At 43.9% G+C, this 63,095-nt stretch overlaps 3 protein-coding genes across 9 annotated transcripts; all 3 read left to right on the forward strand.

The window, feature by feature from the left end:
* Window positions 1–3,669: 3,669 nt before the first annotated feature.
* Window positions 3,670–27,849, forward strand: LOC310712357 (lens fiber membrane intrinsic protein-like). Of its 7 annotated transcripts, XM_083515323.1 has the most exons (9): window positions 3,688–3,783; window positions 4,812–4,861; window positions 6,165–6,395; window positions 7,736–7,882; window positions 8,253–8,366; window positions 8,695–14,113; window positions 22,599–22,745; window positions 23,808–23,921; window positions 27,676–27,849. In XM_083515323.1, the coding sequence occupies exons 6-9, from the start codon at window positions 13,951–13,953 to the stop codon at window positions 27,720–27,722; spliced, it is 471 nt and encodes a 156-aa protein (XP_083371449.1). In that variant the 5' UTR covers window positions 3,688–3,783; window positions 4,812–4,861; window positions 6,165–6,395; window positions 7,736–7,882; window positions 8,253–8,366; window positions 8,695–13,950; the 3' UTR covers window positions 27,723–27,849. The 7 variants fall into 7 exon arrangements, with proteins under 7 accessions (XP_083371450.1, XP_083371448.1, XP_083371449.1 ...); XM_083515324.1 differs by lacking the exon at window positions 4,812–4,861 and having other exon boundaries at window positions 3,670–3,783; XM_083515319.1 differs by lacking the exons at window positions 8,253–8,366; window positions 8,695–14,113; window positions 22,599–22,745.
* Window positions 27,850–30,300: 2,451 nt separating this feature from the next.
* On the forward strand, window positions 30,301–41,384 carry LOC310712353 (lens fiber membrane intrinsic protein-like). The gene is made up of 4 exons (XM_083515313.1): window positions 30,301–30,507; window positions 37,997–38,143; window positions 40,393–40,518; window positions 40,824–41,384. The coding sequence occupies exons 1-4, from the start codon at window positions 30,327–30,329 to the stop codon at window positions 40,868–40,870; spliced, it is 501 nt and encodes a 166-aa protein (XP_083371439.1). The 5' UTR covers window positions 30,301–30,326; the 3' UTR covers window positions 40,871–41,384.
* Window positions 41,385–45,156: 3,772 nt separating this feature from the next.
* Window positions 45,157–52,098, forward strand: LOC310710497 (protein NKG7-like). The gene is made up of 4 exons (XM_083511367.1): window positions 45,157–45,479; window positions 46,587–46,733; window positions 49,272–49,385; window positions 51,868–52,098. The coding sequence occupies exons 1-4, from the start codon at window positions 45,314–45,316 to the stop codon at window positions 51,906–51,908; spliced, it is 468 nt and encodes a 155-aa protein (XP_083367493.1). The 5' UTR covers window positions 45,157–45,313; the 3' UTR covers window positions 51,909–52,098.
* Window positions 52,099–63,095: the final 10,997 nt, after the last annotated feature.

The following is a 63,095-nucleotide window of genomic DNA, read 5'->3' on the forward strand; positions in this document are numbered from 1 at the left end:
GACCTCATGGATGAGGAAGCGAGGTCAGCAGTCCAGATCTCTTGGATGGAGTTTTATTCTGCTCCCCCTGTTGCCCTAACCAGCCCCTTTTCTCTCCTGACAGGTGGGCTGGCTTTCGCCTTGGATAGGGCTGTGTCAACAGCAGCATGAAGAAAAGGCTGTGCTTCCACTTCAGATGACACCTGGGGCACACAGACCCAGAAGTTGTTGAACTTCTGTTTTGTCTTTTTGTCCAAAGTTGTTGATCTTTCTTTGCAAAATCCCTAAGGATTTTTGAGCTATCTTTCCTGAAATTTGAGCTATCTTTACTGAAATTTGCTGAGATCTACACTTCTGACATGAACCAAATACCTGCTATGTCTGGGAAATTCCGGATGTATGGCAACTTTAATGACAAAACTGATATTGTTATAAGTCTGGCAAGGTGGTTAAGAAACTCCAATTGGTGGGGGAAGGATGATTAAAGTATCATATTAGCTTAATGTATGCTGCTATTACCAGATAAGAATGATGATGAACATTATTATAATTATTATGTAAATTTATTTATTTTGTTTTTTCAAATTAAAAATTTACAATAACATATAAATATACAATACAGAAATAAGATTCCACAGAATCTCCTGGAGTTCCCTCCACCCATTTGTGGGTCCTATTGTTAGTCCTTTCCTTCTGCGTATTCTATAAAAATCCAAATGTTTTGCATCTTCCTTGTGTCCAAAATTCAGCATTAAACTACAACTGTTATTCCAATCCCACTAAAAATGTTTTAGCTGTTTACAATGGTTTTTAATATAGATTATAAATTTCCCCCATTCCTTATTACAATTTTGGTCTTCCTGATTTCTGATCCTTCCAGTCATTTTTGCCATTTTGGCATAGTCCATCAACTTGATCTGTCATAATGATGAACAATATTATTATTCCTTCAGTAGCTGGGTTAAAGATAAGGAATGAGTCAGCCAGGCATCTTCTATTCATCAAGCTAAAAGGAAGGTCTATGAATTAAATGATATGCCTCTATGTTTCGTATATTTTGTAGGAGCAAATGACTTTTGTGATTCTTCTGTTTATCTTGCTTACCTTGTGGCCGCAAGAAAACACACACACACACACACACACACACACACACATATATATATATATATATATATATATATATATATATATATATATATACACACACACACACACACACACATACAGAGAGAGAGAGAGAGATTCTGAAGCCTGGTTATAAGGGTGAAAGTGTGGGTTTGGATTTAGAATCAAGAGGTCTAATTTTGCTCCCAGACTTCCCTGCAAAGTCATAGGAAGCAATGGAACCTCTCTCGTCTCCATCCCTTGACATGTGGCTCTTTCTCTCCCCCATGCAAATTTTGGGCGAAAAGCAGTTCTTCTGGCATTTGAATCTGACTTCTTGGATGTGACTTTCTCTTTAACAGAAGGTTCCCACACACAGCCTATTTATTCCTCCCAATGTACTTGCAGAAAACTTATGTGGAGGTTAGATCATTCAGCATCCATCCTGATCTTTCTCGGGGAGTCATATTACAATAAGCATTCATCCTGCCTTCGCCCTGATTTGTTTGTCAAATGTTTATATGTGTTCCCAGTAATAATTCACTCATTTCTCACTTGTCAATGCATTTCCCAGCACTCCTCCCCAACCACACAAAGTCTGGGTTTTCCCCACTGAATTCCATTCAGAGTAGATTTATCGAAATTAATGAGCCTACGTTAGTAGGTTAACATTGGCTATAACCCTGATTTCTTTATTATTATTATTTTAAAAATGGATTCCCCCCCAGGTTAATAGATGGCTTTAACCCACATTATTTATGTGCAACCCCAAATTTAGGGTACACTGTCTGGAGGCAGCTTGAGTAAGCTTTCTAAATTTACCTCAAATGGAAGTATTTGGAAAAACAAATACCCACTACACATGCTTAATTTTTCTCTCAGTGACTGCTGTGTACAAAATGATTTTAAAAATAAATGAAATAAACACAACATCCAAATACTCTCAGAGTTTCATGAGTTGCTCTCAAACAGGGACAGGAAACCTGTGTTTGGCAGATTCTTCTCTTCATTTAACACAGAGTTGGCACCGTGAAGCTTACAGTCTCTGAATTATAGATAAGTGGAGAGGAAGGATTGTGATCCATCTCTAGACCAGGGTTTGCTAAAGTTTGGTCTCCAGCTGTTGTTGGACTACATCTCCCATTATCCCTAACTGCATAGCTGTCAACCTTCCCTTTTGTTGCAGGAAATTCCCTTATTCCAGTGCCGTTTCCTGCTGCTTCCCGCTTCTATCCCGGATTGTTAGATATCCCGTAGACTGTCCCCGGGACAGGTGACGCTGCTGACCCCTTATTTTCAAATCTGAAAGTTGACAGCTATGCCTAACTAGCAGGCCCAGTTCTATGGAAAGCAGAAGAGTTGTGTGTTATTGTCGAGCAAGGGTTATGCATATGTCTGTAAAGCTGACAGAGCACCAGAAATCTTCCCACCCCCTTTCTTTTCTTGTTTCTTCTTTATTTTCTTTCTTTTAGTTGTTATGTTTTAAAAAATGCTTTGTATTTGATAGAAATTGTTGTATATTGCTTTTTCTGTGCCCCCCAGGATTTAATGAAAATCCCCCCCCAAAGCCAATGGGTATTGTTGACTCAACTGAACAGTTGACTCAACTGAACAGTTGGTAGAGCATGAGAATCTTAATCTCAAGGTCTTAGGTTCGATTCCTATTTGGGCCAAACATTGCAGGGGGTTGGACTAGATGACCCTTGCGGCTAGGTGACTCTACAAATCTATGATTTTATAATAAAGAAGCTACAATGAGGAAAGCATCTGAGCAGGTCTGGGAACCTCAAGCTGATGGGCCAGACATCTGGTCCACTGCCTCCACTCCTTACCCTGCTCCTAGCAGTTAGATCTAATTATAGTAGTGCCAGCTGGCCAGAGGGAGATAAGAATTAATGCCCAGGCTTCCTCCTGTGTCTTTAGCTGTGGTTTGATTTGCAGAAACCAGCAAGTGTAGATTTTGCTCTGGACATGTCTGCAGATGTATATGCCACTCATAGTGAGATTCATCTGCTATAACAGCAGAGCCAAGATTTGGGTGGATGCAAGCGATTTTATCCTCAAAATGCTTTGCAAAGAAGTCACAAAGAGCTACCGTTGGTTCTGTCACCTCCTTTGGGACATGATACACCCCAGAAAAGCTCTGCCTGACGACATAATGAGGATGCAGCGGAGGCAGCAAAGTGTGCCTTCTTTGCTGCCTTCACTGCCTCTAGGTCGGCTCGATAATGAGCCCTTACCAGTGTTTGGCTCTTTCCTCCACTTGTGTCCAAACTGTCTCCGATCTTGTTTCCTCGTCTTAAGCTCTGGAGTACTCATGAATGCTGCCTCTGTGTTCAGAAATCAACAGATGAAGCTTCAGCATAGAGGATACCTTACCAGTGTTTGGTTGCATTCATATGGATCTTTCCTCCACTTGCGTTCAAGCCATTTCCCAGCTTGCTTCCTCATCCTATGCTCTGGAGTATAATGGGGAGGGGGGCAAATGGGCTCCACGAAGAGCTTTGCCAGAAAACCTCTTAGAACCATTTGGAATCCCACCGGATCCATCAGCCTCTTGGGCGGACCTTCCGAATAGGTTCCCCCGCCTCTGCAGAGGGGAAAAGTGCACTCCCATGGGTGGTGGAGTCAGAGCATGCCTGGCCCTTGTTCCAGAGTGAAGACTTCACCTGAAGAAAAGAGGAAGGCATTCTGAGCCAGGTGGGATTAAACATCTCTAGATTTATGTGGGAGGGAAAGGGAAATTGTTCAGTAGCTGATTTTTTGGTGAATTTTGATACAGGGAAAAATGAGAGGGACTCAATGCGATTTATTTTATTTTTGCACTGGACTACATATAAACGTCTTTGTTCTAATTTTGACGATGCCAACTTTGCTGATACATTTCTTCGATCCAGTTTTGAAAGTGAAGCAGTCCTGGATTTGTATGCAGATTGGAACAGCTATCCATTGGATTAGACATGTCTTTGAATTTTGTGGCTCGGTTCCAGTACAAAAATGTGCATTTTACGGCAGACATGCATTTCTGAGCATACAGAATGTATATTTGGTTGGGTGGGATGGATGAGTATAAAATGTGTACTTTAGGGGAAAGGGCATACAATTTAGATGTGAAATGTTGCTGCTTTTTGTTATCTACAGAAAATGGGACAGAATGGATCTCTTAAGTGCCCATGAAGCTGCCATCCACTGGAAATAGGCAAAGCCACCAGTCCCAGATAGATAGGTTGATAGAGAGCTTAAATACCAATATCCAGCAAAGCTGAGGGTTTATCCACACTTTCTCTTGTCCTCCTGCTTTCCCCTGGGAAAAACAACTCTTTAGCCTTCATTCAGAGCAAACAGCACTTTGGGCTTTCTTTGGATTGCTGTTTTGCCGTTTGCTCAGATTTAAAGCAAAAGAGCAAGTTTTCCCTGGAAAAGGAGCAGGGAAAGAAACGGCCATCTGGATCATACCTAAGGCATATTTCGCTCAGTAAGATGCAGTCATGGGAAGAGGATATAAAGCTATTAGAGAGGAACCAGACACAAGTCCATGTATATTGTAACCGTCAGTGCCTAATACTCATGAATGCTGCCTCTGTGTTCAGAAATCAACAGATGAAGCTTCAGCATTGAGAACACAATTGCGCACTAATGTCTGGAGGCAAAGACAAAGTTACAGAACACAGGAGGAGGTGGCCATATAAGCTAGAGCCTGTCACTAACCTGTGTCCTTTCAATAACAGGGCAACAGGGAAACCATAAAAGGCAAAAAGAGAGGACTGAAAAAATAGAGGTAAAGAACATGTTTGGTATGCATATGGTTGAAAGTTCACAAAATATATAACATATCTATCTAAATTGTGACTTTGTGAAATTTATTCAACACATAATAGCAATTTACACATTCCCATTCTTTTTATAGTTTTTGGTAGAGTTGATACTTTATTGCTGCTGTCATTCTTGCCAATTGGAAATATTCACACAGTTTATTTTGCTATTCTCCCTTTGTTGGTGTAGTCTCCCCTTTCCAATTCTTTGCAATTGACATTATTGCTGTGGTTGTAGCATACAAGAACACATTTTTCTTATCCTTTGGGATATTGATTCGCATAATGCCTAGGAGAAAGGCTTCAGGGTTTGTTTGTTTTCCCAAATGTTTGTCTAAACATTTTTTAAAATTTGTCATAGACAGTATTCCAAAATATTTTGATTTTATCACAACCCCACCACATGTGGTACATCGTTCCTTCCCCCTGATTACACATCCACCAAACGTTTGATTTTGATTTATATATTTTAGCCAATTTGCTGGGGGTCATGTACCACCTATACAGCATTTTCACGACATTTTCCTTTATTCTATAGCAGGCTGTGAATTTTTAGTCTTTTTGCTACAATCTTTCTTAATCCTCCATCTGGAAATGATATCCAAAATCTTTTGCCCATTTGATCATCACTTCCTTGATCTCTTCGTCCTCTACTTCCCAATCCAGCCATAATCTATATGTTTTTGATGATATTTTCCTTTTGTTCTGTAATAATTCCTTTTCTAATTTTGATATATCTCATTTTCAAATCCATTTTTTTCTAATTTAAACACCTTATTTAATTGATGATATTGTAACCAATCCGTACAATAATGTCTAATAGCTTCAAAATTCTCCAGTTTTAATTGGCTTTGTTCTTCTTTATATGTTGCCCAATTTGGTTCCATATTTTTTCTTTTTACCGAAAAGGCCTCCATCTCTATACTGTGTATAGAGCTTTTTGAATTATATGGTTTTAAACCTCCCTATGTACTTTTGCTTTATCGTAACCTAGATATGCGTGCCATCGAAAACATGCCATCCGTATCTGTTGTCCCATCCTTCTATGTCCAATATATCTGTATTTTTCAATGTCATCCATTCTTTTAGTCATCATAAACATGAACATATAAATTCTAAATGCTTGTCATAGTCTGCGCAGCCTGAAAACTTCTTCTGTCCAGGACAGCACAGTCTGCTGCAGGCCTCTGAGCACATGTGCATCTTTAAAGCACACCTGAACACAAACTGCAACTGATGTGGAATAATGTGGATGTCTCCTTTCCCCAGGTTCATCATCCCTATTGTGCTCCTCAGTCTCCGATCTGACCGTTCTCACAATGCATATACTGCAGATCAGCGCTGTGGTTTCTGCTTTCACCAGCCTTCTCCTCCTCCTCATCGCCCTGGGCTCAGCCTACTGGCTGCAAAGTGACAATGCGAACAGTGGCCTCTGGGTAGCTTGTGGCCCTATCTATTCAATCTATACTTGTTACTCACCTTCGATTAATGCCGTGCAAGGTAAGATCTTCTCTGTCTTGTGCTAGGAGTACTTAAGGTGCGGTATTCCAAAGCAGATTGAACTGAGGTTCATTTCTAAGGTTTGCAGCAATGGGGGACCTAGTTGATCCTTCCTCAACCCTGGGTGCCAGCACAAAATGGCTGCTGTGGGTGGGCAGAAAAAAAATTAAAAGGAGATGGTAGTTCTTACCACTGAGGCTGGATCTACACAGATATGAAAAATGCTATAAAAACACTATGAAAAATATAGCTCTCAATGCTGTTTACCATTGATGATGGATCACTGCTCTAAGGTGCCCTCTCGTGTCACATTTTAAGAACACATTTTTAACGTTATAATTGACCGGTGTAGATGAGTCCCCACCTTCCACATAAAGCCCCCCTTGCCTCTGATTTTTAATATATGTTGTCAGGAAGCCACTTTTTTTTGTCTGCCAAGACGCCCCTACCTTACATACAACCTTGCATGTTGCAAAGGATCCTGGGAGTGCTTTGGAGTGCCCACTCCATTTGCACTGTGCTCTTGGCAGGTTTACTGGGCCCCGATGTCACTCAGTGTGAATTGGGTGTGTCTTTTTTCAGTTCTGTGAAGCTGTGCATTGCAGGAGAAGATGGGTGGCGTTGGGCAAGTTGCACAGAAGAGATGTTTCCCTACCACTGCTAGTCTTCAAGTTGGCAAACCTATGATGAGCTTCAAAGGATACTTAGAAGAATACAGACTAAACCAGTTGCCTCTCCTGATAGCGTCTCTCAGCAGCTTAATAGAGATATAAACCAGCATGGGGGAAAGAATGAACCCCTGTGGAGTGCAGTGGGTTATGCAACAATCCTGTAACCATGGTGCTGAATAATAGGAGGCCGGCCCATTAGGGGAAATAGAGTATTGGCCCATCAACGTCCGTCTGCTTTCAGCCAACACCCACCTACCACGGGTTGGCTGTGTCTGACATTCCCTCTTGCTCCACTTACCTTTGGTCTTCCTGCCATCTGCCCTACCAGTACTCATATGCATCAGCCACCACTGGTGACATCCCCCCTTTCAGGACTGACCAAGCAGGTAGGAGTAGAAGCACCACCAGGAAATCGTGCCCTCAAGGCATTTAAATACTTTTTTGTTGTTGGAGATTCCTTTAAATGTGAATATTTATTTGGACTTTTCTATTAAAAAATACAGATTAATTCAGAAACAGGACAGAGAGCATGCAAAACTGGTATGTGTCAGATAAAAACTGATCTACCCATCCCTGGTGGAAAGTATTTCATGGGATGTCTGCAGAGCTATTGTCAAATCCCACAGATGCATTTAACCTTTTTTCTTTCTCTTCCTTCCTTCCCAAAAGGTTTCTACCATGCTACCCGAGCCTTCATGTTCTTCGGGATGATTGCTGGAGCCATCTCTTGCATTGGCCTTTGTTGCAACTTCTTTTCCTTCCAACTTGGCTTCATCTCCAAGACCAAGAACTCCGCTAAAGCCAGCCTTGTTGCAGGTATCATGGGGGTTCTGAGCATCTGCGTCCACACTAAGCCCAAGCCCCTAAAACCCCAGAAATCCGAGCTGTAGACACTTGCAGCCAATCGGAAGCCATGTCTTGGTTGTCCAATGTTTTGGGAAGTGGAACAGATTCCCTTTGACAACCAAGGTACGACTGTATAGGGCTTTGTACACTAATTTTGAACCTTGTACAGGGGCTGATTGGCAGCCAGTGCATTTCTTTCAGCCGCAATATATATGTTGGTCATATTCCACCCCAGTAAGTAGTTGATCCTCTCCATTTTGCACTAACTGCAGCTTCCAGCTCAGCATCAAGGATTTAATTAAGAAGTAACTTGATATCCTGATGTATTTTTTCTTTCTAGCTCTTTGTGTCATGATTGGCATGGCCATCTTCACAGGGCAGACAGGAGGAACTGCCCCTTATGGATGGGCTTTTGGCTTGGGCTGGGCGACCTTTCCTCTCTTCCTCATAACTGGTGAGTATTTGTCGAATGCTGGAAATGTACATCTTTATTTAAAGGTTTGCCTTTGTGTAGAGTAGTCTGCTGCGTTATTTAGCTCAGAACAGTTTGGGGCTGCTCTACAGTGTGTCCATTTGAACACTGTTGAAAGCAGGTGTGTATTCCATGCAGAAGATTCAAAATGCACCTTGTAGTTCTGTGGAAGAGAATATATTTTTGCCTTCTAGAACGGCAATTTGGGACCTCACTGATTAGGAAACAAGCTCAGCAGTCCAGATATCTTGGATGGAGTTTTATTCTGCTCCCCCTGATGCCTTAACCAGCCCCTTTTCTCTCCTGACAGGTGGGCTGGCTTTCGCCTTGGATAGGGCTGTGTCAACAGCAGCATGAAGAAAAGGCTGTGCTTCCACTTCAGATGACACCCGGGGCACACAGACCCAGCCTGCACTGGGGCGAGTTGGAGCTGGGGGGAATTGAATATAATGTAGGGCTGCCATATTTGAAAAAGTGAACATCCGGACACAAAAGTTGTTGAACTTCTGTCAAAGTTGTTGAGGCTTTTTGTTTGTCTTTTTAGCCAAAGTTGTTGATCTTTCTTTGCAAAACCCCTAAGGGTTTTTGAGCTATCTTTACTGAAATTTGCTGAGATCTACACTTCTGACATGAACCGAATACCTGCTATGTCTGGGAAATTCCGGATGTATGGGAACTTTAATGACAAAACTGACATTTTTATAAGTCCAGCAAAGTGGTTAAGAAAATGGAAGTTATTTACTGAACAGTGTTGAACAGAACTTCTCCAATTGGCGGGGAAAATATTATTTGCTTAATGTATGCTGCTATTACCAGTTAAGAATGATGATGAACATTATTATAATTATATTGTAAATTTATTTATTTGGTTTTTTCAAATTAAAATTTTACAATAACATATCAATATAAAATAAAGAAATAAGATTCCACAGAATTTCCTGGACTTCCCTCCTCCCATTTCTGGGTCCTATTGTTAGTCCTTTCCTCCTGTGTATTCTATAATAATCCAAATCTTTTCATCTCCATTGTGTCCGAAATTCACAGTACTTCTGGCATTTGAATCAGTCTTCTTGGGTGTGACTTTCTCTTTAACAGAAGTTTCCCACACACAGCCTATTTATTCCTCCGAAAATTTTTGCAAAAAACTTATTTGATGGAAACTGTGGTATATTGCTTTTTCTATGTCCCCCCCCCCCCAGCTTTAATGAAAATCTCTATCTCTCCCCCCCCCCCAAGCTAATGGGTATTGATGTTGACTCAACTGAACAGTCGGTAGAGCATGAGATTCTTAATCTCAAGGTCTTGGGTTCGATTCCCATTTGGGCCAAAGATTGCAGGGGGTTGGACTAGATGACCCTTGCGGCTAGGTGACTCTACAATTCTATGATGTTATAATAAAGAAGCTACAATGAGGAAAGCATCTGAGGAGGTTTGGGAACCTCAAGCTGATGGGCCAGACATCTGGTCCACTGCCTCCACTCCTTACCCTGCTCCTAGCAGTTAGATCTAATTATAGTAGTGCCAGCTGGCCAGAGGGAGATAGGAATTAATGCCCTGGCTTCTTCCTGTGTCTTTAGCTATGGTTTTGTTTGCAGAAACCAGCAAGTGTAGATTTCGCTCTGGACATGTCTGCAGATGTATATGCCACTCACAATGAGATTCATCTGCTATAACAGCAGAGCCAAGGTTTGGGTGGATGCAAGTGATTTTATTCTCAAAATGCTTCACAAACAAGTCACAAAGAGCTACCGTTGGTTCTGTCACCTCCTTTGGGCCAGGATACACCCCAGAAAAGCTCTGCCTGATGACATAATGAGGATGCAGTGTAGGGAGCAATGTGTGCCTTCTTTGCTGCCTTCACTGCCTCTAGGTCGGCTTGATAATGAGTCCTTACCAGTGTTTGGGTCTTTCCTCCACTTGTGTTCAAACTGTCTCCCAGCTTGTTTCCTCGTCCTAAGCTCTGGAGTACTCATGAATGCTGCCTCTGTGTTCAGAAATCAACAGATGAAGCTTCAGCATAGAGGACACCTTACCAGTGTTTGGTTGCATTCATATGGATCTTTCCTCCACTTGCGTTCAAGCCATTTCCCAGCTTGTTTCCTCGTCCTAAGCTCTGGAGTCCTGTTTCATTGTGCATTTTAAGGTAGTGGCTGATTTTATGATACATCTTTATTGTTTGATGTTCCTGTATCCCGTAAGCTGTTTTTTTAAAAATGCCCACTGCTTGAAAAGGTAAATGATTAAGCGGTGTAGGAACGTCTTAAATAAATAAGAAATAAAATTGTGATGTAAATCAGTTTCCGGCTCCACAAAGTGGGAGAGGGCTTTCAGAGTGATCATATCAATAGCCCAAGCCATTCAGGTGTTCCAGAGGTCACCCAGAGCTTCGACACGGGCGTCAGTCATATCAGCCAGAAAACCTCCCAGAACCATTTGGGATCCCACTGGATCCATCAGCCTCTGGGGGCGGACCTTCCGAATAGGTTCCCCCGCCTCTGCAGAGGGGAAAAGTGCACTCCCATGGGTGGTGGAGTCAGAGCATGCCTGGCCCTTGTTCCAGAGTGAAGACTTCACCTGAAGAAAAGAGGAAGGCATTCTGAGCCAGGTGGGATTAAACTTCTCTAGATTTATGCGGGAGGGAAATGGAAATTTTTCAGTAGCTGATGGTTGGTGAATTTTGATACAGGGAACAAATGAAAGGGACTAAAAACGATTTTATTTTATTTTTTTGCACTGGAATTCTTTGTTCTAATTTCGATGATGCCTACTTTGCTGATGCATTTGTTCAATCCACTTTTGAAAGTGAAGCAGTCCTGGAACTGTATACAGATTGGAGCGCTATTATTGCTCTATGGAAGGCAAACAGCATCAAAAAGCAAGGAGACCCATTTGGAGAAATCATTCACCAGCTTGTCAACCAGAGTTGGCATCACTAGGCAGTCACAGAGGGCCACACCTAGAGACCCATTCCCAACCTCTGGATCCGTGCACCAGCAAACGTTGGTGTGCCATCAGGCTGAACAAACCTACAGAGGGGGTGGGGTGGGGAAGGGAGGTGGTGGTAGCCAGTGGCGTCACAAGGGGGGCAGGAGCCATGTCTGGGGGAAGGGTGACAAGAAGGTACCTGGTGGGGTGCTCGGCCTGCCTCCGCTGGGCTCAGCGGTGTGAGCAACCATCGCGCCAAATGTGGAGGATCCTCCGTTCACAGCTGCAGGCGCAAGCAGAGGATCCCGCCACCACCCATGTGGTGTTCGAGTGGCGCCGGCAGCAAACCGCTACAACAACGCTTGCACGGTGTCGCACACATGTGCTGTACATAGTGGCGCCACACATGTGCCCTACATAGCAACGCCACACATGCGTTGTATGTAGTGGCGCAATGCGTGCGCAGCCGGTGGTTTACCCTGCCCTGTGTGTCGGTTAGCCTTTGTTCCCCCTGGCGGTAGCAGCACAAAGTGGTTAAGCAGTACATTATTTCATTTAGGTACTTCATTTAGACTTTCTTTTCTTTTTCCTTGATCCCTTGTTTCAGTGATCTACTAAATGCTTTTTCTTGATCTGGAAGGAGACCTAAAACTTATTCAAGCAAAAAAAACATGGCGACACCAGCATAAGGTGCAAAAATCCCTGAGTAGGATTGACAGTTTGGTCATCCTGAGAATGAATCTGGCTCAAGTGAATTCTGCCCCAGACTTTGAAATTCTGCATTACCAGCACCAGTTCCTGGATAGGAACTTGGCAGGATGGAATCCAGATTAAAGATGAGAATTTTGGATTCCCCCTACCCCCAGACCTTGGAGAAAGCTGAAATGCTAATATAGTTTCAGTGGTGAAATTGTGTTGTGTTGGGAACAATGTTTTCCCAAATAGCCATTTACACATTCCCATTCCTTTTAAAGTTTTTGGTAGGGTTGATACCCTATTGCCGCTTTAATTTTTGCCAATTCCAAATATTCACACAGTTTATTTTGCTATTCTCCCTTTGTTGGTGTAGTCTCCCCTTTCCAATTCTTTGCAATTAACATTTTGCTGCGGTTGTAGCATACAAGAACACATTTTTCTTATCCTTTGGGATATTGATTCACATAATGCCTAGGAGAAAGGCTTCAGGGTTTGTTTTCCCAAATGTTTGTCTAAACATTTTTTAAACTTCATCATAGACAGTATTCCAAAATATTTTATCCCAACCCCACCACATGTGGTACATTGTTCCTCCCCCCTGATTACACATCCAGCAAACATTTGATTTTGATTTATATATTTTAGCCAATTTTCTGGGGGGTCATGTACCACCTATACAGCATTTTCATGACATTTTCCTTTATTGTATAGCAGGCCATTAATTTTAAGTCTTTTTGCCACAATTTTTCCCAATCCTCAATCTAGATAGGACATCCAAAATCTTTTGCCCCCATCCTCTACCTCCCAATCCAGCAATAATCTATATGTTTTGATAATATTTTCTTTTTATTCTGTAATAATTCCTTTTCTAATTTTGATATCTCTTTTTCAAATCCAATTTTCTTATCTAATTTAAACACATCATTTAATGGATGATATTGTAACCAATCCGTACAATAATGTCTAATTGCTTTAATTTTTTTCAGTTTTAATTAGCTTTGTTCTTCTTTTAGAATTTCTCTATATGTTGCCCAATTTGAATCCATATTTTTTCTCTTTACCGAAAAGACCTCCATCGGTGAAAGCCACCAAGGTGTCTTTATATATACAAAGTCTTTATCTCTGACCCATATTGTAAATAGAGAGTTTTGAATTATATGGTTTAAAAAACCCCTATGTACTTTTGTTTTATCATAACCTAGATATCCGTGCCATCCAACATGCCATCCATATCTGTTATCCCATCCTTCTATGTCCAATATATCTGTATTTTTCAATGTCATCCATTCTTTTAGTCAACATAAACATGAGGCTTCATAATAGAGTTTCAGATCTGGCAAGGCGAAGCCCCCTCTTTCCTTTATATCTGTTAATAATTTATATTTAATTCGTGGCTTCTTGCCTTGCCTGGCTACTGATTTGATCCCACAATGTCCCTATTTCTGCTGCCACCACGGAGCTCAGGAAGGAGAATGAGCTGGCACTTGTCCCGAGCAATGGCAGCAGTTGTGAGGGAGCACCCCGTTGCCTCTCTGTGTCTGCCGCTGCCTGCCTCCTCCCTTGGGCAGCTCGTAGCTGTTTCTGGAAAGCGGGCAAGAATGACGTGTACTTTACATATTATACATAAAGTTTATTGCACTAAGCAATACACATGATGTAAAATATATACCCTTTATGAGAACAGGATGGAGAAGGAGGTCCCAGGTTTTGCAAACTGCCCTCAGAACCCAGAACATAAATTCTAAATGCCTGTCATAGTCTGCGCAGCCTGAAAACCTCTTCTGTCCAGGACAGTACATTCTGTTGCAGTCCTTTGAGCATATGCGCATCTTTAAAGTGCACCTGAACACAAACTGCAACTGATGTGGAATAATGTGGATGTCTCCTTTCCCCAGGTTCATCATCCCCATTGTGCTCTTCAGTCTCACATCTGACCATTCTCACAATGCATATACTGCAGATCAGCGCTGTGATTTGTGCTTTCATCAGCCTTCTCTTCCTCCTTATCGCCCTGGGCTCAGACTACTGGCAGCAAATTGGCCTCTGGAACACTGGCCTCTGGAATGTGTGTTTACCTAATTGCAAACCTATCGGGATGGTTGTGGCAGGTAAGATCTTCTCTGTCTTGTGCTAGGAGTACTTAAGGTGATTTAACTGATCTTCATTTCTAAGGCATGCAGCAGTATGTGGGGCACTTGATCATTCTTCAACTCCCTGAAAGTCCGATGTGACTAGGGATAACATATTTACTCTGTCTTAGGCACTGGGAATCATATTTTGATAAATATGCCCTGGAAGTCAGCACAAAATGGCTGCTGTGGGAAGCAAAGAAATAGGTGACAGTAATCTGCAGCAGTGAGTCCCACTGCTGCTTTTACTATGGTATAATTTATGTAGGGCCGGACTGAGAGGTTTCGGCACTTGAAAGTGCTTCTTCTTCTGTATCTTCCTGCTTGCGGTAGCTGCCACCTGCAAGTTACACCAGCATTGCTGCGTCACACCTGAAACATCACCAATGACAGGACGTCTTCACTGCAATGGGTAGGGTTATGGGTAGACTTGGCGCAGTTGCAATGAGCTTCTGGCCATGTTTGGAGTGTAAACAAGGAGCTGGCGAGGGCGTGAGGATGTGAGTTCCCACATCTCCTTTGGAACACAGCTGTTTCTCTGGAAGTGTTTTCCTTCCCTGACTTAGAGTATAAGATCTGTGGCGAATGCTGCCCAAGGGGTTGCCTGGGATTCAGCCAAAAGACACTGCACTGCTCCTTCATGTCAAAAATTCCTTCCTTGCACAGAAGGGAGCACATGGATCCGTCAAATGAACTGCTGCAGTGCTTGAAATGTCAAGTACGTGAACCAGCAACTCCTTCATCTGTCAGGAGGGCTGGGGCTGTGAGAGACTGTAGCACCCTGCTTGTGGTTAACGCTTAGCTGGAATGAAATATTCAACGCAGCAACAGAGAAATTAAAAAAATAATTTATTTGTCAGACAAATAAATAAGAGGCACAGTGGTATATGGTTACCAAGCTCTGGCCTGGCCTCCTGCCATTATGGCCAGCACTTATATTCCCTTAATCCAGCCCCCTTTGCTCCTCCTGTGGCTGCCTGGTTGAAATTTCTATTGGTTGTTTGCTATAACCAATCTTAAAAGATACACCCGTATTCTCCTGTCCTTGTATGGAACACAAAGAGCTATATATTGTTACATCTATAAATGACAAATAAGTATTAATATATCTTACATGTGTCTCAACAAGGAATCTTAATTACCAGCTCACCTCTTGCCTTCCTTGCCCTCCAAAACAGATGGTTAATAATTTTAAATTTTTATCTTGAACAGATGTCAGAGACCTTGGGTTCATATTCTCATGCATCATCAATGAAATATCTCCTTTTGGAGGTCTTTAAACAAAGGCCCGACAGCCATCCGTCATGAGCGCCCAATTGGCGTCTCGTTTCTGGCAGGGGGCTAGGCTGGCTGACTTAATTTCAGGATAAATCTAGCATTTCTTAAATCCTTTGCATAATTACATTTAAGCCAGCATATTTAAACTTCCTCAAAGTAAAAAGGAAGGAACAGTTTACAGCCTCAAAATAAAATAGGAAAAAAGCCTTTTCCCCTGTTTACACTTCCCCCCCTTCTCCAGCCAGTCGCTTTGTTTTCCATGTGCTCTTGGCCTTTTGACCTTAGGCTCAAGTTTAATGGAGGCACATGGTTTTATTTTACTATTTACCCATTCCTAATTATGTTTATCTTCTGTAACATGTAGGGTCTATGTAACCTTGCTCTTCAGCCTGTAATTCCAGCTTTTACGACTTTGAGAATTGTTTTCTGCTATCAATCAAGGGGGGGCCCTTGTCTAGGAGGAAAAACATTGCCTGTGTCCTTTAAACAGCTGGCCTTCTTGCCTGGCATGAAACTTTTGAAAATCTTTAAACTCTCTCTTTAATTTAGGAACCTGATCAAGATATAAGCCAATATATGCCTTGATTAAAAATGCAGTCTATATTCAGATGCCACAATCCCCCCTTTCAAGCTCAAGGACCTTGCTACCAAGCGTCCTTGATAGCTTGATCTTCCTGAGTTAAAGCTCTGTATAGGGCCATGATATGAGGTAGAGTTTCATTCGAAATCATCTTGCTAATTGTACTTCTAAAACATGAGATGATACATGGCATCATACATAAAACCATTACTACTACCGTCAAGAAAAACAAGCAAGACAATAGTATCCCTTTGAGTCCTGTGACATTGGGTAACCATCCCATATCCCATCCTTCCCATGTTTGTACTGGGACATGTGCTATATTCTCCATCTTTGTGGCCAACACACGGATTGCCTCACCATTATCAGAAATGTTAAAGCAACAGGCATTCCCTGTCAAGTTCAAGACTCCACACAGGCCTCCCTGCCTGGCAAGTACATAATCCATTCCCATTTTCAGCTGCAAAATGGGGCTCTACTTTCATCCAACTGTTGTGCAATAAGTCTCAAACTCTGGGCCGTTGCATTGGTTACAAGTTCCACTACTGCTTGCAATCGAATTATTCTGTTTAGATTATAAATAGGATCCCGTGCCCCTTGTATGAGCTCACCAGGATTCCAGGAGGCAGGATCATAATAGGCTATAATGCGCTCTGGTGGCCAATCATCAGTATCGCTCCAACTTTGGGTACTTCCTCCTGCTATATGAGAAATATCAGCGTTTCTTCGTATTCGCTTAGCTGAACTAGTGGGCAAAATCCACATTGGTGGTAATACCCATCCCAGGAAACAAGTCCCACTCCATTTGGAAGGGAGTTTCTTGTATGCCCATTCTCCACATATCCACCACAACCATCGGGTCTGAGGGTTTTGGTATGTGGAGTGCATAAGGCGAAATATCAAAAGAGGTAGAGAGTTCACAGTGCGGTATGTTAGATTGCCTTTTTCTGTCACAGTTATGTTCCATACCACTTTCCATGCATGAATAAAAGGAGGTGCACAGGGCAAGGTATTCCGAGTTCGATAGGTAGTATCGTGTGCCCAGGTATTCTTAATATAATCCCAAGTATAGTGACAATGAGAAGAGCCTATCATGGTAGAATCAGCTGCATCTGATGATTTATGTACACAGAATTCCCCTTGTACAGGTATAACTCGTAATGGTTTAGTTGAGTTCCATCCGGGGAAATTCTGTATTTCTATTTGGTGTGGTATTTCGCTTACCATACCAATGGCATCTAATGGTATCGGTAATAAGGGCATACCTCCCTCTGAATCATCTGGCCCAAGAGAGCAAACAAGGCAATTGGTCCTATTTGCAACACTGGCTACCATTTCAGCTAAACCTACCCACATATTGTGGTCATAGCGGAATCCATATTTAGCAAATTTGGTCAGATTCAAGGACCCTTCCCCTTCCCAAGGGATCAGGATTAATAATAAAATCATGTTGATGTCTAGCATATGCATTCCTTCCACAAAAGATTACCTTATTGTGATAGCATAAATATTAGTCCCAATATAATTCCCCCAGTGACAGGAATGGGGAACCACCAAGACCAAAACATATATCCCAAGGATCCCCAATGTGTAATATCCCTGATAATTGTTCCACAAGGGGGCAGTCAATCAATTGTATAAGAGAATCTTCCCTCTCACAGTCGCTGGTTCAGACGCTCCTCAAGCTTCAGGCGTGCGCAGGTCAGCCAGCTTCCAGGTTTGTGGCTGCAGCAGGCCGGTCGTCTAATGTTGCCCGTGACCTAGCCCGTTCCCCGTAGGGCTAGATACAGGGGTTTTTGGAGAGAGTCAGTTTTAAAGGATTAGAGGGGTCACCTTTGCACGTCCAACTGCCTTCGGACTTCTTCAAACGGGAGTGATGAATCCAGGGGGTCACCTCAGCTACCTTCACCGCTGTTGGAGTAGAGAGCAAGACGGTGTAAGGTCCACACCACTTAGGTGCAAGTGGATCACGTTTCCACTCTTTCACCCATATGCTATGCCAGCCTGGAGCTGATGAATCGGCTTGGCAATGCTGCACGGCGTGCGCTCGAGGGCCCACCTGTTAAGATAAAAAAAACAAACAAACACGGGAGAGAGACAAAAACACGGGAGAGAGATTGCACTTATCCCTGTGTCACATGGTCTCCTATTTGTTTGAGGTCAGTTGGAATATCCTGAACAAAGGAGGGCGGCCTCCCATACAGGAGCTCAAAAGGTGACAACTTAAGTCTTTTTGTGGGTGTGCACCGAACACGAAACAGTGTTATGGGTAACACGTCTACCCTCCTGAGACTTTAGACATATTAGTGGGCTTCTGGCATGCCCTGCAGATACCTTGCACAAGCGTCTGGCGATAGGTGGTAAGCCTGGCCAGGTGAATTGCATTGTTTGGATCCCAATTAGGATCTTCCAAGGGAAAGTTTTCCTGGAGATGACGGTCAATATTATAAATATTTCCCACTCTGGCCTGCTCACGCAAATATATCTGTGCCTTTTCAATTATGTCTCTCCTTTCCTCAGTGGTGAAGAGAGTATTCAGGAGCTGGCGACAACCTGTCCAAGTAGGACTATTAGTATTTACTATTGAAGTCACCAAGTCCATCATAGCCTGAGGTTTTTCTGCGAAAGATGGGGTGTTTTCCAATTCATCAGATCCGTAGTTGTGAATGGAATATACTGGAGGATCGAAGTTCGAGGTGGCCGTGGTCCGGGTTGCCCGTTAACCAGCACAGGCTCCTCAAGTGCATCAAATACTCTTCTAAGAGGGGCTACTACGTGACCTTTTTCTTCGCTTTGCTCTAGGGGCCTCAAATCATAGGGGATGGTATTTGTCCCAAGGCGTTCTTTTAGCAGCTCTATACGCCTGGCTGTATTGCTTGCTGACCGATTAAGGTCTCCCTGTAACTTCTGTAATAATTCTCTAGGACTTAGATGTACAGGGGTTTGGGGTAGGCAATCAGTTGTTCCACTAAAGGAGACTGTAGATGGAGTTCTACTGGGACTCACAGGTGGAATAACCACTTCTGCTTGGGCTTCATTATAGGACTCCAATGCCTCCTGAAGATATTTATCATAATCTATCAAGGAATCAAGTTCTGTGACTCCAGCCCCATTATTCATTCCACTTTCTTGCCTTGGGGTTACAACTGGTGGAGGGTTTGAATTAGGCTCCCTTCAATGTGGAGCATAGGGTGGAAGCACCTCTTCCTCTGGTCCCTCAAAAATGGGTTTGAGTTTATTTGGCAAGATTCCTTTCCTAGCTTTGGCTTTTACAGCCAATAATTTGCATCGTTGAACTTTGCATTCCCTTATCCATGGAGGATTTTTATTTAATGTGCTCAGCCAAGAATCTATATATGAAAATTGTTCTGGGCACCCTCCAGTTTCTTTGGCGATGTTAGACCAAAGTTTGCTTACTAAATTTATATCAAAGGTTCCTTGAGATGGCCATTCAGTATTTTCTTTTGGCCACTCTAGTTCACATAACGTTCTCAAGCGTTCTGGCGTCATTTTGACTCCATATGCCCCTGAGAAGGCTTTCTTAAAATTATTTAACATACATTCAAGAGGTGTATTTCCCCCCTTTGAACCCCCAACTCCCATTGTATGGCCCTGTGAAGTATCCACTCAGTCACTCACACACACACCTTACTGGTAAATGAAGTAGTACTCACTCCACACTTAGGTCAGCTACACATTGTACTTTCTCACACATGCAATGCGCTAGATACTTTACCACACACTACCTCCCAATTTTCCCTTTCCCTACACCAGATCACCATCTGATGTACCCAGCCACCTAGCGTACTCAGTTCCCCTTTACTGAGACGCAGAAGTTTGATCAGGACTTCTCTTCCTCCCAATTAATTGGAGGGCCAAAACCCCTTAGTGCACTTACCCTTAGCTGGTTCCCTGTTTATTTCTCTGGTCCCCCCGGTCCGTCGCCGTCAGTGGGCAGGGTATCAGACAGACGAGACTGCTGCGTTCCCCTGGAAAAAATTTTTCCAGTGCGCGCTGGGTAGGCACAGTTGTCCTCTCTCTTGTACCCCGTCCAGTGAGGCGAAGGGGCTGCGTTCCAGCAGACCACTTATCCGAGTCGCAGGCACCATAAAATGTAGCACCCTGCTTGTGGTTAACGCTTAGCTGGAATGAAATATTCAACGCAGCAACAGAGAAATTAAAAAAATAATTTATTTGTCAGACAAATAAATAAGAGGCACAGTGGTATATGGTTACCAAGCTCTGGCCTGGCCTCCTGCCATTATGGCCAGCACTTATATTCCCTTAATCCAGCCCCCTTTGCTCCTCCTGTGGCTGCCTGGTTGAAATTTCTATTGGTTGTTTGCTATAACCAATCTTAAAAGATGCACCCATATTCTCCTGTCCTTGTATGGAACACAAAGAGCTATATATTGTTACATCTATAAATGACAAATAAGTATTAATATATCTTACATGTGTCTCAACAAGGAATCTTAATTACCAGCTCACCTCTTGCCTTCCTTGCCCTCCAAAACAGATGGTTAATAATTTTAAATTTTTATCTTGAACAGATGTCAGAGACCTTGGGTTCATATTCTCATGCATCATCAATGAAATATCTCCTTTTGGAGGTCTTTAAACAAAGGCCCGACAGCCATCCGTCATGAGCGCCCGATTGGCGTCTCGTTTCTGGCAGGGGGCTAGGCTGGCTGACTTAATTTCAGGATAAATCTAGCATTTCTTAAATCCTTTGCATAATTACATTTAAGCCAGCATATTTAAACTTCCTCAAAGTAAAAAGGAAGGAACAGTTTACAGCCTCAAAATAAAATAGGAAAAAAGCCTTTTCCCCTGTTTACACTTCCCCCCCTTCTCCAGCCAGTCGCTTTGTTTTCCATGTGCTCTTGGCCTTTTGACCTTAGGCTCAAGTTTAATGGAGGCACATGGTTTTATTTTACTATTTACCCATTCCTAATTATGTTTATCTTCTGTAACATGTAGGGTCTATGTAACCTTGCTCTTCAGCCTGTAATTCCAGCTTTTACGACTTTGAGAATTGTTTTCTGCTATCAATCAAGGGGGGGCCCTTGTCTAGGAGGAAAAACATTGCCTGTGTCCTTTAAACAGCTGGCCTTCTTGCCTGGCATGAAACTTTTGAAAATCTTTAAACTCTCTCTTTAATTTAGGAACCTGATCAAGATATAAGCCAATATATGCCTTGATTAAAAATGCAGTCTATATTCAGATGCCACAAGACGACAGCAGCCCCCCAGTGAGGACATATTGACGATGCAGTTGCAGGCTGGCATTTCTTGGAACGCTGGAGGACAGGGATTAGGGGAGACTCTGTGCTGTTTTGATGATCGCACTGCTGCCATTTTAAAATTGTGTTTTGAACTTATTGTAACCTGCCTCAAGAACTTTGGTTAGTAGGTGGGGTAGAGATATTCATAAATAAATAAAATAATCGTGGTGCTGAGTAATAGGGGGTTTGGGCTGGGTGTTCATCAGTATGCAGATGACACCCAGCTCTACCTCTCTTTTAAATCGGAATTAGTGAAGGCAGTGAAGGTCCTGTGTGAGTGCCTGGAGGCGGTTGGAGGATGGATGGCGGCCAACAGATTTGGATTGAATTCTGAAAAGACAGAAGTACTGTTTTGGGGGGACAGGGGGTGGGTGAGTGTGGGGGACTCCCTGGCCCTGAATGGGGTAACTGTGCTCATGAAGGACCAGGTGCGCAGTCATTTTGGACTCACAGCTGTCCATGGAGGCGCAGATCAATTCTGTGTCCAGGGCAGCTGTCTACCAGCTGTATCTGGTACACAGGCTGAGACCCTCCCTGCCTGCAGATTGTCTTGCCAGAGTGGTGCATGCTCTAGTTATCTCCTGCTTGGACTACTGCAATGCACTCTATGTGGGGCTACCTTTGAAGATGACCTGGAAACTACAGTTAATCCAGAATGCGGCAGCTAGACTGGTGACTGGGAGTGGCCGCCGGGACCACATAACACTGGTCCTGAGAGATTTGCATTGGTTCCCAGTACGTTTCTGAGCACAATTCAAAGTGTTGGCGCTGACCTGTGAAGCCCTAAATGGCCTCGGTCCTGTATACCTGAAGGAGCATCTCCACCCCCATCGTTCAGCCCGGACACTGAGATCCAGCGCTGAGGGCCTTCTGGTGGTTCCCTCATTGTGAGAGGTGAGGTTACAGGGAACCAGACAGAGGGCCTTCTCAGTAGTGGCACCCGCCCTGTGGAATGCCCTCCCTTCAGATGTGAAGGAAATAAGAAGGTATCTTATTTTTAAAAGACCTGTTTAGGGAAGTTTTTAATATTTAATGCTGTATTGTTTTTAACATTAAATTGGAAGCTGCCCAGAGTGGCTGGGGAAACTCAGCCAGATGGGCGGGGTATAAATAAATTATTATTATTATTATTATTATTATTATTATTATTATTATTATTATTTTAGGAGCCTGATCCATTAGAGCAAATGGGGCACTGCCAACCCCCACCTGCCAGGGGTTGGATCTGCCTGACATGGCCTCTGGCACTGCCTACTGTTGGTCTCCCTGGCTGTTCTGGGCATTTAACCCCCTTCTTCCTTTCTCTTCCTTCCTTCAAGATTCCGTCCATGCCATCCGAGCGTTCATGTTCCTCGGGATGATTGCTGGAGCCATCTCTTGCATTATTCTTTGTGGAACATTTTTTGACTTCCAGTTTGGCTTCCTCTGCCGGGCCAGGACCTCAGCTATAGCCAGCCTTGTTGCAGGTATCCTTGGGGTCATATGCATCTGATTCCACAGTCCCCTCAAGCCCCTAAACTCAAAGCTGCAGACTGTGCCTGAACAAATCCCACAGATCCTACGCCAAGAAAACTTGAGCTGAAAGGAAAAGTCCACACGGAATCCTATTGGTGGACTCCAACTAAGTCATATTCAGCGTAGACCCACTGAAATGTATTACCATGATAAAAGGTACAATTCAAACCCTTACTCTCCATCCCAGGTATTTAGAGTGTGGTGGAGCCACTACTGCATACCCAGTTCATCTGGAAGGTATGAATCTGCTGTAGGCCTCTCAGGAGGGTGAACGTCTAATGCTTCTTTCTGCAACACCTGCAACATCAGAAGTTGAAAGTAGGAGTCTAGAAAAGGGCTGTGGTCTAAATCACTGAGCCTCTTGGGCTTGCTGATCAGAAGGTCGGCTGTTCAAACCCCCACAACGGGATGAGCTCCCGTTATTCAGTCCCAGCTCCTGCCATCCTAGAAGTTTGAAAGCATGCCAAAAAGTGCAAGTAGATTAAAAGGTACTGCTGCGGCACGAAGGTAAATGATGATTCCTTGTGCTGCTCTGGTTTCAGTGCTCCGTTACGCCAGAAGCAGCTTAGTCCTGCTGGCCACATGACCTGGAAAAACTGTCTGCGGACAAACTCTGGCTCCCTCGGCCTGTAAAGCAAGATGAGCACTGCAACCCCAGAGTCGTCCGTGACTAGACTTAACTGTCGGGGTCCTTTACCTTTACTAAAAAAGGGCTTAGTTATCTCCCTAAATACTTCTTTCCGCTTCCATTTCCACCAATGTCAGAGGTGCAAAGGAGAAGAGCCAGTTCAGAAAACACTTTATAAGCTTCCCCCTTCCTCTTTGCACCTCCAATATTATGGTGCAAAGGAGAAGAAGAGGATCACAAAGGTTCTTCAAAGCCTCCCCAGAAATGGCTCTTTTCCTACTGCAATATTGGAGATGGAAAAGAGCTGTATAGAGCAGCTTCCAGCTCAGTATCAAGGATTTAATTTACAAGTAACTTAATATCCTGATATATTTTTTCTTCCTAGCTGGTTGCGTCCTGATTGCCATGGCCACCTACACAGGGCAGACAGGAGGAAATGCCTCTTATGGATGGTCTTTTGGCTTGGGTTGGGCCTCCTTTCCTCTCTTCCTTATTACTGGTGAGTATGTGTCAAATGGGAAATGCTGAAAAAGCACGTCTTTATTAAAAAGTTTGCCTTCGCGTAGCCTTGTCAGCTGCATTATTTAAGTCTGGGGCTGCTCTACAGTGTGTCCATTTGAACACAGATGGAAGCAGGTGTGTGTGTGCGCGCATCCATACCTGCCCAATGAGTTGGTATATACCAAGAGTGCTTCCTTCTTCAATTATCTGAGGCGTGGGCAAGGAAGAAAAAATATGCATACCCTAATTAGGTGAAAGGTTTTATAATACCACACCCACCCTTGTGGGTGGGATGCCAGGATCTAGAATTAATTTAGATTGAAAGCAACAAGTTGAGGATGAGCACAAACGATTGTGGATTGAGAAAATTGATTTTTCAATTCAATTCAATTCAAAAATCCTTTATTAGGCATAACACACCACACATTAACAAACAAACATCATATACAGACTGTATAAAATACGGGCTCAGCGAACACAATTTATCCTAGTCCTATTCTTAACTCCAAGAAATGAATCGATGTACATAGATAATATAATACAACACAGCAACATCACCTACCACTAAGTCTCTTTATCATGGCCCAATAAAAAAGATTGATTTTTTTGTGTGCTATCTATGGGGTTAGTATATACGTAGGTGTTAAATAGCGTGAAGGATAAGGTACATATCTGTGGGGCTCCAAAATCAGTCTCCGTGGGGTAGAACACTTATCTCATAGGACCACATCCTGCATCTCCCTTAACAGCAATGAAAGGACCTATTGCAAATCAGCACCCTCTCTTCCCCACTATGCCAGAAGGACTCCATAATGCCTGACTTGCATGACCAGGCATTGCATTCTCCCCAACTCTCTGGATAACACTATGAAGGACATGGCACAGCTTGAATGGGATCAATCCAGACCACAACTTTATTGACATCAGAGGCAAGAGGTTGGGCATAAGCATCAGTCAACCATTTACTTCCAACCCACCTGCCGGAAGAGGCACCAAGGGTCAACACAGCAGCAGGGGTTCCTCTGGCTTATGTCAAATAGGGGGACTCCGATGGGGGTCACCACCTTGAGGAGTGCTGAGGTCCAAGCCCACACCTGTGCATACAGCCAGAAGCAACTCCTCCAGGACCCCTTTAATGGGATACCCTACATTTGGGGAGGGGTAGACCAAGACTACAGACTTTCCCCTGCCTGGGCAAGACTAAGGAGCATCCAATGCCTAGACCGCCAAAGTTGTGACAATTGCTATGAGGTAGGAAAAAACCAACAGGTTGATTTCCTTAATGGACAAATTCCTGCACCGAATATGGTGACCACCAATGCCACAGCTAGGTCGGAAAACAGTATGAAAAAGGGCTGACTGGCTGTGGGATCCAACAAAAAACTAGTTGCTGGGACTAGGGCCAACCTGCCTCATCAAGCCCACTCCCTGGGAAGGCCCTGTCTCCAAGCCTTCCTGCCATTGGCCAATTTGCAGGCAGGCTTGAATCTAAAATGCCAGCTGATGAGGTGAGCCTGAAGCCGCCCTCACCAGCCAGGCAGTCCCCAGCACCAGGGCCCCTGTCGGATGAGGGATCCAGGAGGCATTGCCTACCCACAGTGCAACTGAAGGGTAAGCGGACTTCTATGTAATGCCAATGAGATGTCCAGAAGAACCAACAGCGTCACAGCCCCAATAGCCAACCCTAGTCAAAGGTAATTTGGAGGCACAACCAGTGCAGTTTCTGCCCCTTAGCAGAGCTGAAGCCAGAGTAATTGAGGCCAAGGTAATGCATGGGATCCCAAAGTGCCTGTAATGGAATGTTGACGTTCTATACAGTTATGTTGCCTAAGTGTTGCGTGCTGAGGTCCCCCAAAACCATCCCTAACCCAATAACTCACACATCACACATAAATTTTTGTTTAAGGTTTTTGGCATAATTTTGGCCACAACTTTTATTATCATACAAATTTTTTGTGAGTGGTTGCGTAGGCATTGGTTTATGACTAGCTATCCCCCCCCCCGCCTTGGGGGATAGCACTGACTCCCGGATTCCAGCGTAAGTCAGTGTGGAGGAACAAGCAGGGCAACTGGAGCTGCGTTACAGACCCTTCAGTTCCTCCCTGCCTGCGCCTTGGGGTCTTACACGGCCCGCACCCGGTTCCAGGGGATTGGACAAGGGGATGGTAAGCCCCAGAATTCCTTTAACGGAATTCCCAAGCCGCAGCAGCATTGGAGGGGTAGGCACAGCCAATCCATACCCCTCCACCAACCAATTTAACCAATGCCTAACCGCCAACCTTACAAGTTGTGACGATTTGCTACGTAGTAGGCAAAACCCAAAAGGCACACACTAATCAGCCAATTGGAAAAATTCCTACTAGGCCCCCGCACCAAGGCGGACGACCCCATGACAGGCAATAGCAAGGTCAAGCAGCAGCCCCATTCAAGGGAGGGCGGGCGGGTGATCCGGTGTCCACAGCGAAAGAGAAAGGAACAAGCTGTGGACCCAGTATAAATAACCTTTGACTCCACCCCTTAATTGGAAACATTGCTTTTTCCCCAGTAACAGCAATCACCAATCAATTCAAACACTTGCCACAGCCTGGCTGCAGCTGAGGATGTTTTGTCAGGCCCCATCCGCAACACGTGCTCTCTCTTTAATGAGAACACGCTTTGCAGATTGGTGGAGAAGCTGTAGCTCAGTATAACACACATGTTTTTCATGTCCAAGCTTCCGAAGCTTCTCAGAAGGTTCTGAAAACGTATCTGGCCGGGACCCCGAGAACTGTTGGCACACAGGATTGATATATATGGCATCTATCTATCTATCTATCTATCTATCTATCTATCTATCTATCTATCATCTATCATCTATCTATCATCTATCTATCTATCTATCTATCTATCTATCTATCTATCTATCTATCTATCATTTATCTATCATCTATCTATCATCTATATCTATCTATCATCTATCTATCATCTATCTATCATCTATATCTATCTATCATCTATCTATCTATCTATCTATCTATCTATCTATCTATCTATCTATCATCTATCTATATCTATCTATCTATCTATCTATCTATCTATCTATCTATCTATCTATCTATCTATCTATCATCTATCTATCATCTATCATCTATCATCTATCATCTATCATCTATCATCTATCTATCATCTATCATCTATCTATCATCTCTATCTATCTATATCTACACACACACATACAAGGCATGTATCTGCATAGCTGCTTCCTACAATCAAATCCAATACTACCCCAATAGTTCTAGGATTCCATGTGTCCATGGAGGACATCAGTAAAAGCCTCTTGTTTTAAAAATTGACACATCTACATCAAAATATGTATTTTATTATTGCATATGTTGACCTAAGATATGTGTTTATATATGTATGTTGTGGATACACACTAGTTCTTGTTACGTTTTATTTTAAAATATATAATTTACAGTGTGATGTGAAAATGGGTTGGAATAGGTTTATGCATTAATGACACGGATGTGAGATAGGCTTATCCATCCACTCCTAGACACTTCCAGTTCTGCCCATGACTAGTCCCTTGGAGAAGTCTCAAAATGCGCAGTCAGTGTGGTTCTGTGGAAGGGAATATATTTTGGTCCATGAAAACAGCAGGTCTTGGAGGATGAGCAAGAGAGGTAACGCTGGGGTCAGAGCCCCGGATATCTTGGGTGGTGTTTTATTCTGTTCCCCTGTTGCGCTAATCAGCCCCTTTTCTCTCCTGACAGGTGGGCTGGCTTTCCCCTTGGATAGGGCTGTGTCAACAGGAGCATGAAGAAAAGGCTGTGCTTCCACTTCAGATGACACCTGGGGCACAGAGACGCAGCCTGCACTGGGGCGAGTTGGAGCTGGGGGGAATTGAATATAATGTAGGGCTGCCATATTTCAAAAAGTGAAAATCAGGACACAAAAGTTGTTGAGTTTTTGTCAAGGTGGTTGAGGTTTTGATTTTGATTTTTATTTTTGGCCAAATTTGTTGAGCTTTTCTTCATTATAATTTTTTTAGTTTTGCCCAAAGTTGTTGAGCTTTCTGTGCAAAATCTCTAAGGGTTTTTGAGCTTTCTTTAATGAAATTCGCCAAAATCTACACTTCTGACATGACCCAAATACCTGCTATGTCTGGGAAAATTCTGGATGTATGGCAACCCTACTTTAATGACAAAACTGACATTTTTATAGGTCCAGCAAGGTGGTTAAGAAACTGGAAGTTATTTACTGAATGCTGTAGAACAGAACTTCTCAAATTGGTGGGGGAAGGATGATTAAAGTATTGTATTAGCTTAATGTATGCTGCTATTACCCATTAAGAATCATGATGAACATTATTATTATTATTTTGTAAATTTATTTATTTGGTTTTTTTCAAATTAAAATTTTACAATAACGTATCAACATACAATATAGAAATAATATTCCACAGAATCTCCTGGACTTCCTGGACTTCCCTCCTCCCATTTGTGGGTCCTATTGTTAGTCCTTTCCTTTTGCATATTCTATAATAATCCAAACCTTTTTACATCTCCATTGTGTCCAAAATTCACCATTAAACTACAACTGTTATTCCATTCCCACTAATTTTTTTTAGCTGTTTACAATGGTTTTTAAGATACCCTTTCCCCATTCCTTATTACAATTTTGGTCTTCCTGATTTCTGATTCTTCCAGTCATTTTCGCCATTTTGGCACAGTCCATCAGCTTGATCTGCCACAATGATGAACAATATTATTATTCCTTCAGTGGCTGGGTTAAAGATAAGGAATGAGTAAGCTAGGCATCTTCTATTCATCAAGCTGAAAGGAAGGTCTATGAATTAAATGATATGTCTCTATCTTCCGTATAGTTTGTATGAGTAAATGACTTTTGTGATTCTTCTGTTTATCTTGCTTACCTTCTGGCAAGAAGAATATAAGCACACAGATTCTGAAGCCTAAAAGACAGCCTGGTTAAAAGGGTGGAAGCGTGGGTTTGGATTTAGAATCAAGAGGTCTAATTTTGCTCCCAGCAGACTACCCTGCAAAGGAAGTCATAGGAAGTAATGGAACCTGTCTCTTCTCCATCCCTTGATATGTGGCTCTTTCTCTCCCCCATGCAAGTTTTGGGAGAAAAGCAGTTGTTCTTGGATGTGACTTTCTCTTTAACAGAAGGTTCCCACACATAGCCTATTTAATCCTCCCAATATTCTTGGAAAAAAAACTTATGCGGAAGTTAGATCATTCAGCATCCATCCTGATCTTTCTTGCGGAGTCATATTACAATAAGCATTCATCCTGCCTTCGCCCTGATTTGTTTGTCAAGTTTTTATATGTGTTCCCAGTAATAATTCACTCATTTCTCACTTGTCAATGCATTTCCCAGCACTCCTCCCCAATCACACAAAGTCTGGGTTGTACCCCACTGAATTCGATTAGATTCATCGAAATTAATGGGTCTATGTTAGTAGATTAGCATTGGCTATAACCCTGATTCCTTTATATTTTTTAAAAAATATGGATTTGTTTTCCCAGGGTAATAGATGGCTTTAACCCACATTATTTACGTGCGACCCCAATTTTAGGGTACACAGTCAGGAGGCACCTTGAGTAAGCTTTCTAAATTTGGAAAAACAAATAGCCACCACACATATTGACGGTACCAATTTTGTATAAATAGAGTTTGTAAAAAATTCTTATTTTCTCTCTCAGTGACTGCTGTGTGCAAAATGATTTTAAAAATAAATGAAATAAAAACAACATCCAAATACTCTTAGAGTTTCATGAGCCCTTCTGTTTTGATTCCATCAGCCAACAAAGTGGGGCATGGCTAGGCTAGGCTAGGCGATTGTAGTTTGAGGCAATAGGAGTGTGCAATGAAGAAGGAAAGAGGGAAGGAGAGCCTGTGTGTGTGTGTGTGTGTGTGTGTGTGTGTGTGTGTGTGTGCTTGACACTGCAACTCCCCAGACCAGACCAGGCATAGAATTCTTTTCTTGAAATATTTGTGAATGATTATGGGAGTGAGGCATATTAAACTGACAAAAGCTCCTATCACTGCTCACATATTTTCATCTGCTTACAAAGTTATAAAAGTGCATCAACAACTCATGAGAAGCATTTGATTCACAAATGTATTTCTTTGGTTATTGATCTATGGCAGGCAAGCAGCATCAAAAGGCAGAGGAGACCCATTTGCAGAAATCATATAGGTTAATGAGTCACCAACTTGTTAACCAGAGTTGGCGTCACTAGGCAGTCACAGAGGGCCAGACAAGAGACCCATGCCCACTCTCTGGATTCAGTCTTGCCTGATTGCTCCTCCTCCTGCTCCTCCTCCTCCTCTACTGTTGCCCTTCTGGGTCAAGTCAAAGGTCCATCTAGCCTCAGTCACAGATCTGCCTGTTCTCACAATGCATATTCTGCAGATCAGTGCTGTGGTTAGTGCTTTCATCAGCCTTCTTCTCACTCTCATTGCCCTGGGCTCAGACCACTGGGTGCTAATTGGGAATTTGAACCGTGGCCTCTGGAAATTTTGTCATCCTTATGCTTCGAGCTATATTTGTTTTACATATTCGATGGATCTAGAACCAGGTGAGATCTTCTCTGTCTTGTGCTTGGACTACTTAAGGTACGGAATTCTAAAGCAGATTGAACTGATTTTCCTTTCTAAGGCATGCAGCAGTGTGGGGGGGGGGGCAGTTGATCCTTCTTCAACCCCCTGAAGGTCCAGTGTGACTAGAGATAACACATTTACCCTGTCCTTTTTTTGGGGGGGGGGGTAAAATAGTAGGTTCTGGGACTCATATCTTGATAAAGGTGTCCTGAGTGCCAGCACAAAATGGCAGCAAAAAAATTAAAAGGTGATGGTAGTTCATACCACTGAGGCTGGATCTACACAGATATGAAAAATGCTATAAAAACACTATAAAAATATAGCTCCCAATGCTATTTACCATTGACGACGGATCACTGATATACGGTGCCCTCTCATGTCACATTTTTAGAACACATTTTTAACGTTATAATTGACCAGTGTAGATGAGTCCCCACTTTCCACAAAAAAAACCCCCTTGCATTTAATTTTTAATATATGCTGTCTGGAAGCCATTTTTGTCTGCCAAGGATCCCCTACCATATACAACCTTGCATGTTGCAAAGGATCCTGGGAGTGCTTTGGAGTGCCCACTCCATTTGCACTGTGCTCTTGGCAGGTTTGTTGTGCCCCAATGTCACTCAGTGTGAGTTGCGTGTGTTTTTCTTCAGTTCTGCGAAGCTGTGCGTTGCAGGAGAAGATCGGTGGCGTTGGGCAAGTTTCTCTGAAGAGATGTTTCCCGACCACAACTAGTCTTCAAGTTGGCAAACCTATGATAAGCTTCTTCTCCTTCTTCTTTAAATAAGAATAAACATGTGCATCCCACCACCCAGACCATTCCATTGTAATTATCCAACCTCCCGAAATTTCAGCTCCTCTTGTGGTGGTCCGACTCCTTTGTTTCAACAGTACAAACTCCACAAACACCCTCCATTTCTCCCCAAAATCATTTCTCCTGCATATTCCCCCTCTTACATTAATGGCACATGTTAGTAAAGGTAAAGGGAAACCTGACCATTAGGTCCAGTCGTGGCCGACTCTGGGGTTGCGGTGCTCATCTCGCTTTACTGGCCAAGGAAGCCGGCATACAGCTTCCAGGTCATGTGGTCAGCATGACTAAGCCGCTTCTGGCGAACCAGAGCAGCACATGGAAACGCCGTTTACCTTCCCGCTGGAGTGGTACCTATTTATCTACTTGCACTTCGAACTGCTAGGTTGGCAGCAACTGGGACTGAGCAACGGGAGCTCACCCCATCGCGGGGATTCGAACCCCTGACCTTCTGATCAGCAAGTCCTAGGCTTTGTGGCTTAACCCACAGCGCCACCCGCGTCCCTAATGGCACATGTTAATTTATTGTTAATAGCTATATCCCACACCTCTTTATACCATTCTTCCATTTTATTTTCTGCTTGCCCCTTCCACTTCCTAGCTATCATAATTCGTGTAGCAGTCAATAAATTAGTGAGCAAGTCCTTTATAGCCTGTGAACCTTCCACCCCATCGTAAATTGATAATAATGCTACCTCTGGACTTTTGGTCAGCTTTAACCCAGTAATTTCTGTTATCACCTTAAACACCTTTTGTAAAAAATAAAATAAAAAATTGTACATATTTGCACCCCCGCAGGTGAACATAATTTCCGGTTTCCTGGCATCCCCTCCAACATAACACTGAATATTTCTTGTTTATTTGATTTAATCTGACTGGTGTCAAATGCCATCTCCTAATTAATTTATAATTATTTTCTTTTATTCTTATAGACAGCATTTTCAACATATGTTTCTCCCATAATTCCCACAGCTGTCACTATGTAACTGCCCTGTTGTTTTCTTTTCCCACACCTCTTTTAATTGATCTCCTTGATCCTCCATTTCTATTAATATTTTATAAATTTCACTGATTTCCCTTTTTATAACTGTATTTTTTCTTTATCTCTCCTTTTTATTTTATTTTTTCCGAATTTTGTATATTCTTTGCAGTTCTTGTTTTCCCTTGACCATTTCTTTGTCCATTGCTCCAGTTGTATACAGTTAAACCAAGTTATTTTACTTCCTTTTAGAGCTTCTCTTATTTTTTCTTTGCTTCACATTTTCTCCACTCAGTCCTTTATTTTAAGTATTTTCTTCTCTTTGGCTTCTTTTTCAATTTACTTTTCTCAATTTACTGGGAAGTCTTCTGTCATCATCACCGGGGTTAGTGGGGAATTTGCTAGTATCAATTTTCCTTTATATTTCGCCCATATCTCAATGATATTTCTTAATAAGGGATTTTCAATATGCTGCCACCATTGTCTATTTGGTTTGATAAAAAATATATTCACTAACTTCTTCCTCATTTCCCGTATACCACTCTCTAACTATTCTCTCTCTCCTTGTTCTGTTATACCATCTATGATATATCTTAATTATACCATCTTCTTTTATTAATTCTAGGTTTTTTATCCCCATTGCAAAATTTATTAATCATACTTTGCCAACACTTTATCCCTGTCTCCGTTATCTTAATTGGTAACATTCTAAATAAAAAATTTACTCTAGAAAAAAATTCATTTTAATTATCACTAGTCTTCCAAACCATGAAAGCTTACCGTATTTTTCGCTCTATAACACGCACCTGACCATAACACGCATGTAGTTTTTAGAGGAGGAAAACAAGAAAAAAAATATTCTAAACGAAACAGTGGATGTATGATTTTTGTGGTTCATGCTGTGGCCACAGACATGTGATCTGACGGTGAGTTTGGGGTAGCCCAATGCAAAAATCCTGAGGATCCATGTGAATCCGTGCTTTGTAACCACGTTTTAAGTGGGGAGGGAAGGAAAAGCACTCAAGGGACAAGGAGCATGCGTGGGGTGTGTGGAGAAGGATGCTGCTAATAATGCAGAAGAGGGGTATAAGGGGAGAAGGATCCTCTTCTCTCCCACTTTGCTCCTTTAAAACAAGCAGGCTCTGCTTCTCTCCCTCCTCCCCGGCTTAGAGAGCTGAAAAGTTTTGCTGGTATTTAGCGAGCTGAGTGGGGAGGAGAGAGGGACAGAGAGCACGGTTCAAAGCAGCCAACCAGACAGGAGCCGCTTACACCTGTGTAAGCGGCTCCTCTCCTGCTTTGCTGTTTCAAAGCGAGCCACGGAGGAGGGAAGGAAGGGGAACCATGGATCCTCTGCTCATGACTGCAGCAGACCCCCCCCCCCGGCCATCCGTAGGCATTCGCTCCATAACACGCACAGACATTTCCCCTTACTTTCTAGGAGGAAAAAAGTGAGTGTTATGGTGCAAAAAATACGGTAATTTTCTTATATTCCTCCAGCTTTTCCTTAATTTCCTTCTTTAATTTGTTAAGGTTCTCTTGTTCTAAATTTTCTAAATTTCTTGTTATATTTATTCCCAAGTACTTCATTACATTTCTTAGTTTTTATATCTATTTTTATTTCCTTCAAAATGATAAGCTTCTAAGGATATTCAGGAATACATGCTATACACATTTTTGTCTACTTGAAGAAGCCATGGTCCAATCTGAAAAATACAAATATTTATGTTACAAAACTATAAAAATAAAAATAAAATTAAGTTTGCAAAACAATAATTACCATGTGGTTTAGGGTAGATCAATGTGTCAGTGTCCACTTACCCCCAGTGTAAATATGACATATCGGCAAAAGTCAGAAACTGAAAGATAACTATAGCACGTACACGAAAATCAATTTCAGATTTGAAATCAGCATTGAAAGAACATATAAAAACAGTTGAAAAATCTCATGCAGAAGAAAAAAAAATTGTTCCCCAGTATACTGTGTATCCAAAGGGAATACATTTTTTTTGCATACCTCCAACTGTACATAGATATTCATGTCATGTTCAATGCTATGTAAGTCACTTACATTTATACTCATATTGTACTACTTTGGCTATGTGTTTAATAAAATATTGAAAAACATTGTGAAAAACAAAGATTATGGTGAAAAGTGAAAAACATGAATTGCAAAAAAAATAGAGCTTACAGAACAAAACCATCTTCAGATATGAAATCAGCACGTCGAAATTAGGTTAGAGCAAAATTCTTGTTTCCCAGTGTTATAAACCAATTTCGTTATTAAACAATGATTATAAACTGTTTGCCAACATATTGGCTAACAGGATGAAAATAATTTTGAAAGAATACATACATCATGATCAGGCAGGTTTTCTTCCAGGGAGACAAATGAAGGATAATATAAGAAATATTCTAGATATAATAGAATATCTGAGACTTCCAGGGTGGCGCCACCGGCAATGGCTGACTCCCTTTGATCTGGAGGGACCAGCTCCGCATGAAACGGGTCTTTTCAGCTGCGGCGTAGTGGGGACCCTTCTGGAAATCACAGGCAGATGAAGCCTGTGACCGTGGGACTTGGCGGGCACCCTTAGCGCCCCCCAAACCCACAAAGGAACCCACAAACGGGCTCCGAAGTGAAGAGGGGGAAGTGGCGTGGTGCTGTGAGTTAATTGCTTTTTCTGTGGAGCGAAGCCGCATAGCTGTTGCCGGAGAGCGTTGCCTTTTTCCTGGGACAATTTGGCATCTAAAATAACCAACTGTGAGTACTGGAACATTAAATATTTGGACTTGAAATAAAAACTGGCGAAATAAAAAGGAATTTGGACTTTAAAATTAACCCTAATTTGGTACTGAAATGGGAAGGTTTAAACAGGAAGTCACCCTTCCGTTTCCTTGTAGTCAGAACAAAGCAAAGACAACGCAAACTAGAGCCTTAAAAATCACTTTTAAAGGATCGACTTTCATCATTTTAAATCGCTGAACCCCCCTTCGGTAGCAGGAGAAGAAGGGGGACTATTTCCTGAGCTGTTTAAACCTACAGAAGTGAAGCTAAAGCAAAGTAATTTTCCACTGTCCTGACCCTGGAGCGGGGTGTCAGAATTGATGTTTGAAGCTCATTGACCAGAAACAAATGTCTTTGACAGATAGTTAAAAGAAGAGAAACATTGTGACTCCATTGTTTCCTTTCGTCTTTCAAAAGAACAAATATGGACAAAATATCTTTAAAAAGAAACTTTGTTGCTATTGTTTTCAAGAAAAAGAACAACCAGAATTTTTTTCCCCTAGAGGGGAACTGTGAAATTGTAACTGAATCCTGGGAACTTGCAGCTGTTACTGATTACAACTGTGGGAAAGGATTTGTGACCTTGTAGGACAATGCCTTCAGAAGCACTGTTGGGTGCTTTCTGTAAAATAAATGCCCTATTGGATCAGTTAAGTCAGAAGATGGATTTTATGACTAATGCGGCCAGAACCTTTGAACAGGTAGTGGGAAACTATATGGAGGCCACTCAGGAACCAAAACAGGAGCGTGCCATGACAGAACAACTGAAAGAAGAGGACCTTGCTGAATCTTGGGCGCCAGGGATGGAGGGCCTTTTGGCCCAGCAGGAAAATGAGCCTTTGGATTTGACAAATGAACTTGGAAAAAACCAGATTTGGAAAGACAAAGTTTGGATTGATTTGGAAATGGGGGGTTGGACTGACCCCCCTATGCAGGGATGTTTGGACTTTCCGAGTCTGGCAATGGGCCGTCAGAGGTTTGGAGCTGCTGGGACTCCCAATCTTAGAGGGAATCTGAAACATGTTTTAAAATACCACATGGAGTCTAGTCTGGACTATGAGAAAGGGGCTGATTTGTTGAAATGGGTCAAAAACACTACCAAGCAGGAGTTATCATGAGTGAAAGGAAAATATGAAGAAGAGCTACAGAAGGGACATGGAAGAGATTTGAAGGCCTCGGATATAAGATCACCAGGTTAATGTGCCAGATTAATGGGTTAAAAAAAAAGGGACTGACAATCCCGGGACCGGGGAGAGGAGATGCTGGAAGAAGATTGAATTGTGTTTTTTGTTTGTTTGTTTGTTTGTTTATTACCAGAAATGTTTTATGAACGTTGGAAAAATGTTGAAATGAAATTACTTGGCTCTTGTAAAAATGTTTAAAGAATTAGATAAAAAGGTAATGGTTATAAGAAGCTGGTAAAAATAAGATTTATGTCTTAAGTTTTAAGATTTTTTATAAGATAAGATGAAAATAGAATAAGGTAATGTAATGACAGAATATTATGAATTATGGAAAGGATTTGCTGTGACAATTATCAATCAAGATACAAGAGATGGGAGGAGGAGGAAGTCATGGAAAGAAGGTAAAGAAAGTGGAGAATTTGAAAGTGATGGTTTTGTTTTTTCTTTTTGTTTTTCTGTTTTTGTCTTTTTTCTTTGTAATTTTGTCTTTTTTCTTTGTAATTTTAAAAATTTCTTTTTTCAATAAATATCATTATATATATAAAAAAATAGAATACCTGGGAGCAAGAAATGAAAAACAGCAGCATTGATGTTTGTAGATGCTGAAAAAGCCTTTGACTCTTGTCTCTTGGGAATTCATGAAAAAAATTCTTGAAGAAATGGGCTTTGGAGAAAATTTTGGGAGAGGGATTCAAGCAATATATTCGGATCAAAAAGCAAAATTAATTGTAAATCAGGTGATAACAGATGAATGTAAGATACAGAAGGGAACAAGGCAGGGATATCCTTTAACACCGTTATTATTCATTTTGGTCCTAGAAGTCCTGACGAGAACTATCAGGGCAGATGAAAATATCAGATGAATTATGGTAGCGAAAAAGACATATAAATTGAAAGCATATGCTTATGACCTTGTAATTACAGTGGAAGACCCCAAGAATTCTGTTCCGAAAGTCCTAGAAAAAATGCAGGAATTTGGGCAGGTGGCAGGCTTCAAATTAAATAAAAATAAGACAAAGCTGTTAGTAAAAAACCTATCAGAAAAGGATAACAAAGTATTTATCAGAGTATAGAAAAAGAAATTCATAAAAAGGTTAAATATTTAGGAATTTGGCTCACAACCAAGAATATAAATACAGTGGTACCTCTGGTTACAAACTTAATTCGTTCTGGAGGTCCGTTCTTAACCTGAAACCGTTCTTAACCTGAGGTACCACTTTAGCTAATGGGACCTCCCGCTACCGCTGGGCTGCTGCCACACAATTTCAGTTCTCATCCTGAGGTAAAGTTCTTAACCCGAGGTACTACTTCCAGGTTAGCGGAGTCTGTAACCCAAAGTGTTTGTAACCGAGGTGTTTGTAACCAGAGGTACCACTGTATCTTTAAGGATAATTATGAAAAGATTTGGAAGGAAATAAAAAGGAATCTAGAAATATGGGGTAGAATGCGACCCGTGCATGTGCAGACGCGTCTTAAGTTTACTTCAGGATGCGAACGGGGCTCCGGAATGGATCCCGTTCGTATCCAGAGGTACCGCTGTATGCAGATTAATTCTGAAACAGGACAGAGTGCATACAAAACTGATATGTGTCAGATAAAAACTGATTGATCCATCCATGGGGAGAAATATTACATGGGACATCTGCAGGCTATTGCCAAATCCCACAGATGCATTTAACCTTTTTTCTTTCTCTTCCTTCCTTCCTGAAAGATTCGTACCATGCTACCCGAGCCTTCTTGTTCTTCGGGGTGATCGCTGGAGCCATCTCTTGCATTGGTCTTTGTTGCACTTTCTTTCCCTTCCAACTTGGCTCCATCTCCAAGACTAAGAGCTCAGCTATAGCCAGCCTCATTGCAGGTATCATGGGGGTTCTGAGCATCTATGTCCACACTAAGCCCAAGCCCCTGAAACCCCAGAAATCAGAGCTGTAGACTGTGTTTAAACAGATTCCGTGCCAACAAGACGAGCTCAAATGAAACATATTCATTTCACAAAACACTATTGGCAGAACTAAGTTATACTCAGAATAGACCCACAGAAATTGATGGATATGAATAAGGGTGAAAAATGCCCTTCCCCCTCTCCACCTCCAGTTTCAAAGTTACAAAAGATGAGGGGGGGGGATGCAAAGGGCCTTCATAACCCTTCCGGGGAGGCTGCTTTCCACCTGCTATGCTGGAGTTAGAAAGCAGCCATGTGGGGTGCCTTCAAAAGCCACACTGTGGGGAGCAGTGGCTTCCATTGAATGAAAACCACATTCCCCTTCTTAATAATAATAATAACAACAAATGTTTATTTATGCCCAGCCAGAACCGGGCTGAAGGTGGCTAACACCAATAAAATTACAATAAAACGTAATAGAAAAAGAAAAAGAAACAGTTAATTAAAATATGGGTTAAAATATAGGTTAGAATACAATTTAAAATGCAGCCTCATTTTAGTAGTAACCCATAAATCAAAACCACAAGGGAAGGGAAACATAAGGGTCAGACTGAGTCCAAACCAAAAGCCAGGCGGAACAGCTCTGTCTTGCAGGCCCTGCGGAAAGATGTCAAATCCCACAGGGCCCTGGTCTCTTGTGACAGAGCGTTCCACCAAGTCAGGGCCAGTACTGAAAAGGCCCTGGCCCTAGTTGAGACCAATCTAACTTCCTTGCGGCTCGGGACCTGCAAAGTATTGTTATTTGTGGACCTTAAGGTCCTCCGTGGGGCATACCAGGAGAGGTGGTCCTTGAATATAGCTTGCTTCTAAAACCTTCCCCCTTTCACCTCATGCTGCCACAACCAAGCAGGATGAAGAATTTGCCTGGCAGGAGGAGCAACACTGGGAGGTAGCCAGTAGCAGTGCTGGCAGATCTGAGCCTCTGGATCCTGAGAGCATGAACCACTAAGTTGGCAGGCAGAGGAGCCAGCAGAGCAGGGCAGTGGCTACTACTTGTACTGGCTATCTGTCAGTGAAGCCCCGGTGCTGACAAGAGAAGCAGAGGCAGGCATAGAGAGAGAACAGTTAAAAGTGGAAGGCAGAGAGGAGGGGGAGCGCAGCTGTAATTTGAGCTCTGAACATAGGGGAGAAGAAGGACAGGGCCAGAGTGAAAGGCTGCTGAGTGAGAGCTCAAATAGTGAGTCAGATATTGGAATGCAGGAAGTATTCTCTCCCAAATCTCGTCGGATGACAAAAGTGGCTGAGACACGTGAAAGATACCAGAAAAGAAGGTGAGGGCTTCCGTGTTGGGGAAGGGGGAGGAGCTTAGTCTGGGCAACTCCATCTCCTGGGGAGGACGATGAGTAGAGGAGCTCCGTCCTAGTTTGTTATTTTAGCAATAAATCTGAAATAATTAACAGCAAGAGTCGTCTCACGTTTGTGGGAGAGACCAAGCCGTAACATTATCCCTCTACATCTCACCTGCGCCACCCATTCACCACCATATTTTACATCGCTACCTGTCTGTGTTTGAGTGAACTGCAGAGTGATGACACACTTACTTTTTTTATTATATGTAACTGATACGTATATAAAAAAGTTAAACAATATAATATGAAAACGATGTGAAAAATAACAACCATAAATATGAAAAACTGTTTAGAACAGCATCACATAATGCACAATCGATTCAAATCCAGGACAGATACTAGCTGGGATAAAGACTGTAGCAGGTTTGTTGAATGCGGAACATCTTTAGCATGCACCAGAGAGACAATAATGGAGGGGCCTGTCTGATATATAATGAGAGGGAGTGCCAAAGTGTAGGTGCCACTACATCAAATACCCGATTTTGACATCATGTGGAGCGGACCTCCTCATAGCCTGGGACCTGCAGGATGCCATCTCTTGCAGAGCACAGTAGTCAGCTTGGGATGTAGGGGGTGAGATGATGTTTTAGGGCTCACTGGTCCATAGCTATATAGGACTTTGTACTAATTTTGAACCTTACACAGGGTTTGATTGGCAGCCAGTGCATTTCTTTCAGCTGTAGTATATATGTTGGTCATATTCTACCCCAGTTAGTAGTTGATCCTCTCCATTTTGCACTAACTGCAGCTTCCAGCTCAGCATCAAGGATTTAATTTACAAGTAACTTGATAACCTGTTGTATATTTTCTTCCTAGCTGGTTGCGTCCTGATTGCCATGGCCACCTTCACAGGGTGTTTGACACCACAGAGGAGTTCTGAATGGTCTTATGGATGGTCTTTTGGTTTGGGCTGGGCCACCTTTCCTCTCTTCCTTATTACTGGTGAGTATGTGTCAGATCAGAAATGCTGAAAATACACATCTTTATTTAAATGTTTGCCTTCGTGCAGCATTGTCAGTGGCATTATTTAAGTCTGGGCTGCTCTACAGTGTGTCCATTTGAACACAGAGGAAAGCTGGTGTGTGTTCCATGTAGAAGATTCAAAATGCACCTTGTAGTTCTGTGGAAGAGAATATATTTTTGCCTTCCTCACGGATGAGGAAGCGAGGTCAGCAGTCCAGATATCTTGGGTGGTGTTTTTTCTGCTCCCCCTGTTGCCCTAACCAGCCCCTTTTCTCTTCTGACAGGTGGGCTGGCTTTCGCCTTGGATAGGGCTGTGTCAACAGCAGCATGAAGAAAAGGCTGTGCTTCCACTTCAGATGACACCCGGGGCACACAGACCCAGCCTGCACTGGGGCGAGTTGGAGCTGGGGGGAATTGAATATAATGTAGGGCTGCCATATTTCAAAAAGTGAACATCCGGACACAAAAGTTGTTGAACTTCTGTCAAAGTTGTTGAGGTTTTTTTTAGTTTTGCCCAAAGTTGTTAAGCTTCCATTGCAAAATCTCTAAGGATTTCATCTTCAATAAAATTCGCCAAGATCTACACTTCCGACATGGACCGAATACCCGCTATGTCTGGGAAATTCCGGATGTATGGCAACTTTAATGACAAAGTGGCATTGTTATAAGTCCAGCAAGGTGGTTAAGAAACTGGGAGTTATTTACTGAATGCTGTAGAACAGAACATCTCCAATTGGTGGGGGAAGGATGATTAAAGTATTGTATTAGTTTAATGTATGCTGCTATTACCAGTTAATAATGGTGATGAACATTATTATTACTATTATTATTATTATTATTATTATTATTATTATTATTATTATTATTATTATTATTATTATTATTATCATCATTATCATCATCATCATCATGTAAATTTATTTATTTGGTTTTTTAAATTAAAATTTTACAATAACGTGTCAATATACAATACAGAAATAAGATTCCATATATAAAAGGACACAGATTCTGAAGCCAAAAAGACAGCCTGGTTATAAGGGTGGAAGCATGGGTTTGGATTTAGAATCAAGAAGTCTAATTTTGCTCCCAGCAGACTACCCTGCAAAGTCATAGGAAGCAATGGAACCTCTCTCTTCTCCATCCCTTGACATGTGGCTCTTTCTCTCCCTCATGCAAGATTTGGGAGAAAAGCAGTCGTTCTTGGATGTGACTTTCTCTTTAACAGAAGGTTCCCACACACAGCCTATTTATTCCTCCCAATATACTTGCAGAAAACTTATGTGGAGGTTAGACCATATCCGGTCTTCATTCAGCATCCATCCTGATCTTTCTTGGGGAGTCATATTACAATAAGCATTCATCCTGCCTTCGCCCTGATTTGTTTGTCAAGTGTTTATATGTGTTCCCAGTAATAATTCACTCATTTCTCACTTGTCAATGCATTTCCCAGCACTCCTCCCCAATCACACAAAGTCTGGGTTTTCCCCACTGAATTCCATTCAGAGTAGATTCATCGGAATTAATGAGCCTACGTTAGTAGGTTAACATTGGCTATAACCCTGATTCCTTTATATTTTTTAAAAAATATGGATTTGTTGTCCAAGGGGAATAGATGGCTTTAACCCACATTATTTATGTGCAACCCCAAATTTAGGGTACACTGTCTGGAGGCAGCTTGAGTAAGCTTTCTAAATTTACCTCACATGGAAGTATTTGGAAAAACAAATATCCATGATGCATATTGACGCTACCAATTTTGTATAAATAGAGTTTTTTAAAAATGCTTATTTTTTCTCTCAGTGACTGCTGTGTGCAAAATGGTTTTAAAAATAAATGAAATAAAAACAACATCCAAATACTCTCAGAGTTTCAAGGTATAGGCAAAGGGAACCCTGACCATTAGGTCCAGTCGTGACTGACTCTGGGGTTGTGGCGCTCATCTCGCTTTATTGGCCGAGGGTGCCAGCGTACAGCTTCCGGGTCATGTGGCCAGCATGACTATGCCGCTTCTGGCAAACCAGAGCAGCGCACGGAAATGCCGTTTACCTTCCCGCCGGAGCGGTACCTATTTCTCTACTTGCACTTTGACGTGCTTTCGAACTGCTAGGTTGGCAGGAGCTGGGACTGAGCAACGGGAGCTCACCCCGTCACGGGGATTCGAACCGCCGACCTTCTGATCGGCAAGTCTTAGGCTCTGTGGTTTACCCCACAGGGCCACCCACATCCCCAGAGTTTCATGAGTTGCTCTCAAATGGTTGTGGGAAACCTGTGTTTGGCAGATTCTTCTGTTCATTTAACACAGGGTTGGCACCATGAAGCTTACAGTATCTGAATTATAGATAAGTGGAGAGACAGGATTGTGATCCGTCTCTAGACCAGGGTTTCCGAAACTTTGGTCTCCAGCTGTTGTTGGACTACAACTCCCATCATCCCTAAGTAGCAGGTCCAGTGGTCAGGGGTGGTGGGAATTGTAATCCAACAACAGCTGGAGACCCAAGTTTGGTAAACACTGGACTAGACAATCGATTAGATGTTACAACAAAAACCAACCTGATACAAAGAGAATTGGGAAACACTGCTGTAGACCAAGATGGAGTGGGGGGTGGGGCTTCTTCAGTCCCATGGCCACAATCTCTTCTTTGGCAACCTTTTTGGTGGGCCGTGCCACTCTTACTTTCATACAACAGACCACATTCATAGAACAGACCCATGCAAAAGACAGAGGTTTCTGCACTGCTAGAATCACACATGCATGGAGCTTATTTCTCACTTGTTACTCAACATACAGTGGTACCTTGGGTTACAGACACTTCAGGTTACAGACCCAGAAATAGTACCTCGGGTTAAGAACTTTGCTTCAGGATGAGAACAGAAATCCTGCTCCGGCGGAGCGGCGGCAGAGGGAGGCCCCATTAGCTAAAGTGGTGCTTCAGGTTAAGAACAGTTTCAGGTTAAGAACAGACCTCCAGAATGAATTAAGTTCTCAACCTGAGGTACCACTGTATTCAGGTAAGGGCTGTAGCTCAGAGGCAGATCAACGACTCTGCATGCAGAAGGACTCAGGTTCAGCCCCAGGTATCTCCAGGTAGGGATGGGAAAGACCCATGCCACAAATTCTGGAAGACTACTGGTAGTAGACAATACTGAGCTTGATGGCAGTGGGTGCATGGCCAAGCTGTTCTGCTTATCTCCCCATCTTCCTCTCTTGCACAGATACCATGAAAATTTAAGGGCTGCCTTTTTACAAATACTTAGTATATAACTAAATTGAAAATGGGTCCCTGCTATCACAGTCATTTCTCTGATGGGAGAAATGTTGTGTGGCGCCCTGGAAAAGAGGAGACTGAGAGGATATATGATAGCCATCTTCTAATATCTCAAAGGCTGTCACATGGAAGATGGTGCAAGCTTGTTTTCTCCAGCTCTGGAGGGTAGGACTTGAACCAATGGTTACATGAAAGGAGATTCTGACTGAACATCAGGAAGAACTTTCTGACAGTAAGAGTTGTTTGACAGTGGAAGGGTCTCTTCCGGGAGGTTGCGGACTCTCCTTCCTTGGAGGTTTTTAAGCAGAGGTGGGATGGCCATATGTCATGGATGCTTTAAGTTAGAATCCTACATTGCAGGGGTTCGGACTAAATGACCCTCGGAATCCCTTCCAACTATGCAATTTCATGATTCTATTCTTATTCTTATTTTAATCATACGAGCTGACTTGATGTACTTCCCTTGCAAACCATCCAGAGAACCCAGAGTAGAGTCGTATCTTGGTTGTCAAACAGCTTAGTTCCCAAACGTTTTGGCTCCCAAAGTTAATGCCGTAAACCCAGAAGTGACTGTTCCGGTTTGCCAACTATTTTTGGAAGCTGAATGTCCGATGGGGCTTCTGCATCTTCTGATTGGCTGCAGGAGTTTCCTGCAGCCTATCAGACGTCACGCTTTGGTTTTCAAACGTTTTGGAAGTCTAACGGACTTCTGGAACAGATTTCATTCGACTTCCAAGGTATGACTGTATATGAATATTGGATTTATTTTTTAAACAACAAGAGACCATAATAATAAATACATTTAGGCTGAGTTCTGAATTACAACTCCCACGATCTCTCACTGAGGCTATACTATAGTCAGGGGCACCAACTATAGAGGGCTGAAGCCCCTTCAATATTTGAGGACAGGGGGTGAGGCCCTCCCAGAATTAAGGGGGCTCCAAACAAATCAGCCTCTTGCCTGCACCCTCTGCACTCCCCATCCCCTGCCACTGGCAGGTAATTGGTGGCACGCCAGAGAGGAGCAGGATGCATGTAGGGTGATCTTTACTTTCCTTGCTTTGTAGCCCCGCCACTGTCAGGGTGCAGTGGGGATTTCTGCAAGGGGGGGAGCCTGAGTCTCCCCCCACTGCATACCCGAAGCAACAGACCCCTGGCACCTTCCACCTGGTGCATGATGTTGTGTGTATGATGTCACACAATGCTGGACCCCCTCGATGTTGGCGCCCCTGGCTGTAGTTCAACGACATCTGGAAAGCGGAAGGTCTAGCGCCTGGGCCTAGCACAGAGCGTACTGCCTGATGACATCATCTGTTTGTGACAGCACAATATTCAGAAGGCATCACGGAGCAGTGGCAGTTGGCCATTGGCTGGGCAAGCGGCACTTCGGCAGGGCAGCGCACACCCATGCTCAGTCAGCAGCACACCTGAAGTAACATGAACATCTCCCTTCCCTGGGCTCATCATCCTGAATCTGCTTTGCAGTCGCAGACCCAACGTTTCCATCAATGTGCAGCCTGGAGATTATCACAGAGATTTTTGCTGCCCTCTGCTTTCTGCTTCACATCGCTGCTCTGTCCACAGAGCACTGGCTATCGAACGTCAATGAGCACATGGGGCTGTGGAAAGGTTGCCATGGAACACAGTGTGTGTTGTTCGGGCTACAAGTTCCACGTAAGTTCGTCTTTGCCTTGGGCTATGAGTACAGGAGGTGTGGTACCCTGAAGTGGCTTAGAGCTGCTCTTATTATTTATTAGGTAAAGGTAAAGGGACCCCTGACCATTAGATCTAGTCATGACCGACTCTGGGGTTGTGGCGCTCATCTCGCTTTATTGGCCGAGGGAGCCAGCGTGCAGCTTCCGGGTCATGTGGTCAGCATGACTAAGCCGCTTCTGGCAAACCAGAGTAGTGCACAGAAATGCCGTTTACCTTCCCGCAGGAGCGGTACCTATTTATCTACTTGCACTTTGACGTGCTTTCGGACTGCTAGACTGGCAGGAGCAGGGACGGAGCAACGGGAGCTCGCCCCATCGCGGGGATTCAAATCGCCGACCTTCTGATTGGCAAGTCCTAGCCTCTGTGGTTTAACCCACAGCGCCACCCACGTCCTATTATTTATTACCCCAGTGCTATTTTTCTAGAAGAGGAGGTGCCACAGCTCCCCACGAATGCCTGCCTTGGTCTCTTATGATGTCAATGGTGCCCACCTGAGAGGTGCTGGAACTGAGTTCTGGCTGAAAAAAAGCCCTGACTTACGCTATGTATGTGCTGCTCTTCAGACGGGCCTTACAAAGCGCTTTTCATAAGTTTATTACAAGAAGCATCCCTTTACAAAATATTAATGTTACAATAGAGTGGCTAAAACAACTTGTTTGCTTGCAAAAAGCTGCTTCTTTTCCTTCCCCTCAGAGCAAGATGATCCTTCAGATACTTCTGTGGGAGCTGGGTGGTGACAGTTCCTAAAGCTTCTTTCCTCAGTCCTCTTCATTTTGAACGTTTCCTGCAGTTTGGTCCTTCAGTCTGCTGGTAGTTCAGAGTGACTAGGGATAATGCTACACAGACACACACACAGTGCCAGATTAAACCCAGTGAAGGCCCCTGGGCAGTTGAAATCAGGAGGGATCATAATTTATCTTGTGCGCTCTAGTGGGATAACATTGAGGGAGCAGATAAAAACTGACCTCTCTGTCCCTGGAGGGAAATATTGCATGGGAAGTCGGCTGCGCTATCGTCTAGTCCCATTGATACATTTAACCCCTGTTCACTCTTTCCTCCGTCTAGCATACATGCAGGCTACCCGAACCTTGATGTTGCTGGCGTTGTTAGCTGGAAGCTTCTCTTTGTTTAGCATTACTTCCATCTTCTTCCAGTGCCCCTTTGGCTGCATCTCCAAACCAAGGATCTCAACAATATTCAGCACCATCGCAGGTATGGTGGGGGTGTCATAAGCATCTGCTTCCACAGACAGCCAAGCTGTAGCTCAGGGCTAGAGCATCTGTTCTGCATGGAGAAGGTCTCAGCTTCGGTCCTCAGCATCTCCATGTGGGGCCAGAAGAGACCCCTGGCCTCAATCCCCCAGAGCTGCTGCCTGCCACTTTAGGCAGTACTGGGTGAGATAGGCCAATGGTTCGGACTCAGCATAAGGCAGCTTCCTGTGTTCCTTCGAGTTTGGTAACTAACTCAAAGCCAACCCTTGACTTGGAAAAATAAAACAAAATAACTGCCCACTCCCCAGATCCTATGCCAAGAAGGCTTGAGCTGAAATGGAAAGCTGAAATCAATACACATGGCAAACTTAAGTCCATTGAATACAAGGCGTCCCCTCTGATTAGGGCTGATACCGCCCGAAATCCAGCAAAAATAAATCTTAGATGGCCTTAAAGATATGCACAGGATTACAACCCCTAAGGTGGCTTGAAAGGGGAATCCTGCAAATTCATGGACGATAAGGCTACCACAGGGTTGCAACAGGATTGGCAGCCTCCGGGATTGGGACTGGAAAAAGAAGAACAAGAAATTTATTTATGACATCCCACTTCTTTCTCCAATGTGGCTCACCCTCACAAGAACCCTGCAGGCTGAGAGACTTTGACTGGATCAAGGTCGCCCAGTGAGCTTCATGGTGGCGGGGAATCTGAAACCTGGTTTCCCGGGTCCTAGTCTAACATTCCAACAACTATGTCATACTGGCTGTCAAGCAAGCATAAAGGTAAAGGTAAAGGGACCCCTGACCATTAGTCCAGTTGTGGCCGACTCTGGGGTTGCGGCGCTCATCTTGCTTTACTGGCCAAGGGAGCCAGCATACAGCTTCCAGGTCATGTGGCCAGCATGACTAAGCCGCTTCTGGTGAACCAGAGCAGCACATGGAAACGCCGTGTACCTTCCCACTGGAGTGGTACCTATTTATCTATTTGCACTTTGACATGCTTTCAAACTGCTAGGTTGGCAGGTGCAGGGACCGAGCAACGGGAGCTCACCCCGTTGCGGGGATTCGAACCGCCGACCTTCTGATTGACAAGTCCTAGGCTCTGTGGTTTAACTCACAGCGCCACTTGCGTCCGTCAACTATGCTATACTGTCTGTCAAACAAGCATAAGGGGTTACTATTACTGAGCTCAAAAGAGGAAGCTTTATATTGAATCAGCCCAGTACTCATACCCTCCAAGTGTCCCTATTTCCCAGGGACGGTGCCAGAATGATGAAAGCTATCCCGACTTCTGATTTGATCCTGGAATGTCCTTATTTCCTCCCCTAGTGCTGTTGCCACAGAGCTTGGGGAGAAGGAAGAGCTGGTGCTTGCCCTGAGCAGCAGTGGCGGCTGCAGTGGTGGCTGAAAGGGAGCACCCCATTCCTCTCCATGGAGATTGCCGACTCCTCCCTTTGACAGCTCTTAGCAGCTGTTGGAGAGAGGGCAAAGTGGAGAGGCTGCTGCCACTGAGGCCCAGCTAATGCACCAGCTCTGAGGTGCAGGCAGAGGGCAGGGCTGCCCTGGGCAGGAAGATAGAGGGGGAAGAGTGGAACGCAAAGAGCCTAGAATTTTTTTATAAATGCCTCGTGCATCCACATCTAATCTTGCCCCTTTCTAAAAGTTATGTACTGGTATGTGCCAAAGAATACAGTAAACTTGGGCTTAAGGAGTTTTCTCAGGACAGCAGAGGGTGTGTCAGAGACCAGGCTGAGGAGAGCTACTCTGATGAGGAATGGTGTCCAGGATGCAGATGCCCAGGAGCAGTGGAGCATTATAGATTTGGAGCAGTGGTTTGCAGAGGGAACTAGTTTGGAAGACAACAGCTGGGCAGAACTCAGTGGGGAACAGCTAGGAGGAGGAGAACAGGGAGAGAGAGAATTAACAGACTCCCTTTCGCTGGAAAGTGTCCAAGTGCTCAGTCCAAGGTCAAGGGGAGCAGATAAGGTAGCTACACAGAAAACCAAATGGTTGCGAGATCAGGTTGCCAGATGAGGAAGTGATGGGGGTGGCTTGGGGGGAAGTGGGTGGAAACTTTAATTGGGAGCACCTTTCTTCCGAGAATGGAGTCTTTGTTCTTTCACTGTGAACATTAAATTCTCTTTAACTGATAAGAGACTGTTTTCACTTAGTTCTGCTTATCCATGGCCAAACGGAGGGAGGAAGCCGCTTCCTTGAAGCCTGACAGGTTTGTGTCCTGGTGGTGTAGTGGGGGTGGGGAAACAAAAATTGGGGAGGTTGAGGACGGTCAGTTGGGTGAGTGAGAAATGCCCCTATTTTCATCTGAGGACTGTTGGAGGGTATGAGTACTGTCTACACTGACAGGTAGCAGCTCTCCAGGGATTCAGGCAGGAAACATTTCCAGCTTTGATGAGCTCAGGATTGAACCAGTTGCTCTGCTTTACACATCAACTATGCGTGTTTCTCAGAGGAATCAGATCGACACTGGGGGAAAGGGGAGCCTGGGATATGAGGCTCTAAGAAGTTTTATTTGCTCCTAGGCTTATTTGTTCTGGTTTCGGTATGCGTCTTCACCAGCCATATGCGACCAAGTGATAATTCGGGGTGGTCCCTTTACTTGGCCTGGGCCTCGATTCCTCTGTGCCTTATAACTGGTGAGTATGCGTGGCATGGGACATACTGAAATGTATTCACAGAATCTGAAATATACTCGGAGTCGAGTGTGGATTTCATGCTCTTTATTCAGCTCATAGTAGTGAAGAATGGAAGTTCCCCCAAAATGTCTGCTTTATATACATTATTTACACAATGGGTCCCACGAGGTTGGCTAATTCTGGGATTCTCCTGAAGGCCAATCAGGTTGAGGATTCACTTCCACCTGGAGTTAGATTGGGTGGCTCCTGCAGACCAATCAGACTGCTGCATTCTGGATCCTATTGTTCTAGGACCAATCAGACTGCTGCATTTTATCATATTCAACTCAGTACATAACAGAATCGTAGAGCTGGAAGGAACCACAAGGGTCAGGGCCGTTTTTACCCAGAGGTGCAAGGGGTGCGGGGTACCCTAGCGTCGAATTCTGGGGGGCGCCAGGTGCCCGCCCCTGAAGCCACTGAAGCTCTTAACTGTCTACCTGTTATGAAATAATTAGAGGCATCTTGTGTGAAGGCATCACTGGAAGGGGTGTGCGCCAATGGCGGTAGCTGGGCTGTGGCCACACGGCTGCACCCAGGGGACCCTGGCCCTCCTGTTGGCTTGAAGGAGGTGCTTCCCAGAAGCGCTCGTCCGCAGCCGAGTCCCTTCTTCTGCGCTGAGGCGCCGACGCTGAGGTAGGGGCATGAGCAAGTGGGGACCCTTGTGGGCAGGAGCAGGTCACAGAGTACGGCTGGAGGAGCTGCAACTTGGTGAGCCTGAGGTACAGTAGTGGCGGAGCGGCCAGTCTGGAGCAGCGCTCGCCCCACTGCCAGTGCCGCGCACCCTTCGGCTGGCATCGTGCGGGTGGCACTGAGTCAGCCCCACACCTCGAAGGCTGCTTGCTGCTCCCCCTGGCTTGGCCCAGCCCCCACCCACAACCAGCGGGGGGGAGAGATGCACCTCCAGAACAAAGAAGGGGCAGCAACGTGTGCTTCCTCCTGCTCCGCTGCCTTCAAGACCCTGCTTCCCTCCTCCGGCCCTGCCATCATATTAACAGGCCTCTCCCTGACACTTTCATGGGCCATAGATTATTTAATAGCCATAGGCCTAAGTAAAGAGGAATGTTTTTGCCTGGCGCCTAAAGACATGTAATGAGGGCGCCAGGCGAGCCTCTCTGGAGAGAGCATTCCGCAATCAAAGAGCCACCACAGAAAAGGCCCGTTCTCTTGTTGCCACCCTCGGGACCTCTTGTGAAGAAGGCACGTGAAGAAGGGCCTCATCCATCCCTAGACACTTCCAGTTACCAAACTTTTCCATCTATAAGACGCCCCCTTGTATAAGACTCCCCCTATTTTGGGGGACTAAAAATTTCAAAAATGGTGGTGGGGAGATTCCCCAAAGTTGTTGAGCTTTACCCTCAGTGGTCGCAGAGGGGTCTTTGCAGCCCACGCTTTGATCCTCTCGCTGCGCCGCTGTTGCTGCGCCCTCCTTTTCCCCCTCCTGTCTCTGTCCAGCCTCAGACTCACCAGGACTGTAATAGCTATTGCAAGGCAACCTGCTCACAAACCCTGTGCAAGCACTGCATGTGGGAGACTTCTACCTGCGCATCCAAACGTGCCTCCCGCTCCCCTCCTCCTCCACAGGGCTGGGGGAAATGCGCTAATTAGGGGATTGTCATTAAAAACAGGGAAAAGAAAAGCCCTCCCGCCCGTGCGTTTCCCAGGGAGATCAGGCAGAGCGTCCCCGGGTCTGCCCCAATTTTGAGTGCAGGTCTTTGCAAATGCTCCCTACCCACCAGAAGGGAGTAGTTTTCAGCACAGGAGGCCGGCTAATTAATCAGCCGTTTGCCTCAGTGCCTTGCGTATACTTGGCATGCTCGAATGGCCACACAAAAGCTTCAATTAGATTTATTTTTAATTGCACAACTCCATCCATAGAAATGCACCAAGGCTATCCGCTGCTGTGAGCATTGCAAAAGCCACTTATCCTCTGTCCCCTCGCTGAAAAAAGCAGCAAAAGGCTGACCAATTGCCACAATGACAGCCAATCAATACCAGCCCTTGACGCAGCCACCAGTAACATTCTCCGACTCGTGGCAGCAACCAATCCCACAATGCACTACCCATGTTTAAGACTACCCCCAATTTTCAACATGATTTTTGAAGGAAAAAACCTTCTCTTGTACATGGAAAAGTATGGTATATCCAGGACTAGCAGCTTGTAGAAGACTCAAAATGCACCAACTATGCAGAAGAGAATAGTCCTATCCAAAGATATTCTACTTGGAGATGCCAACATCTTTAAGTTGGACTAGCACTAGATTGGACTAGCACTATTGGGTTTGCATTTTGGCCTGTCGGAATGGTAGAGTGTGGAGGATCAGAGCATGATCCCACCTGCGAGCCAGAGAAAGATTGCTGGGGTCACAGATCCACATGTCTCAGGCGGTGTATCATTCTGCTCCACCTATTGCCTCAAATAATCCCTTTTCTCTCCTGACAGCTGGGACTGCTTTGGTATTGGATACTGCGATGTTAGACTGAGCAAGACAATGTGACTGTTCTGCCATTTCCCATGACGTCTGAAGCTACATTGATAAGGTGTGGTGCAAAGATAGCCTGCACTGAGGCGAGCTGGACCTGGAAGAAGAGGCTGTATTTTCCCCTTGGTGGCAGAATTGATGCATTATTTGCCCCCCCCTCCCTATAATATTATTGCTATATATTTTGGAAAGTGGTTTGTCCCTTTGTCCTCTGTGAGTTCGAACGCTTCTAATGATATTGTCACCAAAAAGCAGAAGCCAGTTTTTGTCTGTCAGGATACCGCTGGGCACCATTTTCAATCCAGATAGTAGAGAACAATGGTCCAAACCGAAGAAGATGTTGCCAGATGTGCCACAGTGATTTCCAGGAATGAGGCGCTGTTTTTGGTCTATGTTTGGAAACTGCCGTCTGCCATTTTTAATTCAAGATGGCACGCTGAAATGCTCCCAACTGCGCTGGTTATATAATTTATAATAATAATTTATTATTTATACCCCGCCCATCTGGCTGGGTTTCCCCAGCCACTCAGGGCGGCTCCCAGCCAAATATTAAAAACACAATACAGCATTAAACAGTAAAAACTTCCCTAAACTTATCTCTGGAGATCTCATCGCCCAATTTCATATGGCAGTTCCTAAGATGGAAGAATGGGTTTTGGTTTATGTTTGGATACTGTTAGATGTTATTTTTGACCAAAGTGTTTCAAACTGCCCTGACTTGGGCACTTCTCAAGATATTAGGGCCCAATTTTGCGTGGTTGTTCCTGAGACCAAGAAAGAGATTTTGGTCTATATTTGGATACCATTGCATTCCAGTTTGAATCCAGATAGTAGACTGCAGTCATTTTAATCAGATTTGGAAGAAATACCTAATACGGTTGTGCACTGGACTTGACTAAACTACAAATCTTGAAAAGAATTGGGCTAATTTGGACAGAACTGGGTTTCAACTAAGTCAGGTTAAGGCAGCCCTGGTTCACCCGAGGTTGGGCCTCCTGGAGCTAACCAAGGTGGCGCACCATGCCCACGGGATGCACGCCAGCCATGCCCCTGCCTGCTCTCTGCCCCCCCCCCACCAGAGCTTGAAGCTCCACCACTACCGAGGCTATAAGGGTTGAGATCTTGGGTTGGAAGAATGAGAGGCAAGCAACAACTGCAAAGTGTTGTTGTTGTAGTTGTTGTTTAGTCGTTTAGTCGTGTCCGACTCTTCGTGACCCCATGGACCAGAGCACGCCAGGCACTCCTGTCTTCCAATGCCTCAAACTCATGCTGGTAGCTTCGAGAACACTGTTCAACCATCTCGTCCACTGTCGTCCCCTTCTCCTTGTGCCCTCCATCTTTCCCAACATCAGGGTCTTTTCCAGGGAGTCTTCTCTTCTCATGAGGTGGCCAAAGTATTGGAGCCTCTGCTTCAGGATCTGTCCTTCCAGTGAGCACTCAGGGCTGATTTCCTTAAGAATGGATGTGTTTGATCTTCTTGCAGTCCATGGGACTCTCAAGAGTCTCCTCCAGCACCATAATTCAAAAGCATCAATTCTTCGGCTCCCTGGAAAAGACCCTGATGTTGGGAAAGATGGAGGGCACAAGGAGAAGGGGACGACAGAGGACGAGATGGTTGGACAGTGTTCTCGAAGCTACAAACATGAGTCTGACCAAACTGCGGGAGGCAGTGGAAGACAGAAGTGCCTGTCATGCTCTGGTCCATGGGGTCACGAAGAGTCGGACACGACTAAATGACTAAACAACAACAAAATCATATCTTCTCTCAGTCTTATCTTTTCTAGGGTAAACATACCCAGCCCCTTCAAGTGCTCCTCATAACGTTTGGTTTCCAGACCCTTGATCATCTTGGTTGCCCAGCTCTGCACATATTCTGGGCACTATGCTTCAGTTGTTGCTACTTTGAAGAGCATTCCCCCTCTTTTTTCTTTTTCTTTTTTTGCTGCTGCTGCCTCACACTCTTGACTCATTTAAGCTTGTCGTCTACTAAGACTCCTAGATCCTTTTCACATGTACTACTGGTAAGTCAGGTGTCTCCCATCTTAGATTTGTGCAGCTAGTTCTTCCTGCCTAAGTACCGAACCTTACATTTGCCCCTGTTGAATATCATTTTCTAATTTTTAGCCCAGTTCTCCAATCTGTTAAGGTCATCTTGAATCCAAATTCTGTCATTGGCTACCCCTCCTGGTTTGGTGCCATCTCCAAATTTGATGAGCATCCCCTCAATTCCTTCGTCCAAGCCGTTTATAAAGACATTGAACTAAAGGTGAACTGAACTGAATCTCTCTCTCTCCCCCCCCCCCCCATTGCTACCTACACATGCTTTGGATGAACGATATTGTGATCTGCAAAAGTGAAAAACAGAGAGGCGGGAAGCTTGGCTTTCTCCTGTGACTTCAGCTGAGCTGCAAACAGCGGCTCTGGCTTTTTACAGTGTGGAGATAAGCAGCAGCAGCAGCAGCTGCTGCTGCTAATGTTTGCAGATCACGCTTCTGCGACAGTTACAAGAGGAGCCCTTGTAAAACAGTTGGTGAGCCTCATAGGTCGTGGGATGAACAGGGAGGCAATAAAAAACTCACGCCCTTTTGTAACAGGATTGCCTCTTGGAGGCTTTAAAAGCAAGCAGGAAATAGCACTGCTCCCACCTGCAACTGGTATTCAGGGGCATAGCCATGCAGCGGTGGGTATGCCTGCGCTGACCAGGGTGGGCACGCTCCCGAGGGGGGCGTGGCATGGAGACTGCCCTCCCAGGCGTGGGATAGCCACTCGGATGCCCAGAGTGGTACATGTGCCCTGCAGCCGGGGGCGGAGTAAGCCTCCCATAGGCGCAGAGCAAGCTGCCCATGGTGGACATTTGGTGCGCTGCCTGCCAGCGACACCCAAGCCTCTCCCAAGCTGTCAAAATGAAGGAGGCACAGCTCCTCCCCTTACCCCGAAGGCTCAGGGTAGGCTTGGGAGTCATGGGCGGGTGGTGCACTGAATATCACCCCCTCAGTGAGGGCACCTAGGGCAGTCCGGAAATGAGATGAAACCTACTTAATGTAGGCACAGCAGTCCAGGTAGTGCCATTAAATTAAGCCTGCCTTTACAACCATTTTCCCCTCCCTGTACAGTTCATAACATCAGAATCAGAAAGTATTGTCCGATGCTAACATAGCATCGGACAGCTGCACCAATGCTAGCACACCCTCTGCTTCTCTCTCCCTCCCTGCATTCTCCCAGGGAGGAGAAATGAGACAGACAGGAGTCCTTTCTACATGTTTTATTCCTGTCACTTAACAGTAAATAGAAATGTGACTGCACCCTTCAGTCTCCATCAGAAGAGTTACTACTCCTCCCCTGTACTTCCAGCACAGGTCAGATGACACACTGAGCTAACATCCGGTGCTCAGTACAGAGAATAGGCTCCACCTTTTCTCCAACAGTACAGTGAGAAACCACAACATCCTGTTTTGCATTCCAGCTATCTGGAGCTGGCTTTTGCCTTGGTGCTTTTTCCTGACAAGTATATCCGTACTTCAAAGTGTCTGACCTGTTTGTTCTAATCCGCAGTAAAATGAAACCTATGCATACATAGAATTCTGACAATCCAAATGGTATCTTTATTTCTCAAGCATATTACAGATGCAGGCAGTATGTGAAGGTGGGACTTGATTTTCCAGATTCTCTTCCAGGGAACCAAAATGCAAATCTCTCTTTACAGCCTCAGCAATACCCCAAATACATTTTGAGGCAACACAGAAGGTTTCTCATCAAAACGTTCTTCTGTTTCCATCTCTAGCAGTATTCAGTACTATTTTTTCTACGCTCCTGCAGCCACCATAGTGCATGGCCATCGTGACTAGCAGCCACTGACACCTTCTTCGTGTGAAATGGCAAGGACGATAAAAGACGCTTTTTATCCAGTCTGGTTTGATTTCATAAAATATATAAATAGGGGAGCAAAGGGAGAGCCAGTGTGGCATAGTGGTTAGAGTGTCGGATCAGGAGCTAGGTAACCAGGGTTCGAATCCCCACTCAGCCACAAAGTATTTCCCCTCCTCCTCTGTGTTTGTTGCCACCAGGGCTGTTTCTACAGTTTGGCTTCAGAGAATACCGTACCTCCGCTGTCCAGCTTGCTATCTTCTGTCGCCAGAACTGACGTAGTTAATCGTAGAATCATAATGGATTAATGTAATTAGTTATGTAATCAATTTCAATGGAAAAGAACATCTAGAACAACGCACGAAACAATGTAATTACTTAAGTAACCACTGCAAACCCAGAAAACGGTGATAGCGAGTATTGCTTGTCTTCTCTCGCAAAATTTCCATTCCTGATCTCCGGCGAGCAGTCAGATTGCATCAACATTTGCTGCTGTTTCCATCTCTGAGTGAATTCTCTGACATCCCTAGTCCTGTTCCAGATTCCTTCTCCCTCACACTTTTCAAAAAGCATCCACGCAGTTGCTAACTCTGCGAAAAGAGTCTCATCTAGGCTTGCCCTTTGGTAGGTCGTAGAGTGCAATGTGGCTTAATCAAGAAGCCTAGCTAAGTGGGCCTTTATAAGTCAAAGTAAAAATAATAATAAAGGGTCAGAGTGAAGTAACATGGTGCTTAAATCACCTTCATTTCAATGTAACTTCCTCATCAAGGTCAGCAGCCGTTTTATTGATATCCTGTGTGACTCTCACAGCAGGCTTAACTTCACATGTTGGTAGGTTTTTGTACTTACTTATCTCTATGTTGTAAAAAGTTTCACCCTTTATATTGCAGATGAATCACACATTTATGTCAAATATTTGCTAGATGTACAGTACATTTAGCAGTTGCATATATTTTATCTCTTTCGCTACTGTTGATTTTTAATCATCTTTTGAACGTTTTTGTCAGGGGTTCAGGAGCAGAGGCGAGGGCAAGGGAGGAAACAGAGAGCGAGGGGGAGGAGTCCGAAGAAAAGATGAGTGATGACTACGACCCGAGATCTCTGAGTCTTTCCAGTGAATCAGAAGATTCACAGAAAGGAGTGCCAGTGGCCAGAGCAAGGGGGGAGCCTAGGGGGACACCCCAGGAAGAAGGGTCCAGAGGGGGTTCAGAGGGCAGCAGTTGGAAATCGGGGCCAGCGTCACCAATAGAGAGCAGTGGAGAGGAAGGGCGCCAGGTATCGAGCTCTGGCAGCTCGCAGCAAGGGGGAGGGCATGAGTCAGGAGTGGCCACACCTCCATCGGGGAGCGAAGAAACGGTCAAGCGGAAAGTGGAAGGTTGGGCGCGCGCGCCAAGTTCAAATGCACAGGAAGGCGGCGCAGTAAGCAGCCTGGAAAGGGAGCCAGGTCCTAAAGCCCGACGCAAGGAGGCAGAAGGGTCCGGGGGGTCAGCGTCAGAAGAGTCCAGGAAGGAAGAGACTACGGGGGGCAGAGGGACCCAGAGAAGAACGGTCAGGCGGAAAAGGTGGAGTAAGGCTAGGGTATTAAGTTGGTGTACAGGGGGCGGAGACTCAGACGGAGCTTCACCGGTCTAGCTTATAAGACGTAGAGCTGCACACGGCAGCGTGAAAATGGAAACTGTAACTCAATAAAGACTTTTATAAAGCGAACGCTGGCTAGCGTGATCCTCTGGGAGCTAGGATCTGGGAGCAGCTCTGACAGTTTTCTTTAAAATACTTGTGCTAACTGGCTTTTTAATTGATCATTTTAATGTTTTATCCTTTTGTAAACTGCTTAGAGGGGTTTTTTTGTTACAACCAAGTAGTATATGGATATCGTTACACAAGAAATAAATAAATAAAATACCAGATGTGCAACACTGCAGTCAGAAGCAAAGATAATAAAAAAATATCATGCTATCAGATTCCCTTGCAAACCTTAGAACAAAGCATATCTCATATTGGCTGATGAGGGTGGTTTATTTCTCCAACATTCCATAAATGTCTATCAGTTCTGCACAAAGCTGCCATATATGTTTGTCTTCATTATCTGCCTTCTTTATCTACTTGATGTAAAAATTGGGGTTTGGCTTTTGCTGCTCAACTCCTCATGGGACTCTGAGTCCCCTAAGTCCATGATCAGTCAGAGAAGAATGGATGGAGGCAGGAGCCAGTGGGAAGCAAGGCAGATATTTACAGTGGTGCCCCACAAGACGAATGCCTCGCAAGACGAAAAACTCGCTAGACGAAAGGGTTTTTCGGTTTTGCGTTGCTTCGCTAGACGAATTTCCCTATGGGCTTGCTTCACAAGACGAAAACATCTTGCGCTTTTTTTAAAAAGCCACTTGAAGAGGCACAGTTGCGATGGACCGTGCTTCGCAAGACGAAAAACATCGCAAGATGAAAAGACTCGCGGAACGAATTATTTTCGTCTTGCGAGACACCGCTGTATTTTTCTGTTGTAACAGAGTTCCCTTCCCCTCCTTCCAAGGAGGGAGAGTCCCTGAACAAAAGTGTGCAGGAACCTTTGGCTTTTGACATTGCCCAACCCCCTTAGCTAAAGGCCACCCCAAAATCACCATGCATACATTATAGGAAAAATTCCTTCCAGTAGCACCTTAAAGACCAACTAAGTTAGTTCTTGGTATGAGCTTTCGTGTGCATGCACACTTCTTCAGATACACATTTTATAATGTGCATGGTCACGTTTCAAGATGCAAGCAAGTCCACTTTTGATGTGGAAAACACCCTTGCAAGATGGGGTGCTAACTGTTGCAACTTTAGCAGATTTCTAGCATGCTGTTTTGCATTTTGTTGCCAGAATACCTGATAATGGTCCCTGATTGCATTACCTGGGCACAGGACCAGATTTAGGTTTGATGAGGCCCTAAGCTACTGAAGGTAATGGGGCCCTTTATATGTCCAGCTGTCCTTTGTCAACAACAAATTGTCACTGTTTTTTTTGTGTTGGATACATACTATATGGTAATTTAGGGACAAAATAGGTATCTAAAGCCATTTGCACATAACAAAATCTGTATTTTATCAAAGTAATTGTTGAACTGAAATACAATTAAGAAGTATATTAACAGTGAAATAATTATTAAGCTCTAACTGTATGTAGGTTTTATTTTATTTGTTTTTTATCTTATATTTTGGAAATGTACAGCCAGGTTGTTTTTTCTTTAGTTTTTTTTTGGGGGGGGGGGCAAGAGAGTGGAGCCCTAAGCTATAGCTTGTTTAGCTTATACGTAAATCTGGCACTGCCTGGGCAGTCTGGCCATTCTTTTGTGATGGTTAATACTTTACTACCTGAATCCAGGTCACAGTCTCACCCTATTCATACACAAATATGCCCTCAAATCAGGATTTGTAAGCAAAAAGACAATGGGAAGGTTTTCCCCAATTGCCTCCCTTACTGCAGAGGAATATTTGAGGTCGTTGGGAGAGTCAAAATGGCTTCAGGATTGCTCTCCTGTACTATTTCAGACACATTTAGATATGTGAGCATTTATGAATATTTATTCTGTATTTGAGACCTTAGAATTCTTATAAATCGTGACCTCCCTAAAAGAGGGCACGTGTTGCGGTGAGACCAGGAGACCAAACTCCTGTGTTGTGGGTGGGTAAGATTGGATAGCCGCAACACCCAATTGGTAGGTCCCTCGATGTTGGGTTCAATCTGACCAATGGGGCGCAGTCTAAATGGATCGAGGGACCTATATATACCCATGCACATGACCCAGAGCTTCCTCTTTCGGCTCGTGCATTTGGAACAGCTAAACAGCATGTCCTTTGTGCAACCGAGAGAGACTTACCCTTGATGGATTGTCTTGGTGATATCTTTCCGTTATCTTTCTTTCTTTACCTTTCTTTTATTTATTTTGTTCTTTATTGTTTTCCCCATTTTAAGTTTCCCTTCCTTCCCCTTCCCTCTTGCTAGCGGGGCTTGCCCCACAAGGCTTCAGCCTCTGAGCGCTCCTTGTTGCGGAGCCGGCCGCTACACTCACCTTCTGTAACCAATAAAGCTGTGGCTTAAATTCTGCCAAAAACCAAAACTAAAATTTGAGTCAAGTGTGACTTTATTTAGTGGGGAGGTCTCTGGGTCTGAACACGCAACAGTTGCATTCACACTTTGTGTATCATTAAAGCATCATGGATATGTACTATAACTGAAGTCTGTGAAATGGGCTTAAAACTTTTGTAGAACTAATGACTGCATCTCCGGACTGTTTCAGCATAAAATACCAGAATTAGCCCAAACATGTATTTCCGCTAACCGAGTTTCCCAGACTTACATAACACCATTACTGTTGACTTTCTCTTTGATTCAGAAGCTTTATTTTATTCTGACGCATGTATATCTTGGGTTCGGTAAGTTCCCTAAACAAATACTTTCAATGATTAAACCCTCAGCAGGTGGGGCTTTCCTCTTAACTCAGAATTACTGGATGACAAAGAAGAGGAGGAGGAGGAGGAGGAGGAAGAAGAAGAAGGTACTAAAAATTGGACATATATTAAGAATAAAGAATAACCAATGTGGTGCTATCCTGGTTTCAATTTCGGGAATCTCCAGATAAGACTGGGAGGGTCCTCTGCCATATATTCTGCAGTCACTGCCAGTCAGTGCAAACAATACTGGGGTAGATGGGTCAGTAGTCTGACTCTGTATAAGGCAGCTTATATGCATGGGTGCTAATTTAGAAACGGCGACTACAGTTTAAATAGATACATCTCACCTCCTTAGGGTATTATACCTGAGAACTGACGTTAAGGCTGTACAGCCCTTCAAACAGTGCAAAGAGTCGTCTGCCTTTCTGGGCTCAGGAGCGCATCTGGAACTCTTAAGTGGCTGTTGCCATCATGACAAAATGCCCATCTCACAGACACGAAACTGGCAGTGCTCAGAATCCCTCTCCCAAAACAACAGGTGAAACACCTACATGCAAGCAAAAACAAATGAAACACAGAGCAGAAAAAGCAGAGAACAGCCCCCAAAAGCAGGCAATCCTGCAAAAAAAAAAAAAACCTCTAAAAGTAATAAATAAATAAATAAACCAACTTGATATTTTTTTTTAAAAAAAAACAACAACTTTTAAAAAATGGAGGGCAGGGAAACTTTGATGTGTATCTGAGGATGTCCACAGATTCTGTCCACAAGTGATACAGAATTTGAGAATATCTTCAAATTGAGAGATGTCCTATGTAAAATAGGACTCATGACCACCCCTTAATCCAACTAGAGTTTTTGAAAAAAAATAAGCCCAAAATGTTGCAAACAAGTAGCCTGAAATGCCATCCCCCCAAAAGACAACAAAATTCTTTTGCGTAAATGAAAAACAAACAACAGAGTTATCGAACACTTAAAATGTGAAGGGCATCATATCTAGATTTTCCAGGAACCGAGAACGGGAACTTTGACAAACAGGAAATCCTTGAAATTGGAAATGGCAGCAGAGTATTGAGGAGATATCAGTCTTTACATTAGATATAAACAAGGATTTCCCCTGTCAGATGACCATGGCCAGTGAGAGAACTTTCATTCACATATATATGCACACACACACACACACACATCTCGCAGTCTGCTAGTATTGGTCAAGGCTGTACAAAAATAAACTGCTACAGATTATTCAAAGTCTTGAAGCAATTGAGGATTTTCCTGCAGCTTGGCATTGGACTGGCGAAGCAACGGATCCTAAAGAACAACACAGTAAAATAGTGAGAACAATGTATTAGACCCCATCAACAAAATGGTAAGGAAAAGAGTGGTTAAATTTATGGAAAGAAATGCTAGATATTCTAATTGAGATTACCTTGAGTGATATGATACAAAATACTATGGTGTAATGGATTAATGTGATAGCCTTCCATGGCCTCACAGTTATGCTTGATGCTCAGTTATATAGGTCAATTCTCACTCGCTTTCTGCAGATTTTTGGAAAGAGCATGTGAAAAGACTTCAATTAAATTGTGCACATTTGGGATAAGTTTTTAATGGGAAATGGGGGAATTGCCTATGTAGGCTAGGGCTTAAATATTTTTTCTTCTGTGTGGTTTTATTTTAATTCTGGACACTAGATGGCAATGTATTATTTTCTTTAAAAGCCATAGCTCTGGGATGTACCAGTTGAGACCAATGTGGGTCCAACAGTCAAGAAGGTGGCTTCTGCACATACTGTAGAGGGAAGTTAGATTCAGATGGGGGTGGTCAACCTGGGAAGGTAGCCCATTTAGGAGAAGGAAAACTCTGATCCTAAACCTCTGCTACCTTATGGAAGAAGGAAAGGCTAAGGAGTAAGCCCTATACAAATCCAGAGTCCCTAAGACATTGGATGGCATATTGTACACCTCCTTCTGGCAACTCCTGCAGCCAAGATGGTGCCAGGTGTATTCTGTATCCAGGGCAGCTGTCTACCAGCTCCACCTGGTACGCAGGCTGAGACCCTCCCTGCCTGCAGACTGTCTCGCCAGAGTGGTGCATGCTCTAGTTATCTCCCGCTTGGACTACTGCAATGCGCTCTACGTGGGGCTACCTTTGAAGGTGACCTGGAAACTACAACTAATCCAGAATGCGGCAGCTAGACTGGTGACTGGGAGTGGCCACCAAGACCTTATAACACCGGTCCTGAAAGACCTACATTGGCTCCCAGTACGTTTCCGAGCACAATTCAAAGTGTTGGTGTTGACCTTTAAAGACCTAAATGGCCTCGGCCCAGTATACCTGAAGGAGCATCTCCACCCCCATCGTTCAGCCCGGACACTGAGGTCCAGTGCCGAGGGCCTTCTGGCAGTTCCCTCACTGCGAGAAGCCAAGTTACAGGGAACCAGGCAGAGGGCCTTCTCGGTAGTGGCACCCACCCTGTGGAATGCCCTCCCATCAGATGTCAAAGAGAAAAACAACTACCTGACATTTAGAAGACATACCTGTTCAGGGAAGTTTTTAATGTGTGACATTTTAATGTATTTTTAATCTTTGTTGGAAGCTGCCCAGAGTGGCTGGGGAAAGCCCAGCCAGATGGGCAGGGTACAAATAATAAATTATTATTATTATTATTATTATTATTATTATTATTATTATTATTATTATTATTATTATTGCTGCTCTGCTTTCCTTTGGACCACGTCAGCGAGGCCAAAAGGGATGGTGGTCTTGTCATCCGGGCAGCCCAGGACCACCATACTCACTGCCCAGGCTTGCACCCTGCAGAGGTCATTTTGGTACTGCTGACGCAGCATTTTGACTTCACCCCCAGAGGCACACTCCATTGTCTCTCGAGGCAGACGA

This window comes from Podarcis liolepis, assembly GCF_965112155.1.
Source record: "Podarcis liolepis genome assembly, chromosome: 7".
In the NCBI taxonomy this organism is placed as follows: Eukaryota; Metazoa; Chordata; class Lepidosauria; order Squamata; family Lacertidae; genus Podarcis; species Podarcis liolepis.

What these genes read in the sequence shown, in the direction of transcription:
- LOC310712357 (XM_083515322.1), top strand. Translation starts at nt 6,215, where the DNA reads ATGCATATACTGCAGATCAGCGCTGTGGTTTCTGCTTTCACCAGCCTT. An exon ending in TAAAGCCAGCCTTGTTGCAG is followed by an intron (nt 7,883 to 8,252) that starts GTATCATGGGGG and finishes TTTTCTTTCTAG; the next exon opens with CTCTTTGTGTCATGATTGGC. An exon ending in TCCTCTCTTCCTCATAACTG is followed by an intron (nt 8,367 to 8,694) that starts GTGAGTATTTGT and finishes CTCTCCTGACAG; the next exon opens with GTGGGCTGGCTTTCGCCTTG.
- LOC310712353 (XM_083515313.1), top strand. Translation starts at nt 30,327, where the DNA reads ATGCATATTCTGCAGATCAGTGCTGTGGTTAGTGCTTTCATCAGCCTT. An exon ending in TTCGATGGATCTAGAACCAG is followed by an intron (nt 30,508 to 37,996) that starts GTGAGATCTTCT and finishes CCTTCCTGAAAG; the next exon opens with ATTCGTACCATGCTACCCGA. An exon ending in TCCTCTCTTCCTTATTACTG is followed by an intron (nt 40,519 to 40,823) that starts GTGAGTATGTGT and finishes CTCTTCTGACAG; the next exon opens with GTGGGCTGGCTTTCGCCTTG.
- LOC310710497 (XM_083511367.1), top strand. Translation starts at nt 45,314, where the DNA reads ATGTGCAGCCTGGAGATTATCACAGAGATTTTTGCTGCCCTCTGCTTT. An exon ending in AATATTCAGCACCATCGCAG is followed by an intron (nt 46,734 to 49,271) that starts GTATGGTGGGGG and finishes ATTTGCTCCTAG; the next exon opens with GCTTATTTGTTCTGGTTTCG. An exon ending in TCCTCTGTGCCTTATAACTG is followed by an intron (nt 49,386 to 51,867) that starts GTGAGTATGCGT and finishes CTCTCCTGACAG; the next exon opens with CTGGGACTGCTTTGGTATTG.